The 71344-nt window shown below is 35.7% G+C and overlaps 4 protein-coding genes and 1 long non-coding RNA gene across 6 annotated transcripts; 4 read left to right on the forward strand and 1 right to left on the reverse strand.

The window, feature by feature from the left end:
* Positions 1-6338: 6338 nt before the first annotated feature.
* LOC136816534 (uncharacterized) lies at positions 6339-30258 on the forward strand. 2 transcript variants are annotated; one of them, XM_067072874.1, is made up of 11 exons: positions 6339-6566; positions 6737-6831; positions 7643-7715; positions 7867-7916; positions 8285-8360; positions 8640-8719; positions 11082-11184; positions 13223-13342; positions 14671-14766; positions 29457-29672; positions 30155-30258. In XM_067072874.1, exons 1-11 carry the CDS (start codon positions 6342-6344, stop codon positions 30245-30247), a joined length of 1227 nt encoding a protein of 408 aa, XP_066928975.1. In that variant the 5' UTR covers positions 6339-6341; the 3' UTR covers positions 30248-30258. The 2 variants fall into 2 exon arrangements, with proteins under 2 accessions (XP_066928975.1, XP_066928976.1); XM_067072875.1 differs by lacking the exon at positions 13223-13342.
* On the forward strand, positions 18074-23857 carry LOC136816533 (uncharacterized). The gene is made up of 2 exons (XM_067072873.1): positions 18074-19677; positions 22105-23857. The coding sequence occupies exons 1-2, from the start codon at positions 18124-18126 to the stop codon at positions 23779-23781; spliced, it is 3231 nt and encodes a 1076-aa protein (XP_066928974.1). The 5' UTR covers positions 18074-18123; the 3' UTR covers positions 23782-23857.
* A 2276-nt stretch (positions 30259-32534) lies between the features above and the next one.
* Positions 32535-38466, forward strand: LOC136816535 (E3 ubiquitin-protein ligase CCNB1IP1-like). Its single transcript, XM_067072877.1, has 11 exons — positions 32535-32648; positions 33282-33357; positions 33633-33703; positions 34024-34098; positions 34843-34957; positions 35268-35288; positions 35460-35551; positions 36833-36855; positions 37541-37680; positions 37884-38003; positions 38269-38466. The coding sequence occupies exons 1-11, from the start codon at positions 32583-32585 to the stop codon at positions 38370-38372; spliced, it is 903 nt and encodes a 300-aa protein (XP_066928978.1). The 5' UTR covers positions 32535-32582; the 3' UTR covers positions 38373-38466.
* A 6141-nt stretch (positions 38467-44607) lies between these two features.
* LOC136816536 (uncharacterized) lies at positions 44608-45614 on the reverse strand. Its single transcript, XR_010847935.1, has 2 exons — positions 45509-45614; positions 44608-45377 (listed from the first exon to the last, which is right to left on the reverse strand). It is a non-coding gene; the product is annotated as an uncharacterized lncRNA (long non-coding RNA).
* A 3537-nt stretch (positions 45615-49151) lies between these two features.
* On the forward strand, positions 49152-69984 carry LOC136816537 (serine/threonine-protein kinase N2-like). Its single transcript, XM_067072878.1, has 19 exons — positions 49152-49241; positions 49865-50234; positions 57124-57569; positions 57897-58076; positions 58251-58410; positions 58667-58776; positions 58991-59134; positions 62654-62729; positions 63363-63507; positions 63895-64201; positions 65669-65871; positions 66049-66124; positions 66356-66447; positions 66569-66656; positions 66954-67244; positions 67393-67473; positions 67626-67733; positions 68045-68287; positions 68957-69984. Exons 1-19 carry the CDS (start codon positions 49233-49235, stop codon positions 68996-68998), a joined length of 3171 nt encoding a protein of 1056 aa, XP_066928979.1. The 5' UTR covers positions 49152-49232; the 3' UTR covers positions 68999-69984.
* Positions 69985-71344: the final 1360 nt, after the last annotated feature.

Genomic DNA, 71344 nt, shown 5'->3' on the forward strand with positions numbered 1-71344 from the left:
CAAATGTAAGAACGAGATTGTGCTATCAGAAATCCTTACAATTGGAGTGTCTTTCCAAGCAATGAAAACAATCAATGCTGCAAGTGTTAGAAACATCCCAAACATACTCAGGATGATCAGTATGTTTGCTTTTCGTTTGTCAAAAATCAAATCAGTATTATTGTAAGGGTCTAGGCTTGCAGACCTTTCCCCATTTGCAATGCTGAACTGCCCACTGCACCTTGTACAAGGACCATCTCCAGTACCTATCTTGATGTGGTTGACAGGGCAAAGAATGCATTTCAACCCATAGGCTTCATCAAACAAATTCTTTTTCATGCTAAGATTTCCATAAGTCTTGAAATATCCAGTGCCACATATAATGTTGGGGCATTTTGGTTTGCTTCTTTTTGAAAGTAATTGTAAAAGCTTGTCAGATTCTTGCCTTTTTCGAAATTCCGTTAATTGTCTGATACCATATACAGGTTGTGCGAATGATTTGGCTTTAAATGTCAAGATAAAGTTACTAAGTGCTCGTTTTAAAGGTTCAGAACTCATATCATCAAGTTTCACATTCAGACTCATATAGTATTTTTTACTGTATTGATAAATTCTTGTTACACCCTCTGAAACATTACTGTTATTTAGAACTTTTATTTGCTCTGGCGATTGGAAGAATGTGTAAACTTCATTTTCGATGGAAAGCCAGAACTCCATATTATTGTGGTATTGGAGGTTGTGCCAGCCGTAATCATGATCTATAACAAGTGGTGTCTCACTTGGAAAGTAGAAAATATTCCTCACTTGGGAATCGAACTCGAAATAACGCAACAGAAATTTTCTTGTGAAAAAAATGAAAGCAGATTTCTCATGTATTACCTCCCTGAAAAAATTGTAATCAATGTAACTCAAAACTCTCCTTTTAACGCAAAATTGTTTAGTTTCTTTCACAGATTGGAAACTTCTTTCAAAGTATTCTTTATACTGATGCTTGTAGTAATCATCTGCAAGGACGAATGTTAAATCATACCATCCTATCCGTGATATGGTGTCAAGAAGGTTGTCAGCTAAATTTTGTGCGCTTATGAACGTGATCCTCGAGTCGCATTCATAAGGGGAACCAAGAGACACCACTCTTGTGATCCTTGCAAAACTTGCCACGAGTTCTGCCATTTCTTTGGGTATGTAAGCATGGAAAGCTATCACTCTATGTTTGAGACAGACTGATTTGATTTCACAACTCTCTACTCGATAATAATATTGTTCTTCAAGAAAAATTGTAGATAATAATTGGACCAGCTCTTCCATGTCATCACAAATATCGAAAGCAGTATATTTCCAATTGTAAACTTCATGTTTCTCTTCAAACTGTGTTCTAAATATTCCTTTAGCCTTCTCAGCCATTCTATTGAATTCCGTTCGATTTTTATTGTTTTTACATGATGAGAATATTCCGACAACAGTATAGTTATATGGAACTCTGTTTTCTATGCCCATTTTCTCCAAATTCCTTGCCAGTAGAAAAATCGGAAATATTGTATTTGCTATCAAAGTGAAATATAGCCATTCCTTCATCTTGCTTTGTCAGTGTTACTCAAGCTTGAAGTGTTTGGGTAGTTCAAAGTTGGCTCTCGTGTTTTCAATCTTCTTTTTTTTCGGGCAGGTGCTCAAAAAACCTTTTCATAATGGAATTTTAATATTTCCACTGCTGAGTGATATGAAAAAAATTTCAATTTCAATTTTTATTTAATTAATTATAATATTCTCAATCTCAATCCTTGAGCTTCTTTGAGCGCTATCTTTATCTTTTTTTTTAGCAGAACTATTTTTTCTCTGTATTCGTTTACGAACTTTAGTTTAGGTATAATTATAAACCACTTCCGAAATACATTTCTTAAAAATGTTTGCCATAAAAAATAAAGGCCGAGGTAAAAGATTCCAACATTCCATCCAACATACCGTTTTCTCTCTGTTGGACCATGGAGGTAATAAGAAATAGATGGAGAATGAACTCTTTTTATTTCATTGTACCTAATCATCGGAAGCAAACGGCTCCTTGATTGCAATGGGAAAAAGTGATCAATTTTGTGTGCACTCGTGGGAATATTTAAGTTCATAAAAAACTGAATAAAAAGATTTTAGATTTTTAACAACTCTAGTGAGATAATAGCTTTGTTGATCAAAATAAGAAAAAGCTTGTCGTAACAAGCACAAAATCCTATATTTCTAAGGGTCCCCTCTCATGAAATAAATTTCAAAAAGAATTCTATATTACGATTAAGTAACCTTTTCACTAATCTTCCATCAAAATTTGAAAGCCCCCTCCCTTCCAGACGTAAAGATTTATTAAGAAGAAATTTTCATAGAAAATGTGTTGAAACTCTCAAAATTTGCACAGTGTTCGCCCAAAAATACATGGATATGAAATTATAGAACTATTGTAACCTTACTTTGAGAAAATTATTTTGTATCGCGTTTGAACAAGAACTTTTTGCATAAAATGTTTATTTCAATCAGGATATCATTCTCACTTCTGTTCTTAAAAATTGACATTTCGGATTTTTTTGCTTCCAATGATGGTACATCAAAGAAATGCCGCTTTGAATAGATTTATAAAAGATTTCAACAACCATTTAGATCATTACCGAGACGTTTTCTCTCCATCTATATCTTTATTACCTTCATGGTTGGACGGAATGTTGGAATCGTTTACTCGGACGCAAAAATCGAAAAGGATTGTCCAACATCTTTTCTTTTTTATCTATTCTTAACTTACATTCAACATTTTAAAGAGAATGACGTCATCAGAAATATATTTTTACAAAAACTTTGTTTTTCGTAACAAATTTAAAAAGATGGTAGAGAAGCTACCACATCGAATGCCTTTGTTAGGAAAGAAACTGATGGTGGCACTGAAGTTATAAAGGATCTACCGTAGGTAGGTGCGACCCTGTAAGGGTCAGGCTTCCCAAAGTGCACTCACTGTAAGGGTGTAAAAAGCGAGAAAAAGTTTTTGGTGCAAAATTTTTGACCATTTTTTGCCTTGAAATAGATGAAATAAATTTCACCGTAAGAGTCGATTTTTTTGCCTAAATATTCTCTGCATCGTACAGATTTTGATATATCAAATCATATCAGAGGGGATGCGTGCAGCCTACATCGTGCAGGATCCAATTGTTAGACTATAATTTTTCCCGCATTAACAGCAGTAGTAGCACTGGTTACACTAGTTATAAAAAATCCTCTGCTGGCGCCAGTTATAATTTGAAAAGACTGAATTAAAGAAAGAATGAATTAAAGAAAGAATGAATGAACAGCCATGTTTGATGAAAATGTTGGACACTGCGACGAAACGATTTTAAGGAGATCCAATACCTTTCCAAAATTCATCCAACATTTGTCCAACATTTCAATTTCTATGTTATGTTGGATAAAATATTGGAATCGTTTTCCTCGGCCTTTCAAGCCCACTTCATTATTAGGGTGGGGCGTCAAATGTCAAAGTCAGAAAATTCAAGATGTAGTGTTTTTTTATTAAAATTTAACCTATTGTGAGGCATTCTGCGCAATTTTTAAGGTCAGAAGTCCAAACTTGGCCGAACCCCCCTGGGGGTACTGATTCGCACTACCGGCAAAAATTGGAAAAAATGGCATTTTCTGGCCTTTTCAGGCCTGTAAATTTGTCAAAACTATTTCAAATCTTATTTTTTTCATTTGTTGTACTAAATTTTATGAAGAAACAACAAAATAATCATATTGGGTTGAAAATTGTGCCCATTGGAACCCTAAACGAGCCGTTTTAAGCCAATTTTGGGTAGTAAAATGCTATTTAAGGCCAATTTTGCAAGATCATAAACTTAAAACTGATTAATTCACATGTCTGAAATTTTCAGAGATGGAAGTCTTCAATAAAGTCTTTAAGCAAAATGAATTTCAAGTTTTGCACTTTTTTCAAAAATTCATAATGGCGTTTTCAAAAATTGCTTTTTAGCAAAAGAAATTTATATTTATCAAAAAATAGCATTTTTTAAGGCAAGCTTCTACAAACTGAGTTTAAATGCTGACTGAAATTTTTTTTGCAGTGATAGTATTCTGGAGATACTCCAGGAAAATCAAAATCATTCGGGTCTGGGATGCGTCTATGTCCGCCATTTTGGAAATAAAATCCCTGCTAAGAGCCATTTTTCAGGCAAAAACCCAAATTTGGACTGAAAAAATCTCTAAAATGACAATAGACATGGGCCCAAATTTTCTTGCAGTGATAGTATTCTGGAAATACTGCAGGAAAAGCAAAGTCATCTGGGTTTGGCATTTGGGTATATCCCCCATTTTGGAATTGAAATCCCTGCTAAAAAGCAATATTCCAAGCAAAAATCCCATTTTTGACTGAAAAAATCTTAAGAATGGCAATAAACATGAACCTAAAATATTTTTGCAGTGATAGCCTTCTGGAAAAACTCCAGGGAAATCAAAATCCTTTGGGTTTAGGATATGGGTATATCCGCCATTATGGAATTGAAATATGTGCTAAAATTGGCTTAAATGCAACGTTTCAAGCAAAAACCCCATTTTTGACTAAAAACTGCTATAAAATGGCAATAGATATGGACCCAAATTTCTTTGAAGTGTTAATATTCTGTGAATTCTCCTGGGAAAACAAAATCATTTGAGTCTGGGATTTGTCTACATCCACCATTATGGAAATGAAATCTCTGTTAAAATACTACATATTTCCATCAGATACATCATAATTGGCTAAAAATTTTGTATATTACATTTAAAACAAAGAATATGAATTTATACCTTTAATTTAGAAATACTAGTTGAAACAAATTATAACAAATATCCCATTCCACTCAATTCTTTACAGCCCACACACATTTCCATTCTCAAGACTTGTTTCGTCAAAAAAAGATTGGATTTTTGCTTGAAATATTATATACATTTCAAAACTGGCTTCAATTAAATAATTGTGGTCCCAGAAGCATCTTATACCTAAATAGTTGTTACCCCTGGAGTATTTACAGAATACTATGACTGCAAAAAGATTTTGGGTCCAAAACTATTGCCATTCTAGAGAGGTTTTTAGTCAAAAATTGGCTTTTTGCTTGAAATGTTGCATTTTAGCCTGTTTCAGCAGGAATTTCAATCCCATTAAGGGTGGATATACCCAAATCCTAAACCCAAATGATTTTTATTTCCCTGGAATATTTCCAGAAGACTATCACTGCAAAAAGATTTTAGGTTCATGTCTATTGTCATTTTTAAGATTTTTCCAGTCAAAAATGGGATTTTTGCTTGGAATATTGCGTTTTAGCAGGGATTTCAATTCCAAAATGGGGGATACACCCAAATGCCAAACCCAGATTACTTTGATTTTCTTGCAGTATTTCCAGAATACTATCACTGCAAGAAGATTTGGGCCCATGTCTATTGTAATTTTAGAGATTTTTTCAGTCCAAATTTGGGTTTTTGCCTGAAAAATGGCTCTTAGCAAGGATTTTATTTCCAAAATGGCGGACATAGACGCATCCCAGACCCGAATGATTTTGATTTTCCTGGAGTATCTCCAGAATACTATCACTGCAAAAAAAATTTCAGTCAGCATTTAAACTCAGTTTGTAGAAGCTTGCCTTAAAAAATGCTATTTTTTGATAAATATAATTTTTTTTTGCTAAAAAGATTTTTGAAAACGCCATTATGAATTTTTGAAAAAAGTGCAAAACTTGAAATTCATTTTGCTTAAAGACTTTATTGAAGACTTCCATCTCTGAAAATTTCAGACATGTGAATTAATCAGTTTTAAGTTTATGATCTTGCAAAATTGGCCTTAAAAAGCATTTTGTTACCCAAAATTGGCTTTAAAAACGGCTCGTTTAGGGTTCCAATGGGCACAATTTTCAACCCAATATGATTATTTTGTTGTTTCTTCATAAAATTTAGTACAGCAAATGAATAAAATAAGATTTGAAATAGTTTTGACAAATTTACAGGCCTGAAAAGTCCAGAAAATGCCATTTTTTTCCAATTTTTGCCTGTAGTGCGAATCAGTACCCCCAGGGGGGTTCGGCCAATTTTGGACTTCTGACCTTAAAAATTGTGCAGAATGCCTCACAATAGGTTAAATTTTCATAAAAAAACACTACATCTTGAATTTTTTGACTTTGCCTCAAAAATGGCTTTTGACGCCCTACCCTATCATTATTTGATTATTACGTTTCTTTAAAAGTGAAGCTGTTCTACCATTTTAAACCTTTTATCTAGGTAACCCTCCCCCACAAGTTCGATTTTATAGATGAACGCTCAGTCAAAAGTAAGTACCATATCATTGTCTATTAATTTTTTTTTATTTCAAAGAAAAAATGCCTTCAGTGGATGAGTTGGCAGCCCAAGCGGCTGAGCAAATGAGACTTTATGAAGACCAAAAAGAGACTTCTCAAAGGAGGCAGGAAGCAGCCAAGAACCTTCAGAATGCTTCACTCCAAGACAAATTGAACGCTCGTCTCAAAAAGAAGGAAGAAAAACAGAAGATTGAACAGGAGAAAAGTGAAAAATATCAACTCCAAGCTTCTGCTGGTCCTGCGAAGGTGACAATTGCTTATTTTCCCTTTATAAGGATTGAGGTATTTCAAAATATTTACTTCGTGCTATCTTAACTGCAACGTTTCTTAAAAAAAAGCAGTTAATGATATTCTTTAGCATGATAATGCTAAAAAAACTTACCACACTTGTTACGACTCATGATATTGTTTTCTAGGTGAACCCGCCCAAAGGTGTCATCACGTTCGGTTATTTTGTTGTAAAGAACGTCGCTGTTTTCTGGGAGAATTTAGACGAAGATAATGCTCTAAAGTAGGTGAATTACTGTTGAGATGTTTAAGTGAAGAAGAGAAATCTACTTCACCTGGTCTTACAAAAAAGTCCATTCATGTTTTAATCTCAAGTTTGATGACTCATCCGAAGTAAGGTAAAGTTCATTACTGACAGTGCCATGAGAATACTGTGTAGTTTTAGTGAACATACCTTATCAGCCATAACTTAGTCGGCCCTAAGTGACTAAATTTTGGCTTGGTGACTAAAATTAGGGCCGACTAAAAAATTTGGACCGACTAAAATTTGGGGCGACTAAAAATTTAGAAATAACCAAAATTTAATTATTAGTCGCTCCTTAGTGACGAGGTGACTAAAATTAGGGCCCACTAATGATTAAGGCCGACTAAAATTAAGGACGACTAAAATTAAGGCCGACTAAAATTAAGGCCGACTAAAATTAAGGCCGACTTAGCCCGGGGGGGGTACAACCCTTGTCGACCGACGGGGGTGCTCCGCTGAGGTTCGAAAAATGGACCCTACGTGGGACTAGAAATTTGTTAAAAAAGTGACCCTGAATGGGACTGAAATTCCAAAATTTTCTCAAATTTTCTACTTTTTCCCCAGATTTCCCAAAAAAGGCACCCTACGAGGGACTGATTTTTCTGTTTTGGTGTTTTTGCGACCCTACCTGGGACTCGTGGAGGTTAAAAAAGGTACCCTAACCAGCGCAGCATCCCCGTAACCCACCTTGCCCTAGTACCCCCCCCCCCCCAACCCCCCCCCCCCGGGCGACTTAGTTTTGGTGAACATACTGGCTCGTTATTCTCGTTCGTGTCTTTCGTTCATTTAGAGTGTTGGAAGAAATTCACGAGTTGATCACAAAAGAGCTGGTGCCAAATAATGTTTATTTGGCCAAAGAAGAGGTACTTTTACTATCATCATAATTCTTCAGTGTTTCAACAAATTTTCTACCATTTTTGATCGTATTCGAATCTTGACTCAAAGATTTTATGCTTAGATATGAAAGTAGAAGGTGGGCTGGCCTCATTCAATGTCTATTTTGTACTGTTTCAGATTGGTAAATGTTTATTGGCGGCAGAAAAACCAGAACAACTGATCAATATGTAAGTTTTCACATACACGCTGAATCGTTTAAAGCCCCGAAGCAGCTAGAGATGAATCTTTAACCTTTCTTAAACAAGAAAAAGTGAAACCTTAAGATCGGCGTAAATTTGGAATGGGGAATTGAATCTAGCCCGTTCTTTGTTTCCGCGAGAAATATTTTTTAATAATATTAATTAATAATAATATTTTAGTAAGCGTCTCAGTTACTATTCTCACAAAACACTGAGTTGAACAGCTCTTAACAATACGGTCACCGTCTGTAAAAAGTTCTCATTTTCATTTCAAAACTATGCTTCTTACGGAAAGGCGTGGCGGTGTTTCTTGTCTCAAACCTACTGGGTACCATTTTTCTATTTCATTTCTTTAGGGCTTTAAAGATACAAGAAAACTTTAACAACCATTCATGGAGTTCCACGCTGACCTCCATCCCTTCTTGCAAAAAGGTTTTAACTTCATTCTATATCAAACCCATAAAATTTAATGAGTCGGTTTTTGTCTAGCTTCAACAGGTTGGATTTAGTGAACATTTTTTATCAATCATGTTTAGTCTGTACAATAGACAGCTCAAGACTTTAAGGCCTTACTCTTGGCAGTCTTACACACGGAGCAAAAGAAGATATAACACAGGCTACAACCAAGTAGATTTCTGATATAGTTCCAGGTATTAAAAGTAGGATTATATTCTTTGAATCGTCACATTACCATACAATTTACCAACACAGCTAGTACGACCAGAAGATACGAATAATGCAGATGCAAAACCTCTCTTCAACGGACCTCGTATTCAAATGGGCATTCACAGGTCAGTCTTCTTCGTACTCGGCTATTTAAAGAGTCTAAACAATGCTCCAAAAATAAAAACTCGGTTCACATTTCCAGCGTTTGAGAAGAATCCTCACATCAATGGGCTCTTCCCAGAAATAGTCTGTACTCCCTATGTTTAGGAGGTGTGACGTCTAGGGTGGTCTGGAAAATAAAAAATTCAAGGGGGTCTGGTTTTTCGAGTTTAAAAATCCAGGTTGTAATTAAATGAGAAAAAATCCAAGGGTCCTGAAAATTTTAGATAATATCCAGGGGTCAACCTTTCCAAAAATACCTCCTCAACATAGGAGGTTGAAAATTTTTGGTCAGTAAAATGAGGTGGAAAACCCAGGGTGGTCGGTAAAATGAGATTTAAAATCCATGGTGGTCCAATAAATGAGAAAAAATCCAAGGGTGGTCCTGAAAAATAAAAATAAATCCACATTTCCCAAAAAAGACTTCCTCAACGAAGGGGGTAAAAATTTTCTCTAAATGGTCTAATACACCAATCAAGCCTCTTAGGCTTATCATCGGAGACCTACTAATTGACAACTTCGGACAACTTCGAACACAAGATGTATAAATGACGATACCTTATCGGAGAAAAAGTCGAGATTAGTCATGGAAAGTCTTTCTCAGCGATTTACGCTATTTTCCGATAGAAAACTTTCCATCCATTCAAATTTTTACCTTACCGGCCCTTTTTACGCCGGCCCTTATTGGCGTTATTTTTGGGCTCGTGGCATAATAAGGGCCGGCGTAAAAAGGGCCAAAACTTAGCAATTTTTACCAAAAGGCGGCGTTAATTTTTGACCATTTTTTCTCAATTTAAAGGATTTTAGGCATGAAAAAAGGATGAAAACTAACCATTTTTTAACTATATATCCAAAACTTCACGAAAATCAATGTTTTTCAATAGAATTTTTAACAGTTTAATACTGAAAGATGACATTTTAATGTAAATTTTTGTTAATACTTACTGTTTTGAAGCACGAATAGTGATTTTTACAAGTTTTGGCATTATTTGCGGCCCTAATTGGCGTAAGCCCAAAATGAGGCTGTGGCGGGATAAGGGCCGGCGTAAAAGGGACCGGCGTTAAATTAGAGCCGATAAGGTAATTGAAATTTAATGAAATCTAAAGATCACTCATATAAGACTTACTAATCAAGTTTTTAAAACTCAAAAACACGAAGACGGGGGTACAATCATGGTCGTAATATTTTAGAAATGGAAGTGCTCTAAGTTAGGTTGGAAAGACAGAGTTTTAACTCTGAGTTTTGACGCTAGACTTAAGATTCAAAAGTTCAAAAATGGTCCAATAAGGCTCAGAATATAGCCTGGAATTCTATAAGCCCGTTCCAAATTGAAATATCCGATCAAATTTAAGAGATGGCCCAAAACCGACTTTCTTGTCCGAACTCCAAATTTCGAAACACGAGGAAATAAGCTAGATTCTCAATAGATTTTGGCCACGATTGTAACTTTCGGACAAAAATTTTATACACGATTTAGTCCAGGGAAAGTGTGCATCAATTGTGCGTTTTTGACTAGAAAGCATGAAATTTGATACAGTGGTACTTTAGGGGGTAAGAAACATTTTAAGCCTCTGACCCATTTCCGGAACACCTGTTTGTGTATTTTACAGACCAGAATGCCTCCCAGGCAAGAAAAATTTTTATCTTCAAAGCATGTCATATGATATATCGTTGGAAAGGTTTTCTCACACTGATTCTAAAAATCATCACAACGTATATCTGAAAATGGACTGGGTCCGAGTTATGAGCTACGGAAATAATTTACAGACCAGTCTGCATGCCCGTAAAAAAAAATTATTTTTGTTCCAAAACATGTCATATCATATACCGTTGGAAAGGTTTTTTCACACTGATTCTAAAAATCATCATGATATGTATCTCAAAATGGACTGGGTCCGAGTTATGGGCCAGGAGCCATTCTGGTCTGTAAAATTGCTGTCTGTAAATTACTTCCGCAGCCCATAACTCGGAACCAGTCCATTTTCAGATATATGTTGTGATGTTTTTAAGAATCAGTGTGAGAAAACCTTTCCAACGATATATCATATGACATGTTTTCTGAACAAAAATCTTTTTCTTGGGTGGGAGGCATTCTGGTCTGTAAAATACACAAACAGGTGTTTCGGAAGTGGGTCAGAGGCTTTAAATGTTTCTTACCCCCTGAGGTACCACTGTACCAAATTTCATGCTTTCTAGTCAAAAATGCACAATTGTATTCATTTTTAGCACACTTTCCCTGGACTAATTAGCGTCCCCTATATCAAAACATATCAGAGCGGATGCTTGCAGCCTATTGATTGTTTATTCGTCTGCCCATCATTTTGTAGTGGAGATGCAGCGACCATCAAGGACAACAATGGTAACACAACCTACAGTGGAATCAACATCTTGAAAGTTGAGTCAATCGGAAATTTCGCCCAGCCTGGACAAGTAACTAGTATTTTACGTTGAACTTATAGTTTCTTCCTAAGCGATATACGGGGGGGGGGGTATTTGACTTCCCAAAGTTTACTGTTTGGGTCAAAATGAAAGAAAATGCACTCTAAAGCTTTTTTCACATGCACTTAAAATTTTACTTTAGACCTTACGGAAAATTCTTCGTAAGGCTGTCTTTTGGGAATTTCCCCGCCATTATGTAGAGGTTTTGTTGATTATTAAAGCTTTTTTCACATGTACATAGAATCGTTCGTAAGGCTGTCTTTTAGGAATTTCCCCGACATTATGTAGAGTTTTTGTTGTTTAAGAGGGTCTTACGTGACTTTTCCTTCCGTTCAAAACCTTTTGAACGTTTTAAGCAAACTCTACATAAGGCCTTACATTGCTCCGCCCCCCCCACTTATTTGGGGGGGGGGGTGTAAATCTAAAATCGGCCTAAAAGTGAGATGGAGCTGTCTCATTTTTTAAACTCAGGGGGGGGGGCTTTAAAAAAGTGGGGGGACCTGGAAGGGCTGCATTAAAGTTCTGGGGCTAATTACAATAATTAAGAAATTGTAAAAGTATTTTTTTGTTTGGTTTTAATGTTCTGTTTGGGACCATTCAAAAAGTACGTACGCTCTGAACTGAGGGGAGGGGGAGGGGAGTGTACTACCTCGGGTACTACCAAAAGCGTACGAGGAGGAGGGGGAGGGGGAGATCAGGTAGAAAGGTATGTACGTACACTTTGACATTTTTCAATACAACGAAATTTCAGTCAAAGTTTGGTTAGATCTTCTGATTATATCATCAACAAAGACAAACAGAAGTTGAACTTATTTTAATTTTTCTCAAAATCCCCTAATTTACCTTTGTATACACGTTTTTTTTTTATTAGAACACCTAAAATTTGGCCGAGCCTGAATGTGCTTATTTTTTTAGCAATTTTCAGCCTAAAATGTTCTTAAATGCGTTCTTAATTTTTCAGACTACTCTAAATCGACTTTATCATGCAAAATAAAGAGCACTTAAAATTGGTAAAATTTGGACAATATTTGAATCTCGATTTTAGAAAATCTATGCCTAAGTTCACTGCTTGAAAAGAGGAAAAAATTGTAGTTTCTTGTCAATTTTTTCCAAAATGAGGCTGGGCATGTTCTTGCGATGTTCTTAATTTTTCGAAGAATTTCAGCCTCAATGTTCTTATAAACTGGGTTCTAATAAAAAAAAAACGTGTAAACTGTTTAATACGATCTAAAAAATTTTTGAGGGGGTCATTTCAAAAGCGTACGTACGCGAAAGGGGGGGGGGTAATGCCAAAGCGTACGAGAGCGTACAAGGGGGGAAGGGGGTGGTCAATTTTCACCGATTTTGAGCGTACGTACTTTTTGAATGGTCCCTTTTTAAATATTCTACCGTTTTATTTTTATCTGCTTGCGAGAGGGGGTGGTACAGACACCAAAAAAAGAAGACATTCTATTGTTGCGAAGCGATTCGACACCTTTAGATTTCAACTGGGACCTAAACCATACTGAAAAGTGGGGGGACCTAAAACTTAGGGGGGACCTAGAACCCCATTCGGAGCCATGCCATTCCCCATCCTTCAAGGTCTTAAGTAAAATTTTACGTACATGTGAAAAAAGATTAAGGGTGTAAAAAGGTGTAAAAAGTGAGAAAAACGCAGCTTTTTTGGGAAAATCTTTTGAAAAAACAGACAAAAACAGATCATTTTTTTTGCATTTAAATGGACAAAAATTTCCAATTAAATGCACCGCAGGGGTCAATTTTTCGCCTAATTTACTCAAATTTTCTTCTTTGGGCCGCACAAACGGTAATTTTCAGATAAAGTGCCCCCGGGCGATAATGTCTGTTAATCAGACATCAGACATGATATCTACGGTAATTTCAAAATTCATTTTACTACGCTACATCATATGTGACATATGTTACAGGTAGGGAATTAATGATGAGCTGAAAGTCATAAGTAGCTCTTAAACAGGGGAAGGAGAAAAGACTCGTCTCTCGACTTTTATTATTCGAATTTTTCTTGTTTTAGATTTTAGTATCATCGATGACTTGGAGTAAAATAGACGCTTCAAAACTTGTTGAGCATCATTCTACACAACCTGGTGTTTACAAATTAGACGGTTTCAGTGGAGGCTGCAAAGTGGCTGAGGTCTGGAACCAACTTTGTCGTACATCTCACAAAAAGCGTGTAGAGTCTCAAATGAATTTACTATATAGTTTACAAATCTAACTCAATAACTAACAACTCAAACGAATTTTTCTTTTGACCACCTTTAAGCAAACAATGGTAACACTGTGTTTTCCCAATGGTAATGTATGTTTGAGTAAGACTTCAGTAAGTTCATTGTATGTGCACGCTTTTTTCATAAGAGTTGGTGATGTTTTTTAATTTCCCCATTAATATTCTTAACATTTCCAGAAAATTTATCTTGAGGTGCTCTTAAGACATTTTGAGCCATTTTTTATCCGTGCCTCTAAAATGTAATATCGAAATAAATTAGGGATGACCTTTTCGCAGATAATACTATTACAATGTGGCATAAATCCGAGCTTATTTTCGGACAGTCAGACTCAAAATATAAAATAACAAATATAAAACAACCAAACAATAAAATATATTCAAAAACCCTATAAAAGTTTATGAAACTATAATCAAAACATGAAATTATGTACCTCCAAAATTTGAAAAAAAATGGTCTATTGGTCATGTAATGGTTTTCTGTTTGTTTTTCTCTAAAAAGAGACTGGATCTAGTGAAATGGATTTGCTATCACCTCAAGCAAAGCCAAAAAAATGGAGTCCTCCAAACTACACCGGGCCACTACACGTTTTTTTTTATTAGAACCCAGTTTATAAGAACATTGAGGCTGAAATTCGTCGAAAACTTAAGAACATCGTAAGAACATGCCCAGCCTCAGTTTGAAAAGAAAGAAACTAGAATTTTTTCCTCTTTCCAAGCAGTTTTAACCAAACTTAAAGATGGATAAAATCGCGAGTCAAATATTGTCCAAATTTTACCAATTTTAAGTACTCTTTATTTTTCATGATATTGTCGATTTAGAGTAGTCTGAAAAATTAAGAACGCATTTAAGAACATTTTAGGCTGAAAATTGCTAAAAAATAGGCACATTCAGGCTCAGCCAAATTTTAGGTGTTCTAATAAAAAAAAAAACGTGTAATCAGCGATATCCAGTCTATCAGAACTAACTTATCAGTATGATAACTGAGGTACTTTCCATCTGCTTGCCAAGGGGAAATTCTCATATGTAATAATAAATCTCTTATCATGATATTCATGACGTAATGTTTTCTACGGAAAGACCCCGGTTTTTGCCAGTAGTGGCATATTTTATACAATTTTTCCTAATTTAACGCCGGCCCCTTTTACACCGGCCCTTACGCCGCGAGCCCAAAAATAACGCCAATAAGGGCCGGTGTAAAAAGTGCCAATAAGGTATATCAATTTTTTCTTTCTAGCTACTTCCAATCTCGCTGAAAGATAGATCAAAATTTTTTGGATCAGTATGCGCAAACTGCAATGACGTCATCAAACCTAACGAACAATTTTTCAAGGTATTTCATTCTCTTAGAACTAGCTAATAGTCTAGGCTATGGTGCGCCCGTTCCTACACGTTTTCCGGGATAACATTTCCGGGAATTTTTTAACCTAGAACGAATTTGATATTTTGAAGGTGAAGTTCGGAATTGCGTCAGATAAACCTCGTCTCTAGACCCCGAAATCTAAACCTTATCGCCCATTTCGCGTGAAAGTGGATACCGGCCTTAATGTTGGATAGTGGGAAAAACCAAACAGACATTGCTTTGGTGATCATTATTTTTGTGATAAAAGAGAAGTCAAACATTGCAATAATTTATGTTTGAAAGATACTTTAGAGAAATGAGAAAGTAGTTGTGTGTGTTTGTGTTATATTGCAAAGAACTTTAATGAAACTTTTATTTAAGTTTCTTGGTTTTATATGACTAGCTGATTCTTATTCGAAAAATAGTTTCGTTTTAGAAATATAATGAGTTTCATGCCTTGTTTTTATTAGTTAAGGATCAAGCTTGATAGAATTTATCAGGAAGTATTGCAACTTTGATAGTCGGTAAAAAAGGTGATTTTTACGAAAAATTGCATTGAAATCCCAGGGAAAGCACTATTAGGCGAAATTGGGTGCGGGGACGTGCCACTGGTCAGGGTTCCCTTTTTAGAATCTGAAGAAATCTGACAGGGTCCCAAATTTACTAATTTTCAAGTTGTTTTAATTGGTATCTCTGATGATTGGCATAAGTACAAACTCGTACAATAGTTAGTAATGTATTTTTTGGACCTACCCCGGTGGAGGTGCTATAAATTAACCTCTGTCCGTTCGTCCGTCCGTCCGTCCGTTACCAACTTTTCTCGAGATTGGCTCATTAGTTTTTTCTGATTTTTTGCATGAAAGCAGGTAAAAGATGGCTCAAGCAGATTTTTGTAAAAAACTATTTTTTCAGCTCAAAAAACTTCATCTATAAGAATCACCATTAATAAGCATAGATCAATGTTCTCAGGGGGTTCTTAGCCGAATTACTCAATTGTTTGATGAGATAGACGTTTTTTTTTGCTCACGAAGTCTTGAACATGAAAGAATATTTCAAGAGCATGAAATTTTGGTTTCTAAACGTTTCTTTATAAGAAACAAACGACTAATTTTAATAGATCGTCACTATTTGTGTTCTGAATGATTGTTTACACGCTTCTTTTTTTTTACAAGAATACACTTAATAATTATAAGAATGTCCATGATGAAAATGGCCTAAAAATTAAGAATATGCTAAGAATATCAACATCATGGAATTTTGCTATTCAAGCAAAGAATGTCATTTTTAGAGCATTTTAAATTATAAATTACCAATTACCCCCAAGTAATAAGAATGCTGTCAGAATATTTTAGGATGATTTTCCCAAAAAAGTTAAGAATATCCATGATGAAATGGATTTACACCATTCTTATAAAAAAAAGCGTGTAATGGTCACGCTCACGTAGATATCAATTATATGTGTGTTTAAAAATGCATAACCAGGTAGGTCCATAAAGGTATCACTTGTTTTACTTACTTTTACTACTTTAATCAGGGGGGGGGTCATGCAGTTACTATCCGACACTATCACAATTACTACCGTGGTTGTCTAAAATTTCAAAATTTAAAAAACAGTTACTACCCAAAGGTAGTAACTGTAGTTGAGAGTGGTACCAAATTCAAGTCTGAAGAAAAACAGTTATTACCCATAGGCAGTAACTGTAGTTGCGGGTGGTACCCTTTCTCAAATTTGATGAAATTGATTACTACACAAAGTACTTTTTTCAATCTAAATTGCCTGATTTTAGCCCATATACCCTATTTTGGCGTTTTCAGATGTACAATTTCTACCCACTGGAAATCCCCCACTGTTTATTAGGAGGCAACTGACTGTTTCTTTAGGGGAGTATCCATCTTCTGATATTCGTAAACACTTCTCTTTTTGGATTTTGAAATCAAAATGTTTCAACACTAAAATCGAATGCAGTTTTAGGCTCTATTTAAATCAAGCTTTAACTTTCAAAATGAAAGAAGATAACTAGGAAGTAAAGGTAAAAATCATTTTAAAAGAGGCTATTGGTATTTTTAAGTTTTGCCTGTAATCTGCTGGGCTGGGCGTGCCCCAAGCTCCAACCTTCCACAGGCAAAAATAAAAAAAATATTAATTTTTTATCAATATACTTTCTTTAAATGATTTTGAATGTTTTTTTGAATTTGACGACTTTAATTTTTTGTTGCTATGGTTACCAATGACATAATTTTCCATGGCAACAGGGGTGCTAGAATTTTGTAACCCAAAATTTTCTTGGTCCTTGAGGGGTCAGGGCATCAGATCAAAAGTTAGTTTGCTTGTAACAAACCTGTGTACACGAGAATACGTAAGCCCCTGCACTACTGTTCTGCCAGATTCCAGATAGTGACTTTAAAATGGGGAAATTTTGGGGTGGTTATTCATTTTTTTGTCAAGAAAACAGTTACTACCTTAGGTAGTAACTGTTAATAAGGGGTGGTACCGTTAAACTTTTTAAGGAAAACAGTTAGAGGTAGTAACTGTAAAGGGTGGTGGTATGAGATTGTTAGCATCAAAAAGACACTTACTACTCATGATGTCTTGTAGTAACTGCATGACCCCCCCCTGCTTTAATAAATTTCTAACTTTCGAGATGTAGCGGGAAAAGGGTCAAGATTTGGTTATTTTGGACAATATTTAGGGTGGAAATCACAGTAGAAAATTTTTCGATTTTTTGTCGTTTTTTTATTATTTTTCTAAGAATTTTTTCTAGCCAAATTTGGGCCAGAAAATGCCTTTTGGACTGTCTGCAAAATTGTTTCATTAGTTTGCTTTAGTTTTTGGCGTCAAGGTTGTCTGAAAAGAAGCTGAAGCCGTTTTTTCCGGAATTTATTTTTGGTCGCATAGCGTCAGTCTCCCTGCTAGTTGGGGAGCATGCATCCTCCAAAAAGCCAAAGAAAGGTGGGGCTAAAAATGTTTCAAATATTTGGGGGGAGGGGACCTAATGTACTTGGGGGAGCTGAAATCTCACCATTTAACGTATAGTGGGGTCTGAAATTGCTGTGTGAAATTGCTTTATCAGTTTTTTTCTGATTTTTTACATAAAGACAAAGGAGAAGATTCTGAATAAAGCGGCTGAAACTTTTTTGAAAATTTTTTTATCCAATTTTTCTATTTTCTTATCACATAAGCATTCGGGTAGGTCAATTCAGCATGTAGCTCAATTCAGCATGTAGCTTCGTTTCTTTGAGTCTCGTTGTTTTTATAAAACTGTTCTTATAAGCAAAAATGTTTATTTCTTTCATTAGCTGAAATAATTAAAACGAATTAATAAGTGTTTTGTTTTGGGGGACGTTGTCATGGCGACGACATCTTCGTCTCTCGAGCAGTATTTAAATGCTTTGTCGCCCAAAAGCATCAATTACACGAAATGCACTCCAGCTACTTCCATTTACCATAAAATCTCACAACAGCCTCACAAGAAGAGACGTCTCGATCACCAAGACAAACAATGGTTCAATCTTGGTAACGGCCAAACATTCAATGACCCAATCACTGCTGCTGAATATCTTCTTGAAAGAGAATATGGTGAGAGTTTTCTTTTCAAACCCAACCAACGACGTCCTGTTATCATTCCATCAGAATTCATGTCCAATCAATATCACAATGAGTCGAAAAGCGCTGTTTTAGATTTCAACATTGAACAGACGGTGAAACAAACTCTTATTGATCTGCAGAAAAATCGTCCAAACTTCTGGTTTACTGGTGAACTTGAAGCTTTTCTCCAAGCACACCCAATGAATCCTGAAATCAACCAAAAAGAATTTGAGAGTTGGATCATCAAAGTCAAAGCAATTTATCTGATGAGGAAAGAGATCAAGCCTGAGGAAATACCACAGAATTTACCAATGATAAAACCTTCTGACTTCGTCAACATTTGCATCACCGAGTTGAAAAAGAGTGCTCAAACATCTAGCTTAATAAATGGTTTCTCTGGTAGAAAAAGTTTCAAGTACATCGCCAAAGAAGTAGTACGCTCGCCTCCACAAGACAGAACTGTGAAGTGGTTCTTTGATTTGCAGATATCTGACCGTGGAGAAAGTGCGGAGCGGTCATTCTTCGACGAGCTGTATTCGTTAAAAGACGATGATATCCTCAAAGATACAGTCATTTTATCTTCTTTGAACTTCTTGACTGATCTAGATAATAAAGAACATCAGGAATTCGATTTCCTCATCTTTTCGTGGAAACGAAAGCTGATCATTGGAGTGGAAGCTAAACGACAACTCACCAATACCACAGCGTTCAAACAACTCGATAAATACCGTTCTATATTCGAGGAGAAACTGGGCGATCAACTCGGACCTGGTTGGACTTTCTACCCAGGAGTTTTTGTGGAAAAGAAAGACAGTTCTTTGTCGACCACTTCCTCAAATAATCACTTTATCGATATGGATACTGACATTTATACCTGGATCTCGTCTGTTTTCAATTCATTCCCAGAAAACGTGAATGGTCAGTCGTTGGAGCAGTTGAAAAAAGTCCTTCAGATTATCATTTTCACCGTTCACATGTCCACCAAGGATAAGCCACGACTGGTAACCTCTTCCTATTGGGTGGACTACATTTCTGATGTCATCGATTCCCTCTCCAGTACCCAAAACATCGTGTTTTATTCCCAACAGCAGCTCCCTTTGATGATTACAAATGATCCTAAATACAATAAAGTTATCTTTATGGCTGGTTTTGGCACGGGCAAGACATTTTTGCTTGAAGAAAAGGCGATTACGCTGAGTGAACAAGCAGGATACCGAGGTGGAGTGTGTTATGTGGTTTGTAACGGGATGAGTCTGCATTATTATGAAAGGAAGCTCAAGTTGGAACAACATGGAATCAAAGTTGTATACGAAATTGTAAGTATACATAGAATCTAATTTTTCACATATTATTCTCGAATGGTAATTAATGTCTGTGTCAAAAAGGTGTGCAGTGTTTTTATTTTTGGCCATAACTTTCCAAACAGTTTGGTAATAATAATAATATTTCTCTTTTATCACCCCTTTTGAGGTATATCTAAAAATATCTACAAAACCGTATATACATTTAAAAAGCTGTCACCGTAAATGGTCTGTATAAATATACGAAATTTTTCTCCCGTTATGAGACGGCCCCTGGTTGAAAAAATAAAAGATACAGAAGGAATTTAGTTGAAGTTGGGAGATTAATAGAGCCTGAACTACACAAAAGACCAAGAATTTGAAAAGAGGTTTAGCGAACTAGCAAAGGGCTAGGCACATTTATCCTTCTTCCTAGGAGTATTGTCTCGGAAGGAAATAACTAGTCTAGGGAGAAAACACAATATGAAATATATAAATGAATATTAATGGAACTAATAAAGATTCAGTTATAAGAATACTTAAAAGGGCCTAAAAAATTGACTAAGTCATAAGAATACTGAAAAGGGCCTAAAAAAAAATTGACTAAGTTTGTCAAAGTTAGAAGCTGAAGTTTAGTTGTTTAAATATCAAAAATGTTGGAAAGATATTTAAATGCCCTTATATTTCTAGTACTTAGTTTTTCAAAATTCATGCAAGAAATTGTAAGTTTTTTCTTTTACTCATGACAACCTGTCGTCAGCCCGGCCTGCAAATCAATCAAAATACTTTTTGGACCTATCTGGAGGTCCTAAAAATAATTTTTTATAAAAAATCTTTCTGGCCGAAAATGCCGGAAGTTTGCCAGAGAAGCCGTTTTTTTTGCATTTTCTCGAGATTTCATCATTTGTTTTTTTCCGATTTCTAAAAATCGCCGGAACATTCGAGAATCGCCGGAAGAACGGTTTGTCTTGAATTTTTCGAGCTATACTTTATATTTTTTCATGAAATTTTGCGCACCGATGCAAAGTGGCAATACCTAAAATGTGAAGGAGTCTGATTTTTGAGAAAAAAAATTTTCGGCCAAAAATGCCGGAAAAACCGGGGTTTTTTTCATTTTCTCGATTTTTCATCATTAGTTTTTTTCTTAAGTTTTGCACAAAGATGTAAATTAGCAATGCCTTACATACCAACATTACAAAAAATTGCTCAACTTTATACAGTACCGCAAGTGGATTAATTTTGCTGGAAATTAAATCTGGCAGATTTCGGTAAATTAAATCCTCGCTAAAATTTTCATCGTCGCCAAAGTTTAGGAATAAAACAATGTATGAAAATTATCACTTTTGCGTTGATTTCATGCATTTGCATTTTTCATGAATTCTTGTTCCTCCAATTTCCAAATGCGCCAAATTAAATCCTTGTCAAAAGTCGTATTTTGGTCATTCGTGAAATTTGATCCATGCAATAATGTATCCACTTGAGGATAAAATGAAAATGCACATCTCCGAATATCTTGAGGAACGAGCATAAATAATTTTTTCTTTCGGGCTTTTCGGGTCAGAACTTTGTGTCCATTTGCCGACATGCCTTTATTGCATTACCTTTGCGCAGCACCATCCGAATTTTTGTTACTTTAGTGCGCTGGAATGTTGAGCAATTTTTTTGTGAAATTGAGCCCAAGCACACAAATGTATTAGCAATGATAATGCCCAATGATATTTTGCGTTTTTGGACCTACCCCAGTGGAGGTCCTTTAAATTAATCGTTGTTCGTTCGTTCGTAATGAGTTTTTCTCCAGATTGGCTCATTCAATTTTTCCGATATTTTGCGCAAAGAATCAAAATGATAAACCCTCGAATGTTTTGAATCATTTCTGATTTTTTTGCATGAAGACAGAGCACCATCATAAGGAAGAAATGGTCGAAGTAGATTTTCGTAGAAAAAAATTTTCGGCTCAGAAAATGAATTTCTAGCTATAAGAATCACTATTTTATAAACTGGGCTAAATTCTTAATTTATTTATAAGCACATTCGAAAAAAACATTTTACTGGCATGAAGAGCTTAAAAATTGTCATATTCCGCTGAAATACAGTGTCCTTTTTGCTGGGATGAATTTTTACAAGTCTACTTTTCATTATTTGGAAAGATGCAAAATGGTCAATCCCGGAATGTGACGGAGCCCGATTTTCGAAAAAAAATTTGGTCCATTTGGGCCAAAATATGCCCAATATGTGTTTTTTTTCGAGATTTTATCATTCGAATCAAAAGATTGCCTAAAAGTCCTAAATTACTTGTATACAACTAAATAAATTACCTTTTTACGCAAACAAACCCTATTATTTTTTATTTTGATCAGTTATGTCTAATGTGTTTCATTGTTTTAATGTTCATTGATTATTTTTGATAACCAGGTAGGACCATAAAAGTATCGCTTGTTTATTTTCAATTGTTTTCTTTTGTAGGAAGACTTACTCGACAAAACATCTCATGGTATATCTCATATCAAAGCTATCTTCTTCGATGAATTTGATACTGTTCCGATAGACATTTTCAATGAATTGAAAACGCGTCTTTTGACTGAAATTCCAGTCTGTTGGGTCGCCCCGAATTGTTCGTATCGAGTGAACTATGAACTTTCCTCCATCAATAACGAGATTTGGGTTGACTTTCAATCTGTCAGTTTAAATTTGAATCTTAGAAACACGAAAGAAATTGCAAATAAAGCGTTAAGCGTTGGTGAACAAAAGATTTATCGATATGCAGATGGCTTGTCGAGCCCACCTCTAAATTTTCCCAACGGTCCCAGTCCTACATATGCAGCCTCCATTGATGATGCAATAAAGAAAGTTCGTGCGATAACAAAGAAGGGAATTCTGTTGGTCACAGATAACTATGCATTTAACTTAAAGATAGATGAAAAAGTCAGATTTCATGATAAGTACCCGCCCCATAGAAAAGACAGCCCAATAGATTTCTTGAAGAAGGGGGGCATTTTGGTCGCATCACGAGATGACATATCGGGTTTCGAATGGCCTGTGGTGATTTACCAGCTCAATAAAACAGACGAAGAAGATATAGATATAGAGCGACACGAATGCAATATGATATCCAGATGCACGTCCTTACTTTATATTGTTGGCGAAGAAAATAATACAAATATCAATTATTTTCCTTATAACAAAATTCTTAAGATGCTGGAGCTCTTGACAGCAGATAATACCATTACTAATCAATTCAAGCGTAGTACCAGGCATTACGTCTTCGATCACCTCCATAGATTCAATCGACGCGAGTGGCTGCAAGAACTTCAACCCATTTTAAAAGAAACAATTGAACAGATATCTCAAGTTAAAACCATCACTTTCTCGATGTTGGAAAAACTTTTGCTTTTTCTTATTCAAGACGTTTTTAGAGATCAGGAGGCCGCATGGTTTTCTGTTCCCTGTGCGATGAGTTTGCTGTTCGTGAAGTTTATCGATGAGACCGTTTCTTTTGACGAATGGCTCAGCAAGTGCGTCAATATTAAATTCTTTTCCATGCTTGACAGTCATACTTTGCTTACAAGGCTATCCGGAATATCCCCTGAAGGCAAAACAACAATGTGGAAATACTTTGAAATTGAAAACTTGCCTGAAGTGCACCTACCCGAAGTCAAAATTTTGAAGATTTTAAAATCAGACAGTGAAAATTTAAAACTGTTCAAATTTGTTCTCACAAATTACGTCTTCGATCACCTTGAACGTTTTAATCGACGCTGGTGGCTGCAAGAACTTCAACCCGTTTTGAAAGAAACAATCGAACAAATTTCTCAAGCTAAAAACGATACCATCACCTTTTCGTTGTTGGAAAAACTTTTGCTTTTCCTTATCAAAGATCTTACCGATTTTAACCATGCGCCGTTTATGAAGTCTGCGCTTGAAGATTTTAATGCCATGGTTTATTATTATTGGTTAGATCGTTATTTCAATTTGAATTACTTAGAATTGAGGGAATGGGATGTGAAGGATATAACTTTTTATTTAGAAATTCCCCCAGACAGGGCAAATTTTGTAGATTTTTCACTACCCCCCTGGACACTATATCCTCTAAATCCTATGTACGGACATTTTCTAGAAGAGCCCATTGTGTCTCACTACTAAAACGAAATCGTAAAAAATATCAAATTTTCAGCATTTTCTTATTTCATTCGAAAATTCTCATTCAATTCACGAAAGTTTATGCTTGCGAAAAAATTTTTTTTCCTCAAATTCGCGAAAGTAAATGTCGTAAATTTCGCGATTTTTCGACCTCGCAAAAGTTTCTGCTGACGAAAGTCTGTACCTAAAGTACACGTTTTTTTTTTATAAGAACAAACTATATAAGAACATAAGGCTTCGAGGCCCAAAAATTTAAGAACATTCTAAGAACATTCTAAGGCTTTGGAGACTTAAAAACATGCATTTTCTTAAGAAATTACATCAAAATGCTCAAAATAAGAACATTTTAAGAACATTTTTAGGCTTCAAATCCAAAAAACTAAGAACATCCGAAGGCTTCGAAAATTTTTGACGTTCTTATAAAAAAAAAAACGTGTAGTCGTAGACGGTAGACGTCAAAAGCCCGTTGTTACCCGTCAACGGATATAAAGTTCACTTTTTGCAATCAACACTTAATCGATGTGTAATTTTCAACCTTTTTTCAAACTATCACTCACCAGTTGTTCGAGTGTCAGTGGATAACGGCTTTTCTCGAAGCCTTTCTCAATTTGTCGCCCGCCCGTTGTTCGAGCGTGGGTGAACGCGGTACCTTTTAAAAATGATTTTTAGCGTTGTTCATTCGTTGTTTGAGGTGTCGATGAACAACGGACAATTTAAACTTTTTTCCTGCTGTTGTTCAGCCGTTCAATTAGCGGATAGCTTCTTTTGCATGAAATGATGAAAAATTAGCTTCAATTAGCGGACATCGAGTGTCAAACTGAATCATGTCCCCAATATGCCATTAGAATACAAGAAAAGAGGGTTTCATTCAATAAGAAGTCGTACAATGATGATTTTTTTTCAAACTGCTAATTGCTTTTCAAGATTCGAGTTTTTGCTTTGTCTCGTTGTAATCTGGATCAACCATTCAAAAATATTTTTTAAAAATTCAAAAAAAGGAAAGATTGTTTGTTTGAATGATCTTTTGTTGTGTCCTTTTGTGACTCCAGAAATCTTTTAAGATCGAAATATTAGGTTTGCGACACCTTGTATTTTTTGGATGATACTAAGCAGGATATAAAAATTAATTTTCAACGAATTTATTGAAAAAGACAAAGTTTAAGATTTTTGCAATTTTGGTCGACACGAAACTTACTTTTGTCGCGTAAACTCTTAAAATTTCAATGTAGTGATTAATTTTCAAATTTTCAAAAAATCTTGTTCATTATGCTCTTTTTTGAATCTTTGATTTATTTTAGAACTTACTTAATTTGCATTTGTATTTTTTAATATTTATCATTCAAAAAACATTTTGACAAATATTTTTCAGCATAAGCTTTTCGTTTTATTAAAAAACATCATCAGTGCATATACAAGTAAAACGTTCAAAATAAAATGTTATCAAATTTATAAAAAAAAAGCTAAAAGTAGAGATAATTTCACTAATACTCATGAGAGTATACAAGGTATTGTTGCAAATTTCTCTAAGTAATTCCATGTCTAAAAAGTTGTAAAATTTTCGTTTCAATTTGATTGTTTAATGACGGGTTTTTAATTGCTATTATTGAAGCTTCAAGATTTTTTTTCTCTCGGGTATATGCTTTGGCCCCCCCCCCCCTTTGGAGCTGATGAGAGAATTCTCCAAGTAAATGCGTGATCATTGTTACTTTTTAAGTGTTTGACGGTTCAGATTTTCCGTTTGATGAATCATGCTCGGACCATCTAATTTCAACATTTCGAACAGTTTCCCCCCACATATGTCTCACCACAGCTGCATTCGCCGAAATAGATTTTACAAGATGGGTGAGGGTTTTGACTTTTGACTTTAAACAAACTTTTAACTTTCCTTGTTTGCCATTTTATCACGAGACGAAATTTTTCATTTGTGAAGCTGTGAAACTTTTCCATAAACTTTTTCGAAAGTTCTTCATTTTTCTGGCAGAATGGAATGTTTACGGAAACAAACTTTTTAGGTAATTCGAACAGGTTCTCGGGTATGATCATATCATTTTACTGTTTTTCATGAAAAATCTGAACAACACTTGTTACAAATCTTGAAGGGAAACCAGCTCTTTCAAACTTATCAACTACAATTTTCTTTTCCATTGAAAAATCTGATGCAATATTCTTTGCTCGATGTAGGTCAACATTCACAGCATTTCGCTTAAACCTTTTGGGGATTTTTGATGACCAATGGACCGGAACCTTTTTATCACTCCGAAATACTGAAGTGCTAATTTCGCCATTTTCATACGTTAATTTGGTGTCAAGGAATTTTTCGGGTTTCACTTCAACTGTGAACTTGATATTTGGGTGATAGTTATTCAGACTCTCGAGAAAGGTATCAGGTTCATCTTTATGTCGTTTGGTTATTGAATCATCGACAAACCTTTTGTAAAACTCTGGTTCGGTAGGGGGTATGACATCTTTTTCCAATTTCGTCATGTAAATGTTGGCGAAAGTAACTGACAATGGCCCACCCATAGTGCAGCCATCGATCTGTTTGTAAAATAGTTTTTAATATTTCATTTTAGGGTTAGGTATTTTTTTATCACATACTCAATGTCTCGAATTGATACAAAATTTTATTAATAGAAGTTGCGAGTTTGTTTTGTACCCGTTTCTTTATCTTGTGGATTAAGAACATTGTCAACCACTAAGTCCATTTAGATTCCCAATATTTTTGGGAAATTTCGTAAACCGTAAAAACATTTTGATGAAATTTACTCAAGAATTAACGGCAAATTAGTCCTTTAAAATTTGAATTCTTTTGGAATATTATGCTCGAAAAAACATTTCTTTTTAAGGTAAAACTTGAAAGTTGAACTAAAAACCATAAAAGTTTGAATAAGAAAACCATTGATTTATATTGCCTGTAAAATTATAAAGCAAATTCAGGGTTGATGTCAAACTTAAATCTATCTCAATATAATCTGCAGCGGGACAAGGCTTTTTTGATAGAATTCGAATCAGAAAACATCCCAATCATTAATTTTCATTTCTAGGAAGTAAGTAAGTAAGTAAGTAAGAAAGTAGTGAATTTATTTGTCTTAATAAGCGAGACGAGCGACCACACTCATAGACATAAAGCTAAGCTAAGAAAGTGGCCGCACGCTACTGTTACAAGAAAAAATAGTTTCTAAGATCTTACTAGGATACATTGAAAATGAATTTTTTATAAAATAGCAATAAAGAAATGAAAATTCAAAACCAAACTCGAAAAAATCAAGTACAGTTGACGCTCTCTAATTCGATTTTCAAGGGTAATTCAAATTTCATCGAATACGGGAGCGTATCTAATTCTCTCTAAAACACAAGGCAAATATCGGATTTAGAGCTGGGAAAGTAAAGTATAGACGAGACTCGAGTTTTAAGGCTAACATCTTCTGACCGTCTGCATCTGTCCCTGCAGACACCATTTTTACAGTCGAAGGCCTTTTTTTGTTTTAAATTTGGTTTTGGAAAATTTCAATTCGAACGTTTCGAAAATTCGAAATTCAAAGAAATCGAATTAGAGAGTGGAACCCTTCAAGGGATTTTCATCGAAAACGGGAGCTTATCAAAATATAGAATGTCGAATAGTAGATTGTCGTTTATGAGAGTTTCTTATGGAAATTTGACGGTGACTTTCGATTTGATCGAAAAGGGGAGCTTATCGAATTATAGAATGTCGAATAGTAGAGATTGTCGTTTATGAGAGTTTTTTTGGAAGTTTGACGGTGACTTTCGATTTGATCGAAAAGGGGAGCTTATCGAATTTATAGAATGTCGAATAGTAGATTGTCGTTTATGAGAGTTTCTTATGGAAGTTTGACGGTGACTTTCGATTTGATCGAAAAGGGGAGCTTATCGAATTATAGAATGTCGAATAGTAGATTGTCGTTTATGAGAGTTTTTTATGGAAGTTTGACGGTGACTTTCGATTTGATCGAAAAGGGGAGCTTATCGAATTATAGAATGTCGAATAGTAGATTGTCGTTTATGAGAGTTTCTTATGGAAGTTTGACGGTGACTTTCGATTTGATCGAAAAGGGGAGCTTATCGAATTATAGAATGTCGAATAGTAGATTGTCGTTTATGAGAGTTTTTTTATGGAAGTTTGACGGTGACTTTCGATTTGATCGAAAAGGGGAGCTTATCGAATTATAGAATGTCGAATAGTAGATTGTCGTTTATGAGAGTTTCTTATGGAAGTTTGACGGTGACTTTCGATTTGATCGAAAAGGGAGAGCTTATCGAATTATAGAATGTCGAATAGTAGATTGTCGTTTATGAGAGTTTCTTATGGAAGTTTGACGGTGACTTTCGATTTGATCGAAAAGGGGAGCTTATCGAATTATAGAATGTCGAATAGTAGATTGTCGTTTATGAGAGTTTCTTATGGAAGTTTGACGGTGACTTTCGATTTGATCGAAAAGGGGAGCTTATCGAATTATAGAATGTCGAATAGTAGATTGTCGTTTATGAGAGTTTTCTTATGGAAGTTTGACGGTGACTTTCGATTTCATCGAAAACGGGAGCTTATCGAAATATAGAATGTTTGATAGTGTCGTTTATGAGAGTTTCTTATGGAAATTTGACGGTGACTTTCGATTTGATCGAAAAGGGGAGCTTATCGAATTATAGAATGTCGAATAGTAGATTGTCGACTGTATATGAAGAGAAGAAATAAAGTTTTGTTAAATCTTTAATACGAACTAATGTTAGTGTAGAAGTGTCGTTATAGGCTAAGTATTTTTGTATTTTGTTCCAAACCAAAATAGATTGGTATAAAATGGAGTAATTACCAAGTCGCGGTAGTTACTTCAGGAATTTTTAAAAGAGCAGACTTACAACGAATTACATTATGACGGTCGGTACATTTAGATGCCTATATCCAAGACTTTGCAGAAGAGGAAGAGGTAGCTTGTGATTTAAAAGTTTGAACAGAAAAATATTAATAATATTTAAGTATTTGACAAAGTCAAAAAAGGAAAGAAGTTTAAAATCCAAAAGAAGGGGAAAAGAATGTGCACGAAGATCAGAGAAGGACATAATTCTAAGAGCTTGCTTCTGGAGAATAAGAACTCGTTTAGCATGAGTAGTTTGACGTTGGCCCCAAATTTGAGCTGCATTTGAAAGATGACAATGGAAGAGAGAAAAGTGTAATGATTTTAAGTTTTTTTTGTTGACGTAATGTCGAAGTTTACTCAGAGCCCCATTGCATGCTGTTTCCAGTTCACCAAGATATCTCACAACTAGAAATCTTCGATTTTAGGGGAACATCACTGTGAACAATTTTCGAAAAATGTTCATTCAATCAAAAAAATTTGTCTGGTTGGCTATAAGCTGCTATAAAAACAATTTTTTTCTGTTTTTTAATGATTTTCTTTGCTATTCGATCAGTGATAAACTTTAGGCTATATTTTTCGATTTAATAAATATTTTTGAAAATACAGTGATGTTGTCCTAAGATCAAAGAATTATCTGTTTGAGCTTGTTCTTCAAGAGGTTCATTTTCGGACCTACAGTACCTCTGACGTCCTTTAATTTCTTCTTCACTTTTCATCTTCAAAAGTTATAGCTGCTTATCTTCTCTTCAGATTATATTAAGACAGATTCAAATCAACGAAGCTACTAGTATTCACTATATATTGTAGGCATTAAATTGTATTTGGCACATCAACCACTTTCGTTGCTTCCAATGTAACACAGATCTCGGTGGTTCATACGTAGATGTGGACGGATCCCCTTTCTGTAAAAACTGCTATCTCCTTAAGAATGCGCCAAAGTGTAAAGGATGTTCCAATCCAATCACTGGTGCTTACATCAATGCAATTGGTGCGTATTGGCATGGTGACTGCTTCTCGTGTAGGGTAAGAAACTTGGTGTTTTACTGTGTCTTCTATAACTCAAATGAAGTTCCCTGTTCACTTGTAATTTTTAATTTTTCGATAAAGACTTATAAAATATAGAAAGATAAGAGATCGAGGTAAGGGCGCCATCTTCGTTTGTTCACAACCGCCCTCCACACTTCTACTACTCAGATTTGAAATTAGAGTTATTTTGAATTACTGTATATCCAATGTATAAATGATTTCTTCAACAAGTGAACTACGTACGTACTATGGACTTTTTGTGGGACGTGATGTCATGTTGAATTAATTTTAAACTCCACTGACTCCAGCATCAAAACAATGCTAAAAAAAATAGTCAGTACATGCGTTTATTAACCATGCTTTCGTTTTATCCTTTCGAGTTATTAATTATTCAACTTGACATCGCATTCTACAAAAAATCTACTTCTGGAAAAGCCCAGCTCGTGATTTTGAGTCTCTTCTTCTTCTTCCCTCTACAGCAATGTTTACGAAAACCGTCACCGGACGTTCAAATGTATGAAAAAGATGGTCTCCCCTACTGTGGTGAATGTTATAAGCAGATGATGAATTGAACAAACCGAGCATGACATTTTTTACATGATATTGCTTTTATATTCCTTTTCAAAGTAATTGGGCTTTGATTTTCAGCTCCCCATTGAAAATTGCTTGAAAAATTTGGGATGCATGTTCAGGATTCTCTTGCTCTCCTTCTCTTTTGGTATAACTGACTTCAAAACCTTAAGAACCAGGCAGAACCATAAGAACCAGGCAGGTGTTAGTATGAAATTTTGTTTTCCTTCATTTTTGGTAAACAATAGTGGAAAACTCAGAATCCCAAAATTTTGGGTCCCAAAAATCCATAATGGCAGCTTGAAAATTCCCAAAATGCTCAGAGGCTGAGTAATCGAGGCTTAAATTTATCAAAAAGTGAGTTTTGTACCATATCTAGGCCGCCATTATGGAAAATGTGATCAAGGTCACATGGGTTTTTTCGGATTTTTTCATACTTACAGAGAATGAAAGGAAACCAATGTGACCTTAGTTGCAACTCGGAATATTTTCCCTCAAAGTCCGAATTTTGCACTTGGCGAAAAAAAAGCAAAATAAAAGCTTCAACCAACCCACATGCTACCATTATGGGTTTTTGGAACCTAAAATTTTGAGAATCTGAGTTTTTTACTACTTTAAAAAAGAATAACTTTTGGCGTGGATTTAATTTGGCGAATGACCAAAATGCGATTTTTGGCGGGGATTCAATTTGGCGAATGCTCAATTTTGTAAAGTTTTCAAAATTTCAAAATTCGGCAATTCGTCAAATTAAACCCCCGCGGTTTAATTTGACGAATTGCCGAATTTTGAAATTTTGACGAGGATTTCATTTGGCGAATTGCCGAATTTTGAAATTTTGACGAGGACTTAATTTGGCGAATTTTATCCCCGCCAAAATTTATCCACTTAAGGTATTGTCTACCAAATATCCAAAAATAAAGGCAAACAAAAGTTCATCATACTAACAAAATTGTCCAAAACTGCCTTCATTTGGGATCTGATTTTGGAAAAACAACATTATCTAATGAATATTTTTGTTTCTATATATTTTCATACTTTATTTATAACTGACGTATGCACCACAGATTATTGATAATTTTAATTCTTTGCACATTTTGTAAATTTGTATGTGTTTTTATGTATTTATTGTGGTGATTGATTTTTAATCTAGCATATATTTTTATAGCTTTGGAATGATTCTAGTATATTTTAGTATCTGCAACAGCAACGAAATTCTTCATTGTCAACTGAATGTAATAAATAATGATTTCTCTTAGGTTTATCCCTAAGCCTTAAACTCCAAAATCCATACACTTTTTTTATAAGAACAATGAGCCTCAAAATCGCCAAAAAATAAGAACAATGCTGAGCCTGAAATTACTCAATTTCAAGCAATTTAGTACTATAATACAGTACCTCGATTACACCCGGGGGGGGGGTACTCAAGGTAAATGACCTACCAGACGTTCGGCCCTTAAGGGTAGGTTTTTCATAGTTCAGCTAGTGCACTGTAAGGGTAGGAAATTGTGATAAAAGGCCAATTTTTTGGTAAAATTGGCACAAAATTGGTAAATTTTGGAGGAAAAATTCCACATTTTCTTGGAAAATTGCAAAAATTTTCGCCCTTACGGGCGAGAAATTTTAAAAAAGTGCACTGTAAGGGTATGATTTTTCATAGAAATTCACTACACTGTAAGGATCCGATTTTAGAAGCCAAATTTTGAGCCGAACGTACGGTCATTTTCAGATCGAGTGCCCCCCCCCGAAATTACACCCTATAAGTAAGAATAAGGATAACACAATTTGAGGCTCAAAGTGCCAAAAAAATAAGAACAGCCGAGCCTCAGCAAAATTTTACTGGTTCTTATAAAAAAAGTGTAAATTAACTAAAAGTATTGTAAAAAGTCTACACAAGGAAGGGTGTTAATATATCCAAGGGTATTTGACTTCAAAGGAATATTTATTAATAAGGATAAACTCCTTACATTGTAATTCCCCTTCTCACAGATCCGGTAGGATCTTTTCAGCCAGTGGGGATAAAAATAACGGATTTTTCAAGTCAGAAATTCAGTGGGGATGGAAAAAATAGTAATATTTTGCAGCGAGGATTGTTTTATTTGATTATTATCAGACAAAAAAAATGTAGTATAATTTTCCACCGGGGACAATATTTTGGCCAATTTTTCCCGTGGGAAGGGGTCCCAAGTGGGTCTGTGAGAAGGGGGTGTAAAGATTGCAAACGTTATACTCTGATAAGGTTTTCTCTCATGGATAACTATAACCATCTAATAAAATGTTTTTATATTTAATAGAACTAATACAAATTAACCAAGCTAACAACAAAAAACCAGCGGCAAGATGACGGATAATGATTTGGTTTGCAACTTCAAGAAATGTCGAAAGCGTTTGACCAATACTGCTTGGGTAAGCATCGCACTTTCACACCAAGGGTGGAGCTGTAAATTGATATCCTTTCCCTTGTTTTCACCATTTGTGCCGTAAATACCTTTACATCATCACTCATACATCAATCATACTCTTACAAGTATGATTTTTACAATCTTCCTGTTGTTTGATTTTGATCAAGTTTTACATCAAAAGTTTCATCCATATATAGGAGGGGGAAACCCTTATAATCCGCAGCACATTTCGTGGGACGCAACCGCGTGTGATTGGTTCGAAAGAAAAGTCCTAACCCCCGAAATGAATGAAAATTTGACGATTTTCAAAAGTCGAATTTAAGAAAATGATTGGTACCATTGGAAAGAGCATGAAATTCTGAGTCTTATACTTACCAACCAAAAAACATGGCCATTTAGAGTTCGAAATCCTGTAAAATCTGCTACGTTTTAGGCTAAATTTGACGTCAATCGTACTCTAACTGACAGAATTTTAAACTCCAGACCAATAGGCTGTATTTCCTGATATGCTTGAGCACAAGATTTGTTTTAGTACGGACCCTAAGGGTTGGGCCCTTACTAATAGCGTTTTATTTATTTTCCTGGATGTTCTTTCTATCTCCAGCTTTTTTAACGTCGCGTCGGAATTGTTTTTCAGGTGACGTCGTGCTCACACACTTTCTGTGATGAAGATGGTTCACGTGAATTCAATAAAAGTTTGGTTTGTCCAGCCTGTAACTATCCCCACAATTCCTTTTTTGTTTGTATATAGTAAGTGGTCGATGGAGCTTAGCTTTTTCATGGCAAGAAATCAAGACAGACGTTTTTTTAGGAATATTTAAAATTTTTGAGCCTTCGGATGTTTCTAACATTTAAAGTTTATACATGCCTAAAATTTTTCTTAACATGTTCTTATTTTCACCATATTTTTGTCCATTTTCTTTTTCTTTGAACTCGTCAATCAAGGGAGTGGTACACCTTTTTTGGTTTTCATTTTCCTTCTGTTCAGGTGATGCCAAATTGAATGGAAAACATGACATTGTACGTCATGATCTCAAACCAAGTGAGCAATATAAATCGGTTAGTAGATTTTTTGATTTTTCGAAGTCTTTTCGTTTTTTATTTGTTCAAATTTTGTGGCTCTTTTTTTATTACATGTACGAGAGCCAACAAATCGATTTTGTTCGTTCGTTCGTTCGTTCGTTCGTTCGTTCGTTCGTTCGTTCGTTCGTTCGTTCGTTCGTTCGTTCGTTCGTTCGTTCGTTCGTTCGTTCGTTCGTTCGTTCGTTCGTTCGTTCGTTCGTTCGTTCGTTCGTTCGTTCGCTCGTTCGTTCGTTCGCTCGTTCGTTCGTTCGTTCGTTCGTTTGTTCGTCACATTCATTTATTTATTTTCTTTGCAGATGATTTTAGCAGGTCTGAAGCCAGAAACGATAATGGAAATCGCTTCGAGAGCTATCTCATTTTGGACATATCAGGTTTGTATTGAAAAAAAGTTTGAATAGTTTTTGACATATATAATAATAAAGCTTTACAGGTTTGCAGGCCACCGTGAAGACACATGGGCCTCTATAAACCACTCGTACTTTTTAAAATGATCTTTTTGAAGTAGTATTTGTCATATAATGTAATATAATTACTTTAATGGGACATATAATGTAATATAATTACTTTAATGGGATAAATTTACGCGGGGATTAAATTTCGTGGTTGAGCTCATCCGCGAATTTTTTTTAAAGGTTTCACGAGGACTTAATTTTGCAGATGGCATTATCGCAAGACAATATTTTCATGATTTTGTATTTTTTTACTGCCTAATTATACATACTGGTTGTTGAAATGCGAATTATTAACGCTTCTTCGATGCCAGTTCACATTTTAAAAAGTAGTTGTCCGACATTTTTTGAGTTTTGTTCAAAAAAACTTTGCGGTTAAGACCTTTCCAAATTTCTATTGGGACTTTTTAAATTCCGCTGATTACACCCGAATCCACGAAATTTAATCCCCTGCGAAAATTTATTCCATTAAAGTAACCTAAATTTTATGAATTTTTTCGTGGGGTTGGGGATTACTACTCTCTGCATCATTAGAAATACTTAGCGATACCGAAAACAGAATGGCCAAACTAATACTAGTCTACTTTTACTCTGATGTTTTTTAAGTTATTATCGGAATGAGTGACTTCTTTTTATGAGACAGTTTGTTTTCTTTTCTATTTGAAGGCTCAGCAAGAGAAATTATACCAAGAATATTCAGCGAAGAAGACAAAAGAATCGAGTGACAAGTTAGAAGCTTATTATGAGCAACTCGTCAACAAATTACAGTCAGAAATGAAATGTATCTTTTCCAAATACAGTGTCTGTGCTATAAGTTTTCAAGACAATTCAGAAATGTACAGGGTCTTTGCCAATAGTGCATTTGTGTGCTTCAGTGAAAGTTTTGACAGGAATTCGAAAATGTAGAGAATCTTTAGATAGAGGAAATTTGGGGAAGGGCTTATCACTAGAATATTTTTTAATGAGGGATGTCTGTTTAATTCAAAACTCGAAAGACTTCTTTGATTTGAAGACTTGAAGGTTTATGTTATAAAATATGGCAGATTGAAACATATTTGAGAGTCCTTGACTAATAATCTTGCTTTGAAAAGCAATCAAAGTTGACTTGGGTGGTAAGTGTATATAACTCTTTAGAACTTTTTAAGAATGAAAGACTTTTCAGTATTTTCAGTATGACATACATACAAAAGATCTTTAATAGAAATATTTCAAGGTATAGACTCGTGACTTTTTAGCGAGTTCTTGCAGTGCATTGTAAAATGAGATGGTTGTTAACTTTTCAGCCAAAACGAAAGATTTGGGCGAGACAAAGCAGCGTTTCAATGAACTGAAAGAACAACATCAAGAGAAATCCAGACAACATCAAAAACTTCAGGTAAATTCTTCTTCCTTGTATCATAGTCCACAAAGTCATGGGATCCCCCAGGAAGATGGGGGAATCAACTTTTATCCTGGAGAGGAAAATGAATATTTTCACCTTAATGGGGGACTAATGCAAATGAGGGATTTCAGGATATTTTATGGGAAGTGGGGGTAGAAATTGCAGTAGATATAATATTTCAAATAGGTCACTAAAATACTTTTCCAATGAGGGGAACCCCGGAAAAAGGGTAGGTGAGGAGGAAGACCAGATGGGGGTTTTAGGCCCCAGATGGGGGGACCTGAAAACCTGGAGGACACCATGAAAGTGAAAAAGGGGGATTGAAAATTTCCCTAAAGAAAGAGGATCTCATGGAAAAGGATCAATTGAAAAGTGGATCACTCCTCTGCGTGTAATGTGGAAAATTTTACATGTTACTTAACTTTAACATGAAATCGTTTTTGCAGAATTAAGGGCTCTGACCATAGTGAATTTTTCATAATTGCTGTGTTTAAAATGTGTTTTCTGACTGATGTAACCAGCAAAACTATGGCATGTTATACATTTTCTGTTAGACAAACTATTCCTGAATCTGAAAATTAAAAAATTGCATTGAAAAATTTGATGAAGAAGAAAATGAAGACTTTTGCGAGGAAGAGTATTTCAACTTTGAAGAGCTTAGTTTCGGCGAAGAAAAAATATTTTGAAAAACTTTTCGCAGTAGATGGTGTATCTTTAACCGAACAGTAAAATTTTTGCGGAAAATTTTTGTAAATGCTTCTTTGTCTCGAAATCTTCAAAATAGTGGTTTTTAATCAATTTTTCATCTGGCTTTTGCTTAAAAACACAATCATAACTTTTGACACATCTTTTTAGAAATATTTTCCGCAAAATTTAAAATAGTTCAATTCTTTGCATAAAGTTTGAAAAAAGTTCGAAACAAAAAGGTTAATTACCCATTAAAACTTTTTAGGTGATGCAACGTATTATTTACGTCTTTTTAAAGTTCATAACGTCATTTTTGCAATTAAGTTCTTTTAATTACTCTTAAGGGGTTTGATTAAAAAGCAATTTATAAAGGCAATTCTTTGTGTTAAAGAATCTAAAACATAACTTTTATGTTCAGATACTAAAATCAATTTTCTGACTATGGTCAGAGCCCTTAAGTGAAAGTTCTCTTCTCAGTTTTCTAGATTTACATTTAACTTCGATCCCTCGATATTGCTACAGAAGTTATAAATTCATAAATGAAGTGTTCGTTTAGTGTTGGTATTTCGCTTTTCTTTTTTTTTTCAGATAATGTATGATACACTCAGAAGGTAATCCGTTTGTAATTGTAAAGTGGGTACTCTTAGGTTCCAAATAAACGAAGAATATTTTCAGCTGTCAAAGAGAAGGTCCCTTATTTTGCTCTAAATAGCGTGATTTTAGCCTATTTTTACCTTATTTTTGGGTTTCAGAAGTACAATTTCCAACCCCCCCTGGCAATTAGGTCCCCCCCCCCGTTTATTAAAATCTAGAAAATTTTCCAACCCCCCCGTTTATTCGAACCCCCCCCCCCCCCGTTTATTTGGAACCTAAGAGTACTTCCTCTTTGGTTTCCTTAACACGTAGAAAGTAGACCTAAATTTTGCACCGTTCATTATACCCTGCGATGGAAAAGATGTCCTTATCGCCTGAAAAATGCGTATTGGCCAAATAACCGAATTATGTCGAGTACGGGTGATATTGGAATTTCGCTTTAAAGAATCTTTTCGAATTTTTGACATTCATGACGTGATCCTTTTATACGAAAAACCCGAAAATCACCGGGCGTTTGCCATCAGTTTCATTGTTAAAATTCTAAACTGGTGGCACACACCCGGTGTCTTTTGGGTGCTTCCGTATAAAAGATTGCGTCACGAATATCAAGAATGGGTGGACCAAGATCGGGTGATTAGTAATGATGCTTTTAATTTGCTTTTATCACGGACACTGGTGATTATTTTCCCCTTTTTCGGACAGGCGATCAATCAATCCAGCTAGTTTGAAAGAATTTCAAGAGAAAGGAGCACCACCTAACAATACAACCAACGAAAAATTAGAACAACAACAAAATGCAAATTCCAAATTCTTTCAAATGAGTATGGGTACTAATTTCTTGGGTAAGTAGAGATTTTCTATAAATTGCACGTCTACTTTCGTTGGAAAATGTTTACAGCTGAATTCTGGTTACGTAAATTTAAAAAATAGAAAAGATCGAAGACATAGCTCCGGGATGCTTCTACCAAAAGCACCCTACAGCTTCGAAAACTTCATCGCAATGAACCAGCCCTAAGCCTATCAACCGAACCAAAATTTCTTTCAGGATCGACGCGCAACATCCACGCATGCGTGCAAGAAGCTCACCAATCACTATTCGCGCCATTTCCATTTGCTGCTAAACATCCAAACGAAACTCGTCCCAGTTCCCCTCCTACCACTGATAGTAAGAGAATTTTTGTCTCCTAATCTTCTCCTATTCAAAAGCTTTGGTCAATCCAGGAATTCGGGAACTAACTTAGTGAAATAAAGTTTTTCATTCGGTTGTTTAATTGTATCTCAACACTTCAGTTAAAAATCTATCCTTGTGATTCCATAGTTTCTTACACTGAGTATTTTTCTCTTATTGATCCTTACAGTTGACTCTAAGCTCTGGCCCTCACAAAACCTTCCGCATTTTGACTATGTCTACTAATTTATTTATTTTCTAGCTGGATTTGTGATGAAGCCTTTCCCAACACCTCAAGCCCCTCAAGAGGGAACAGATTTCGGTCAACGCTTTACCCTACAGCTGAATACACCTCGGACCAAATAAAAGTGTTACTGATTGCCTTATTATTCGAATTCCTACGAAATGGTAATTGTATCGTGGAAAAGCTTTCAATATAATTAGTTGATAATTGGTAGTAAATTGCCAATTACAAGTTGCTTTCTTATGGGACAGTTTGTTTTTTTGGTTTGCCATAATGTTGTGTTTAGTGTATCACGTTAAGAATTGTACATAGAGAAATTTTCGGTTTGTATTTATGTTCTGTTTAATTGAAGATATTTGTGTGTTTTGAACGACAATAAGACATTCTTCGGACAGCATACTTCTGATGGTTTTCCTTTTTTTTCTCTCGTCTTAATTTTCAACATTCTTGATTCCAGGGAAAAATCATTGATGTTCAGTCTAAATGTGTCATGATTTGCACTTTTGATTTTAGAGACCAGAATAAATCTAATGATGTCTCACGAGTGTAGAACTAAGTAACAGCGTCAGTTAAAATTTACAACAGGACGGGACGAGTAGCTGATCTTGGAATTTCATTGAAAATCTCAGAGTTCAGAAAGTTTTAGTAAGTAGATTATCAAAATGACTAGTGAAAGAAAAGCTGTTAGAAAGCTCATATTTTGACGGATCAGCAAAGAAAACATTTTAATCAATATTAATGTCTCGATCATTAAGTAATCTCTGAGCGTTATTTTGTCATTCTAATTCGACTTATCGAGACTGACATAAGAGTTGATCCGCCATTACAGGGGTTTGTTATGCTTGAAATCTTGTTGTAGTACATTCACATAAAGTTGTTAAACTATTTGTTTGGGAGGGTTTTGTCAGCTGAAGGTTTTATACTACGTTTTGTGTATAGTATTTGACGATTAGTCGCTTTGTTGACGAGTGAGTAGGCTGGGCAAGAATATCGCTCTTCCGTTGAATTGCATGGATGGGGTTTACATCTTATGGATTAGATATCTAGAAATTCTTAGTCTTTGGACGAAGTCAGTTTGCTTATATGCAGCTCCTGGACTTTTAACGGGACATCTATTGTTGTTGTTTTTTTAAGAAGACAAAAATCATGCACCGTAGTGAACAAAGTAACATTGTCTTCAATCTAATGTATATGATAACTTACAATCTGACACGTGATCATCCACGTGCTTCATCTCTCAGTGTTCGTTTCCGTTTTGAGAGGCCTACCCGTATGTTGCAAAGACTCTCTATTCCATAGCAACGAATCCCAAATTGAACCAATGTAGAAACACCTCAATGAATTCGCCAAAATATAACTAAGCTTTGAAGATGCACTCAAGTAGGCATTTCTTGGTGATGTTAAGGGATGAAGGATTAAAAGAATGGTAAATCTTTGTTACTTTACACAACTTTGAAGCATTAGGGTTGACATGGAGATTGTTATGGTGTAATCTATCTTTGTTTATACACCTAGAAGAGGTCAGGTTACTGCTTTTCGTCAAAGTGTTTCTCGTATTGCGAAAATCTTACATGACTTTGTCAAGCCAACAACAAAAATATCGTTCACATTTATTGTACGTCTTTCAATGTCGATTGCTACTGTTTTGAAGGAATGATTGGAAGTAGTCGTTTTTTTGTGCTTTCCTTTATTGGGGGTAACTTGAATTACGAGAGAAAAGTTTATGGGAAATTTGAGTATGAATGCCAGGTAGTTTGCATCCTCTAATACATTCAAACTTTTTATAGACTTTGTGAGATCTGCAATGAAGACTAGCTATTGTCGAGGCTTGTTTTGTACTCTTTTAGGTAAAAGGGCAATGTCAGTAAAACTTGTTACGATAGAAAAGCCAAAGTTCACTTCCAGCGAGAAAGATCAAAGTCTCTGAATGCAAGACTTTTCATGTCTGAGGGGTAAAATCACCATGACATTCTGTGTGTTTGATCTTAGCCATGAGTTTTTGATCTGACAACTTTACAGTTGGACCAGTTTGTTTTTTTTACAATGTGGGCGAGTTTACCAGAATTCTTATTACTACTTGGTGTTGGAACCAAGTTAGACCACGTTCACACGCTACATTCCGTTTCACTCCGAAACGAAACGGTTCCGAAACATTGTGTGAACGTTTAAATTGGAAACGTCAAAAAAGAAGACGTTATAAAGCAAAACAGATCGAAACGGTTTCGCTCCAATTTTTTCATCGGAACGGAACTGCTCCGAAACGTTCCGAAACGAGTATGAACACTTCCTATTTGTAAGAAATACCACACCGGAGCGATACGAAACCGTAACGTCTGGACATGGTCTTATTATAGTGTATGAAAAGATGTAAGATCCCTTATTACAATTCTGTCTATGCTTTAGTTGAGTATCAGAGAAAAAGGGGTCTCTGGTACAGAGAGTTTTCCCTTTACTGTTATACAGGGTGTCCCTAATTAAAGTATCGAGTTTGAACATGCGATTGAGTAGAAAGTTTTATGTGCGTGTTCACAAAATTGTATTTTAAGCTCTCCCTCTTTTTTCTTTGTCATTACGATTAATTTATACGTTGTAACTACCTTTTGTAATAAGCCTGTGTGATGGAGAACGCTCTTATATTTTAGCGATAACACACACAAACTTTTCTACTCAATCGCATGTTCAAACTCGATACTTTAATTAGGGACACCATGTAGTTATTTTCACTTTTTCATTTAGCATAACATGATAAAGATACTTAGATGGACAAGATGTTGAAGACAATTAATTATTATGCTCCTTTGACTTCCACCATTACTGACTGGTGGTACGGTTCCCATGGCAAACAAACGAACTCTACGAAAGACGAACAGACTAGCCTGTTACCCGCGGTCTCTGAACAACAAAAAGAGTCTAATGTAAGAAATGAAGCCTTGGTTGAAACTCCCTTCATAACCAGATTACGATCGGTTGAAGAAAGACCTGGGTTATCGAGTGAAGATGATTACGTCACCGGTAGTGAGCATTATCACTCATCGAGACGAAATACTAGCGAAGGGCTACTGAATGACTCGATAAGTCAAATTCCGATTATAATCAACGAGGAAGATATTCAACCAGATGAAAACAGTTCAGGTCTTTTGAACTGTCAGCATCAGCTGGATGATCGAGTTCGACAGATTATTTTAGAAGGGCTAAGTGAGACGAACGACGAAGATGATGACCTACCAAGTCGAAGGAAAGCGCGTCATCGAAACGCACGCCCTTCAAGCAGCATGCTATCTCGTTCAGCACCTGCGGGGGAGCTTCGGAAAGCACTCACGGTTCACACAATCCGTCACATTCACGAACACACTGACTCTGACAGCTCCTATTTCGAATCACCAACAAAAGACCATCCTCGAAATCGCACAAAATCATCTGGCGGCACTTTCCCTTTTTCCTTCTTCAAATCCAAGAGGAATGACAACGTAAAACAGCGAAGGAGAGCAGACACAGGCGAAGAACAAACGCTCATCCTGAGGGTGAAAACCAAAAGTTACGGAACTACTGAAAGTGACGATGCAACGGTTTTATACAGTGGAAATCGTTCGCAAGTCCGCTCGATACATCGTCAAAGAGACACTGATATAACCTCAAACGAAGATTCGGACTACCCCGAAATTTCATTGAATCCCGATCACTTATCGGCTTCTTATACACATTCCATTTCCAACAAAAGGAAATCCGTTTCGGATTTATCATGTTGTAGTTTGAACTCGAGTTGGTCAGAATACACTATCTCTTTACCCTCACTGGAAACCGGTCAGGAGTGCCGAGAAAGTGACTTAGAGTCCACCACGACCACGGTCGCTAAAGAATATTTATCGAGTACAGACGGTGGTCCGGTAACGCCGAACGTACGGAATAACCGAGGTAAAAGACACTCCATTAAATCGGAACTTCTGACAGGACACCATGTAAAGGAGATGTTTATGGACAACGAATGTTATTGTTGTCAGTGTACCATTATTTAAATGTGTTGTAAATTAATGTCATTTTATTTAGTTGATTCTCCAATTTAAATACTGAAATTTAATTAATTCGTTCTTTTCTATTATCTTACCTCAAACTATGGACAAACGATCCTTGAAAAATGTTGCAATCTTTTAACCTTGCACCCAGTTTTTAAATTAAAACCCCTTTTCTACTGACCATGCAACTTTTCCTCCATCTAGGCGTTATTTTTTGCTACTGTTCTAATACCGACTCTAGTACAAGTTCTGGTACAAGGTCGTAGCTTTAACATGATTTAGATAGCGCCAGAAAATAGTATAATTCATAAAAAGCTCTTAAGGCTTACACTAGACCAGGTTTAACCTCTTTGCACTTACACAAATACTCAAGTTTTTAACGCGGGTTAAAAAGAGTGCGACAATTTATTAATTTGAAAGCAAGGTTTTTGAAAATTACCATGGCTCAAATTTTGTTTGACGGTTATAATGAACATGACCCTAGTCAATTCGCGTTAATAACATGACCAGTTAATTTTATGAATACCGGTAAATACAGATCAATAATGTGGACACATTTTTGCCATTCACATTTTCTTTCTTGTCATTTTAATTGCGGTTTGAAAACCTTTCCGATATGAAAGTAAAAGTTTAGGTGAAAGTCGAAGGAGTGAGATAAATAAAAGTCATGGTTAGCTAATCTTTTGTGTCTTGCTAAAGATTTTAAGCGCTTAATATGACGTAACATTATAACGGGATGATGTGTCATTTTTACACGTTGGTTAATTTGACCACAATTATCGAGAACGACTTTTTGTTCACTTGAATAAACAAACCACCATCTTTGTTTTGCTTTGTGTATCATTGGTTAGGTTAATCTTCGTCATACATCTTTTTTAGGGCTATCTTACTTTAAGCTAAGTTACAAAGGCCCAAAATCAGTAAAACCCTCACCCTTTTATTGCAGTGAAAAAAAAGCTTCTCGACGAAACAAAAATAAAATGAAATTTTTTCGAACGTCACACCAGTCAGAGAAACTTAAAATATTTGTGGATCAAATTATGTCTTTGAGACAGAAATTGCTGATATCACAATGACGTAATGTTGTTTTAAGTTTCGTTACGTTGTGTTGTCTTTCACGCTAAAAGCTAACCTGTCCCAAAACAAATTTTAGTCACTCATTGATAAATTTTTTATTGAATTTGTTGGTTTTTAGAAGTCTGAATTAAGATCTAGGGTTGAGACTTTCGTTTGGTGGTCATCGGTTTATAATCGAAACTTTTACAGATTTATTTGAGGGCTACCGTTGTTGCATTGTAGATTAATTTTGAACATTGATAATAATGGATGGATGAAGGGAAAGTAAACTCAATGTTTCTACTTGATGTAAGCTGAGTTGATTGATCTGACCAAATCACTAAATCGGAATAAAGTGAAATGGTTGAACTCAGATTTAGCTGAAAGAAACACCACAATGAATTTATAGTATTGGCAGAAATTAGCTTCGCTTCCATCGTTTTGTGTCTTCTATAACAATATTTGGTTAACTGAGCAAAAAGTCGAGAAAAGTGAGTCATTTTACAGTTTAAATTTGTTGCTGAAGCAGTTTTCAAAATAATTTGTTGCTTTTTGATTGAAACATTATTCGCACCTAGTTACCAAACTTAACAGCAAACAGTCCAAATACTTAAGGTATGGTATATACTTGGTATAATCGTCAGCCGTGCAAAATTACTCGAATCTGATTGGTTTAGAGGAGTGCAATTAATCGTTAATTGCACTATTACCACTTTTTGCACTCTTCGGCGGGGGGACACTTTTGTTCTCTTTTCTTTTCTCTCCCAGAGACTTTTTTTTACTATGTAATAAAATACAAAGACATTTTTTTCTTCAATATAAAAAAGAACAAACACATTTTACGTTACAATAGCTTCTTTTAATTGAAAACAAAGAAAAATTACATTGCAATGTTTTCTTTTTAAACAAAAGAAAAAAAGGAGGTTTTCGAATGTTTACTGACGATTACCTCGGAATCGTATGTTTTGTCGTGCAATTAACGATTAATCACTCGTAACAAAGGAGAAAATACCGTAATTTGCACTCGTCCTTCGGACTCGTGCAAATTACTATTTTCTCCTTTGTTACTCGTGATTAATCGTTAACCTTTCCAGCGCGCAACTTTTTAAATTTTCACGCTGTCAGCGCGCAACATTTTTTCAGAAAATAGACATGTTCAGTTATTTTATCATAACTCAAGAACTATGAATCTTTAGAAAAAAAGTAAGGTATCCCTGAAAAGCTAATTAAATTCTACAACTTTTAGACCAGGTACCAATCCAAATAGAATATTCCAACAAAAATGGTAGCATCACGTAAACCACAGTTTTTTTTCACGTTTTGCGGTAATGTCACTTTTTCTGCATTTTTCACTTCTAGAGCAAAAAAAAGTGGGGGGAAGTTAATTAAAAAATCTGTCTTTGGCTATTTATCAATCTATACATCATTTTGAAGTAATATACCAAAAATCAGCATCCAGAAAAATCTGTATGTGTCACACCAGCCGCCCAAATATCGGTCACTTTTGCCAAAAATCACGATTTTCGGCTAAAAAAATCCAATACATACAATTTTGAAGTATTTTGATGATAATCTGTTTCTAGAAGCAGCTACAACATCAAAAATGGTGTAAAAGTATTTCCCAACTATCTAAGCAACACTTTCAGTCAGTATTCTTAGCTCCTGAAGCTTTTGAAGGGTATCGGCTACCGTGAAACTAGATGGCATAGTCGGCGACAGTTGCAAAGTTTCCAAAAACCGTAAGCCTTTTGAGGCAAACTCATTGCTATCAAATCTGGTCTCTTTTGACCATAAGGGATGCTAAATGTCATCATAATAATTCCATGTGGCTGTTATGTGGTTCCTGCTATCATTTTGATCCATATAAACTGTAATCAGGACATCGTTATGAGCCAAGAATTTCGGGGATCGATCGACCGTCGCTGGTGCTTGGAGAGGAGTGAAAGAAGTAGTGCAATTCAACATAAATCCAGGCTTTTCAAATTCTTTGGTGCTCCTTTGAAATATATGAGGTGCAGAAACCACTTTTGCATTGGATTTGTCAACTTTCCATGCTCCAACCTGAAGAAAAAGTTAAAAGTACTGTAAGTTTGGGTCGACCCGCCTATGGTTTGTCGAGAAAAGTGGTCAAAATGACAAATAAATGGAATTTTTATGCTAAAAACAAAACAAAAAATATAGGATATACTTACTGGATGTTTTGCCATTATAAAAACAATGTTTCCATGAAGAAAAGTGGCCTAAACCAGTCAAAAAATCCAAGAGCTTTAGCAGTAAGTTTGAAAAACCCATTTCTTGGTCGCCATCTTGATTCAGTGTTTTTCTCTACTTTTTCTACGAAATCTGCTGCCTCACCACGTGATCAAAACATTACATCACCATATATCAAAAGAAAGCTTAGAACCTCTACTTTCCGTTTTTCTTTACTTCTACGGCTAGCAAAGAAGCCAATGGGAGAAATATAGCTTAGAAGATCACTATGTCAAAAAGACGTGTATACACGTCTGCCGGAACGTATGCTCGACGTGTATACACGTCTGCCGGGCTGAAAAGGTTAATTGCACTCCAAACCATACGATTACTAGTACTAATTTACCATATATGGAAAAATACCAATGTTAAATAAATGTCTTTTCCTATAAGTGAAAACTTGCAAGCAAATACTGTTAAGTAATGATTTTAGTACAAACTCAGTGTTATCTTTTGATAATATCGCTTGAAGGAATCCGCTTCAAATAACACTAAAGTATCCAACATGGTCCCCTCCACCTCCCACTCGGTTTTCCAGTTATGAAATCCCCCTCCCCCAAAAAACTGACTAAAAAAGTTATACTTATCAGAGTTAAAGTGGTTAAGAATGCTTGCTATCAATGGAACATTCAGAGGTGAATGTCTTGTTAAAACAAACAGTTTCGCGTTAACAACAAATTTATTGTTACCATGGCCACCGCGAAATCTAAATTTAGATTTATGATTATAAGAAAGATAACTATAATGAATAGGTTTTGAAAATTAAATATTGACACTCACTTACTCCCGTTAGAACGTCTTTCCATTAGTTCTCCGTTTTTAAGGCCCGCAGCTTGTTTTAAAGGATAAGCGGAACGGGGGAACAAACTACTATGTTTCATAGCGGCGAAATCAAATCTTCCACTTTTCGATTTTACTTTCAAACACTACTGTATTTTTTGAGCACTTTTCAGTATCAGTGAACTAGGGTTCCTACCTACCCTAAGATCGATAGAATATCAGCTAAGAAATGATTGGCTTTATCACACCCCCTCCTCGTATATCCGGTAGGATTTTTTCAGCCAGTGAGGGTAAAAATAACGGACTGAAGTGAAACTCGATTGGGATTGATTTCCCCATATCTTTCATGAGGGGGGGGTTAAATTCCTTTGTTTTTAAGTCAGCAAATTCAACACCCCTGTGTCACAGACCCGGTGGACCCCCCACCCCGGTGGAAAAATAGGCCAAAAAATCGTCCCCGGTGGAAAAGATATCCTAAATTTCAACCCCACTGCGAAATTGCTCTTTGATTTTATCCCCATTGAAAACTGAATGTAAAAAATTGCACTCCATAGCCATCCCCACTGGAATTTTCGAGCTGGAAACAATAGATTTTATATCCCCATTGGCATTTTGATAGAAATTTTCATCCCCACTGAGGGAAAAAGTTCTACCGGGGCACTTAGAGAGGGGTGTAATTCAGTGGGGATGAAGAATAAAACATATTATTTTACAGTGGGTGTGAGAAGGTGTGGTCTGTGAGAAGGGAGTGTTTTATCTGTGGGGTGGTAATATAAAAAAGACTAATTGCCTCTGACCAAACCATACTCTTTTCAATTTCCCTCAATGCAATAATAAGCTGCCCAAGAGACTTCTATCAAAATACAATTCGACAGCGTCACAAACGTAAACAAATCTCTGCACAGAGAACACATATTACAGAATTGAACAAATAGAATATATGGTTTACTGACTAGGTTTTATGTTCATATTGCCTGCATCAAAGAAAGTAGGCATCTCTGAGTGAGTAGTTTTTGCAACTTGAGGTGAATTTTGTCGTCAAGGTTGATTTAGAAGGAGAAAATAGATGATTTGTGGAGACGAGTCAAACCGCCCAAGTCAGATAAGGAAATCTTGACAACTTAAGGAAAGGAAGACAAAACTGAAAAGATGGTCCTTGAATAATAGTTTTATCATTTCATTCAATCATTAGAACAGAGATGTACGTTTAATAGTTTATTATCCAGCGATGCTTACCCTCATTATGTGTGACGTTTAAAAGAACTTACAACAGGCTATTATGGACGAGGTATTTTGAAAAGCAACAATACTGCTATGCCATGCTATGATTGCCTTATTATTGTCGATGTAAAAACAGAAAAAAAACTTGACAGAAAATTGTAGTATAGTATGTAAAGTTTTATCGTTCAAGGTATCTAAGTGAGTGTTTAGTTAAAGTTGGAAGCACATAAATTGCAATTACTCTTTTCGACGAGCAATTAAGTATAGGTTAATTGGCCTATAGTAAGTTTTTCTGTCTAAAGCTTTTTTGTGAAACCAATATCCTACTTCCAATTAGTTAATTTGTGAAGTTGTTGTGATCCTACACTTTATAATGTCTGTAATTTATTGTGGGTTTGTGAGTACACAGTGGGTATGTTATGATTTTTGAGTAAGTTGAGTGAGTGTTGTATTTGACACTAGTTTAGATTCATTGCAAGTGTCAAACCAGACAACTGGAATATTTTAGTGACAGGATGCAAACTTTCGGTGAGATTGTGACAACACAATTTTCGTTGACTTCATCACAATGATTTTAAAGAGTTTGTACATATAGGTTTTGACAATGGAAAACGAGTTTGGAACTTTGGTCTTGGGTCTTAAATCTAGACAATCTAGAATATTTTCCCTCAAAGATCTGGAAATGGAAGATATCTTGATGAGACTTCGCATTTAACTTGTAATTTTGAACCACAAAAAGAAAAGTAGAGAGAAAAGAGTGTCTAAAGAGTGGTCTCTTGTAAAAATTAGTGTTTGTATATTAAATATTAATAAGTTCTATTCATATATTTTTAATTTTTTGTTCTATATTTTGAAATTATTATTGGTCGTGGATATTATACCACGTTAGAGATACTACATCACAAGAGAGCGGTGAAGAGGACATTTCTCGGGTAAAGGAAGAAACGAAAAGTCTTCGTTGTTTTCATCCAGACACGAGACCATAGAGAAACAGAGAAAGTCAGGAAAGGAGACAAATTCATCTTGATTTTGTTTTGAATGATAACATCGTATCAAAAAATGTTATAACCGATTGCGTTGTTATTTGTTTTTGATGCAACTAATAATTTTGGTGCAAAGATGATCGTGTTGTGTTTTCTAAGAGTCTGAAAAAGGGAAGGGATGTATTACCATGACATAGGAGAGCGAGTCGAGTGAGGCTGTTGTCTCATTTCCCATCGTATTTAACATGTTGCATCTTTTCAATCTTCAAATGTTTTTTTACTTTTAGAGCAAAAGTGAGAGAAAATTAAAAAAAGAAAAATTTTAAATCAAAAAAGTAAATTTTGAGAAATCACTGACTAAAAATATTTTTTCAGAGAAGACGGATTAATAAGATCCCTGGAACGCTGAAATTGATTCCTCCTCCTCCAGGAAAGTATTTGTCGGCCTTTTGCTTTATGTCTTGATGGGTTCTGTTGCTTGATATTGATGGTACTTTCTTTGGCTTAATTGTTTATGGTAACTTGTAAGTTGGATTCCTTTGGATTGAATTTATGCTGAAAATGAGAAGAAAAGTGAATCATTCCTAGGTTGCCCTCAAAATATCATATTTGCAAGCAAATATTGGAAATCCACACGTATTCACGTTATAACAAGTGAATAGAAAGTATAGAAGGCGACACGATGAGATCGGTAAGTTAATAAAATAAAAATTGATTATATCATAAAAATGACATAAAGCATTACTCACTGAGTATCACCAACAATCTTAGCTATTACAGGGAAGTCGATTAAAAGACAATGAACTAAATAAACTTTCTAAGTTATGTGATGTTATAATAGCAGCCCAATAGCAGTGAATGTTGTGTGGTAAAATATCAAGACATTCCAACTTTTATTGAAATTTTGAAGTTTGTTTATCATTGGCCTGACATCATAAATTTTGCCGTGGTTAATACATATCGGTAAATTAGTTTAGTAAACACAACCATGGACGCGACCGACTAGATTTTCTAATCTGAAATTTGATTGGTTCGCTTTGCCTTTCGGGCCTCTCCATTGGTTCGTCGGGTTATTTTGGACTGTGACTTAGAATGCCTGGCCTACCTTTAGATTCAACAGGGCTGCCGATTGAGATATTTTGGCTAAAGTGTATTTTGAAGTTTGTTAAAAATAGCCATGGGGTTATGTTCATTTCTTTAGATTTTTTTGAATAATTGATGCAGTAAAAGAAGATATAATTCCTCGTGTGATACTACTTGAATGTGACATGTAGATTTTTTCTTTCTTTATGATTTTGACAATCTTGTTTATAGCACTTAAAAGAACTTCGTCGGCAAAGTCTACCACCAACATTTTTCAGTAAGACCAACCTGAAGCATCCCCATCTTGGGCTGAACAACAACTCAAGGAGGCGTTGTCCCAGCCCAGATATGTCTAAAGAAGGGGATGAAAATGTTCATGTGGACACATTGCGTGACACCATTAAATTGGAAATCAGGCGAGAGCTAAAAATAAAAGAGGGTGCTGAAAACTTGAGAAAGGTTTCAACCGATAAAAGAACTTTAGCACAATGTCAACAAGCCATCAAAGCCTCCTCGCAGAAACTAGATGAATTACATGATCATTTACAGGATCTTAATGCCCATATATCTGAAGAAATTGTTATGGCATCAGGAGCTGGTGGTAAGTTTTCTCATTTTTTCACACACTACACATGCCTATGGTGTATGTTGCGCTTGATAGGATTGATGATCAGATAGGATCGATATGTGATCCATGAATCTTTATAGACTTGGGATCTATGCTCAAGATTTTTAAGTCCTTCATTGTTTATTAAAATCATTTCCCTTTCGATCTGTTTTCCAACAAGCAATGAATAAAAGGTCGATGCAGTTGATAACTCCAGGCGATGTCAATCAAACAAATCGAACGCCGAATCAATTGAACACAATCAAATGCAATCAAATAATTGATTGGTAATTGAATATATCACCCAGGATAGGATTTTCCGATCAATTGCTTTCAATTAACATTTTGATTATGTGTTTGATTATGTTTGATTATGTTTGATTGATTTATTAAATTGACAGTTAGTCACACTACCGTAACTTGGTCTAATGTCATATTATTCCTGTCTCTAAAGAAGGGTGTCGGAATTAGACGAGGGATGTCGATATTAGACCAACTTACGGTAGCATCCTGCAAAATGCATATCAAAGATTAATGCTGCGAAAGCGCTATATCGTTTTCTTGACTCGCAAGCCAAAAAATGCGTTGCAAAACTTTTAAAGGGATTCATGAAAAAATAACCCGGCGCTTTTTAATGAAATTAACATATTCAAAAACTATGAGAAATTGCCTAAAATTTGAGCTATACTTAACCTGATAACAGCTGTTCATAATTTTCTTACGTACGCACTGTAAACCTCTGAAGGCGCTTGAAAATTATACATCTGAGGAAAATAGTCCTCACGCGGAAAATTCTACAACATCAACAAGAATCTTGTTGTGCGCCGGAAAGTTAAAAACTGATAAGGCACCCTATTCATGAACACAATCACGCAACTTTGTTGTCATTCTTAGTCCTTTTAGACAAACGCGGCCCTTACGATTTCGAGATTGCATATTCGTCAGATAAACTTTCACGGGGATTAAATTTTGCGGATTTCGCGGATTTGGGTGTCATCCGCGAAATTAAATCCCATTGGAAATTTGAAATAGAAGGGCCTCATCCTTGAAATATTTCTAAACAAAACTCAAAATATGTCAAATAAATACTATTTGAATGGTTACTTGCATCAAAGAAGTGCAAATAATGTGTATTTCAACAACCAACATGCAACATTTGACAGTAGAAGTCACAAAATCGTCACCCAATAGTGCGACACGCGAAAGTTTAAGTCCCCGCAAAATTTTTTAATTTTGCGGATAGGCTCAACCACAAAATTTAATCCCTGCTAAAGTTTATCCCATTAAAGTAGATGAAAAAATTTGAACCAAGCCAACCTTGAAAACTAGTTTGAAGATCAACTTCCCAATAAAAAGATCTATGGGGGAGACAGAACCCACCTAGTTCCGCACACTGCTGGATAGGCTATTTCTCAGAAATTTTGCCGAACCTCAAACACTGACCCATTTACATGTGCAAAATTATTTTTACTTTAGCGTATAAACAAGGTCTAAAAAATCTAAGCGCTGTCTCAGGAATTGAATGACAAATATTTGGTTGGTTGATAATTCTGGCTGCTGCACGTTCGCAATCGGTCATTTTGTCTCATTTTAAGTTTTCAAGTTTTGATTAATTTTCTTGTGAACTTGAACTTGATTCAGGTAACTCTCATCCTTGTTGTTGCAAACACATCCTGTAGATGACTGACGTTGTTTTTTCTGAAAGCTTGATTTCCTAGTGCGACTAACCAAATTGATTCTAATTGAAATCACTTTATTTGCTCTCGTATAGCTGGGTAAAATCTGTTTTTATATAAATAAACTCTCATGTTCTTTTAAACACCCCCTGACAGTTGACAATTACGCTAGGCTAGACTTACCTCTTTTCTCTTTCTTATTTCAACAATACAATACTTACTTGGAATAATTGGAAGTGCTTTCTAGGTGAGCAATCTAATGTCCGCCTGCATGTTATTGATTTGATGTTTAATTGAGTTGGATGCAGCATTGGTTGCAAACCCCAGAACACAGGGCTCATCTGAAATGGAAGAAAGGAACTTGTCTAACTTTATTTTTAAGGTTAAATTCGTCAATTCTTTTAGGCGGGAGTTGAACAAGATTGGCCCACGGGTAGACAAGAAATTATATCGAATAGTCTGTAAGGCAGCTGATGTTCTGGGAATTCAGGCTTTGACAAGACAAAATTTGCTAAGTTTGGGTTGCAAAACAGGTTGTAAACCGTCTGACAGGGTGATGTTTGGCACAAGGTTTTCAAGTATCTTCCATGTATTCTAAAAAGTCCACGTAGTCCAAAAAGGCAGAAGTCATTTCTGGCGTTCCCCAAGGATCTGTACTACTTTTTCCCCTTCTCTTCCTGATGATGATCCACGATATTGACACTAACATCCTACATTCATTTTCTCCACATTGCCCAATAATGGGAGAAGAATATCTCGAAACGTAGCCAAACGTAAATCTCGTGATCCAAGCCATGATAAACTTCCAATATGAATATCACTGGGTTGACAAACGCAAACTTATTTAGATTATTCATTTCTATCTTCATTTACTGATGATGCATGTTTAATAAAGGAGATCTCTAATAACACTGATGTTCAACTTCTTCTTGGATTGAACATAGCATTCTCAGTGTACTTTTCACCAGGCTACTGGGCGATATCTTTCAGGTTGAGTTCCATTTCCATTTTCATTTTCTCCAAAGCATGAGAAGAGGTCTGGACACTGATTCTTTGCAGTTTTTAGAAAAATGCTTACACTGTTGACACATAAAAACACATTGACAGAAGTATTTCCCAAGCAATTTTTATATTGAAATCTACCATCGCTCCATCACAAAAGTCTTTTTTTAAATTTCAACCAATGAGATTTCTGCATATGATGAAGTTTAATGGCTGGCCCTAATTTTTCGAGCTAATAGCTTTTCAGCGCCTTGGATGATGAGCGGTCTTATCTTATTTATTTATTCTAAGGGTCAAGGCCCAGCAGTGTTGGCACTGTCAGCATATTTTTCCTCTGCAGAATCGCCATACAACAGGAGCAAATTTTTTCAATGTATAGACTCGAGTCGGGCGAGCAATAAAGATTTAATTACTTTTTTCTACTAATTAAGAAAGAAAGATTTGACCGTATAAGTTGGAGGTATTATTTTTTATATGTGGTTTTTTCTTACGCATGCGCACAATAGAAAGTCAGGTAGTTTGATTTTAGCCTGGAAGCGTTGATTGATAATTGCTCGCATAGGCCCCGACAAAGTCAAATTTTTTCGACCAGTTGTGTTTTTATAAAGATCCATTGCGCTGCGCGCTGGGCCAATTAACATTCATCTAGTCAATTCAAAAATTGTGAATGGCCTCCTAGAAAATCAATACGAGTCGGTATCCTAGATTCAAATTTTACTTTAGAAGCACCTTATTTACAAATTCTGATTGTAAAAACTGGTTTTGAAGTCCAGGGGGACCATATAATGAGAAAATAAAATAATAAAAACCCATATATACCCATTGTCAGGATCAACCAAGATGGACTAATACCCAAAAGTTTCAATATATTAACATTGGTTGTAGGTGCCTTACTTACTTCAGTATACTTCAGTTTGATTTGATGATATTCATCTGTCCAGCTCGTTGAGCCCAACACGTATAATTTGATCAACAAGAGCATTTGATTCAGCCAATCTTGTTTGTCGCGACGTAGTGTGAGGTTCGTCGGGTATAGAGCACAGATATTTATCGAGTCGTTTCTTGAATGAGTCTTTTGAACAGCCAGTGATATTTCGTATGTCAGAAGGAATACTGTTGAAGAGTTTTGGACCCTGTACAGCTAAGCTCTCACAAATAAATTTGCGAAAGCTACTTCGTTCGATTGTTCGTAGTTGGCATTTTCGACCATGACGGCTTGTAGTTGAAGACGAGACACCACCTTTTACAGTGCCATCTCCTTCAGTGTGGCTGAAATTTGGTACTATACCCTCTAGTATCGACCAAATATAAATAATTCTGTATCTCTCCCTCCTCCTTTGTAGAGAATACATTTTCATCATTTTCAATTGTTCCCAATAATCGAAAGCACTAAGGCCTTTGATTTTATTGAAGAAGTTCTTTTGTACAGATTCAATCTGTTCAATTTGGTGGATGCTGTTTGGTGACCAAAGCTGAGAACAATAGTCGAGGTGAGGGAGAACTAAGGATTTCCATAACGTTATCATAACATCACTGCTTCTGTTGTTGAATGTTCTCAAAATCCAACTAGAAATGTCCTTAGCTTTTGCTATCATTTTATTGATGTGATCAGTGAATGAGCAGTCACTACTCATCCACACTCCAAGATCTTTGACAGAGTTTTTGTTTTCAATTACAGTTTTGTTGTTAGTGAAATAGGTTGATAAACTTTTTGATTCAGTATCTTTACCGTATTTCAAATGTTCGAATTTACAACTATTTAGTTTCATGTTATTGTTCTCAGTCCAATCATAAACTATGTTGAGATCATGTTGCAACTTGAACGTGTCAATTATTCCTTGGATTTCTTTAAGCATTCTAGTATCGTCAGCAAAGCTTGCAAGGATTGAATACCTGATATTATCATCAATATCAGAAATCATCAGAAGAAACAAAATTGGCCCAAGTACTGTTCCTTGAGGTACTCCTGATATGACAGGGGCACTTTCGGATTTGAAGCCATTTACAACAACAGATTGTTGTCTGCCTTTCAAAAACGATTCAATCCATCGCAATAGCTTTCCTTTGATCCCGAGCTGAGACAATTTGTGTAACAAAATTGCATGATCAACTTTGTTGAATGCCTTACTGAAGTCCAAATAAATTGTGTCGACATTAATACCTCTCTCAAGGTATGATAGTATTGTATCATAATGTTCAAGGAGTTGACTCAAACAAGATCTACCTTGTCGAAAGCCATGTTGGGAGTCATTAAAAATGTTATTCTCTTCTAGATAATTAACAATGTTTTTACGCACAATCTTTTCAAAGGTTTTCATTATGTGCGAGGTTAGTGACACTGGCCGATAATTTTGGGCTTCACCTTGGTCCCCACCTTTGTAAATAGGAATGATATGACTGTCTTTGAAGAGATGTGGTGTTTCCCCGTTATCAAAACACTCTCTCCAGATTGAACAAAAAGGAGTTGCTAGTTCTTGACTACAATTTTTGAGAAAGATAGCAGAAAAACCATCAGGTCCTGGTGCTGCATTTTTGGATATTGTTCCAATCTCCTCAACAAAGTCCTCTTTCGTAAAATCAATATCAGTCAAAACAAAATCACTGTCTTTTTCATTATATTTTGCGTTTTCGAGTGGTGTACTGAAGACTGATTGGTACTGTTTTTGAAGAATGTCTGCCATTTTTTTACTGTCAGACACATAATTGTTTGTTGTTTTATCTATTAAAGGACCAATTCTAGCTTTGGTCTTACTATGTCTTTTCGCATAAGAAAAGAAATATTTTGGATTTAGTTTGATCGCCTCACAAGCTTTCTTTTCTGCAGTTGTAGTACTCTTCCTGTATGAGGTTTGTAATTGTTTTTCAATATCAACAAGTTGGGTTTTGATTTTTATAATCTGAAAACAGTTTCTTGCCGAGATGAATCTTTTTTCTAGCTTAGAACGCCTCCTCATTAGAATCCTCCTTTCTCTCGGAATTATTTTATTTTTGTTCGTTTTGTAAGGTTTCCTAATTGGAACAAATTTTTCTACGATTTTTTCGCATATTTTTAACAGTTTTTCAAATTTTTCTACAGATTTTAATTCATAAAATTCATTGTCCCAGTCAATTTGAGACAGTTCATTTTTTTCAGATTCCCAGGCAATTTCTTCGTGATAGAAATTGAATTTTTCAAATGAGTTACTTGGAATTCTGTTGTTTGTTTCAGTTACTGCTTCTATAGTTTTATGAATGTTAATATTTACAAATGAATGGTGCGTTATGTTTGGGTTCGTTGGGATGCATGAGTAGCTATGTACTAATTCACGGTTGTTTGTCCATACTAAGTCAAGTATATTGCCATCTTTGTGTGTTTCCTTAAGGATACACTGTTGTAACGTAAATTCATTTGCAAGTTCACTTAACAGATATAAACATTGCTTCTCATCACTAGAAGCTCCTTTTGTAGAACTCCCACAAGGCCAGGATGCATGTGGAAGGTTAAAATCTCCTAGCAAGAATATGTCTGGTAAGGTATTTTCCGCAAAAGTATTGAAAGTATCTCTCATCCTTTTTAATATTTCAGAAAATTCTTTCGAGGTTGATGGATGACCGTGAGATGAGTCATCTGGTTGTCGATAATTAATAATTAATTACTAACCTTAATTACTATTAAACCTTTTTAGATTTACACTTTTCTAGAAGTTGTATTCCTAGCGGTCTGACCAAGGCTGAAACGTTAAAATTGAAGAATTTTAATATCAATTAACACTACGGGGCTAGTAATTAAAATCGTATTTTTTTAAATATACTTATTGAAAAACAAGTCCTTCCGTCACTCTCAGCCAAGTTTGAGAATAAGCTCAAGTTAACTCAAGTTAAACTTAGTGTTAAGTCCGTTCCATTATTTTTCTGAAACAAGGAACTTTACTTTGAGCAGCACTACATTGGGGGAGTGTTTATTTGGCATAAATTATTAACACTTATTGCTAGGGCTGATCTGGGGTTGCATTTAAAATTCAAATGATATCTTTCGGCAACAGCTACAACTATTGGACCTTTAAAAGACTGAAATTGGATCCAGTTTGTTACACTTGTTCGACTAATATGATAATATCTTTGTTTTTGAAAAACTATAACCATAGGGATATTTTTTGAGGTGGGTTATATTATCGACCTGCAGGAAAACACTAAGTATTTTTATTTTTATTTTTATTTTTTCATAGATCCCGGTAAGGAGATTCTGTCACCACAGAAGTCAATGATCGCTTACAAAGAAGACATCACTGATCATTATGGAAATAACCGAATGGCTTCTTTAGAAAAACAATTAGCGATTGAAATGAAAGTAAAACAAGGCGCTGAAAACATGTTACAAATGCTTCAAGGGAAAGACAGTAAAAGTAAAAAAATGATCGCAGAAGCCGAGCAGATGTTGGCAGACTCTAAAGTCAAAATAGATGCAATAAAAATGAGTATTTTACGAGAACAACAGAGTGAAAAGAACACGCCTGACACGCCCAATAATCGTGCAAGTTTACATGAGAAATCTTTGGAACATCGTGTTGATGATATTAGACATCATATAGACATTGAAACCAGAGTTGCGGAGGGTGCTCGCAATATGTTGAAACATTTCTTGATTAATTCCGATAAAAAAGGCATTAACGAGGTAAAACTTCTTATTGAGTGATCCTTCCATGGTCCCCTGAGCTGAGTAAATCTTCCAAATATTTATGTTATCTATCTTCCCAAATGACCAGGTGGCAATCAATTTGACATGTATAAAAACAGGATATTATTGTTTTGTTGAGGTCTTTTTCAGGACTTAAGCATAAAGAGGTACATACAAAAAAATTCAAACCATAGTGTTATCTATTTAAAAAAAGGGTCCTTGCTATGTGGATCAATACCTAGTTGTATCATTCAAGTTGTTTTTATTAAGCTATATTTTTACATTAATAAATAGTTAAAAATCAAAGAACATTTATTTGACTAGGCTGAAAAGACTTTAGTGGAAGCAACCAACAAATTAGATTTACTTCACATGTCTCTGGAGAGGAGGATAGCCGAAATCAACCCTGCAGCTGCACAAGTGGGCATCTACAATGAAAAATTGTTACCATCACCCAAATCTCGACAGAGGCTGAAAGCTGCGGCAGTCACTGGCAAACTAGAGGTAACACTAATTTTTTACCCTGGCCTATTAGATTCGGCTAAGACACTTTACTAGCAATATCATTATCTTCATCTAATAAACTGAATCTGTGTATATGATTGTCAAAGAGGACCTTACTCAAAATATGAGATCTGCTCAGAAGTAATATTCCTTCCCTGTTGTCCCTCATTTCAGGTCAAAGTACTTGGTGCAGAACATCTTCTAGAATCCGTCCCCAACAGGGATCCACGCAAAAGCAACACCATTGTAGCCAGTCCCGACAACAAGTTCCGATTAAGCAAACGAATGAGTACCAGTACTTATAATAGTAAAACTACTGACGATTCTTGTTTATGTAAGTTCATGTTATTCAAATTGTCATTTTTATATCTTTTGAGTTTTCTTTTTGGACACTGTAAAGTATGTTAAAAATATATTCTTTGTATAAAGTGAAGCTAATTTTACAATCTGGCTTTTTCTTGTTAATTCTTTTTCGTTGTGCATTTTTTTTTTGTGAACAATCTCATCTACAGTTAGAGTGTCACTTTGTTTTTAACATAAGAATTGTATAATGAGCACGTGACCAATAGTTTTCAAATCTTCTTTTGTAGCGGATATCTGTGCAGTTTTGAAATTGGATAATGTTGACGTGGGCCATTCAAAATGGAAATCTAAAGAAGCACATTGTTGGAACGAAACTTTCAATATCTCCCTTGATAAGGTACTACACTCTGTGATTATGTTTTGAATTTTAGGTGTCTATGAGATTATCATTACGTGTTCTGCTTGGTGTAATTTCGTTGTTTTTTTGTACATTGTACACTTTTCCTATTGGAATATTCATCAGTTTGATAGTTCTAAAGAAGGTATCTTCATCTAACAGAAACATAGACTAGTAACTATTGACTTAACTTTCTTTCCTCTGCTTTTTCCAGGCGAGAGAACTAGAGATCGGTGTATATTATCGAGATTACCGGTCATTATGCGGAATCACTTTTCTAAAGTTGGTCGACTTTCTGGATAACCAAAGACATGAACTGAAGTTGAGTTTGGAACCTGTCGGTACATTGCGTTGCGAGGTAAGATCCATCTATTGTATCCTATGTCATATTTAGTTCTTCGATCCTTCGTCTGTCATCTTTAGTTATAATTTGTTGTGAAGCCGTTCTACGCTAGTATTATGCAGGTAAGGAAGCATGATATGATATGGAGGTTTGAACTCTTCTTTTCCGCGGGGCTTTCGCTACTTTCGCTCCTCGGAACAATATGAATTGAAAGAAAGGTTTCTTAATTCAAGTTGTCGGGCTTAGTCGATTAGTGCGACCACAGTATATTTACAGTATACAGTACATTTTCTTAGGCTCTGAAATCGGTGTTGTTTTTCATTTAAAATAACTTATTGCGCAAAAATTGTGGTTTTGTAGGTGATCCAATCTTACTCTTCTTATTGTTCAAATATTCATGCGAAAAATAATTGGTAGCCATCTTGAATCTGCCTCATATCTCATTCTCGTCGATTGTGCATCTTTGATAGCGAGATAACCTTTTTGTTTTGAGTCCCCCCTTTTGTCCGGACAATATCATTGTTTACCTTTCTTAAGAACATCAGTCAGAAAGTGAAAATGCCTTTCGTATATTCTACATTTTCTAAAGGAAGCTAGAATACATATTTGTCGCCGAAACTATTAACTCGATTCTTGTTTTGAAGTTAATTGCACTCAGTACTAAATTCAACGGCCTTAAAATTATTTGTTTTTAATATCTTTCTTGTCAATCCTGTTTCCTTTCATTCATCAAATTTCCAGTAAGTTGTTTTCACAGTTGGGGATGAAAAAAAAGAAAGAAAAAAAGTTCGAAAAAGAATTATTTTGAAGTTTTGTCCAACTTAGGTCTTGGATGTAACTCATTTCCATCACTGAATTATTAAATTCCGCTGAAATCAAACACTGTTCGTTTGGATGAGGGAGCCAATCAGAGGAGAGCTCTTCAACAATTATTTGTGTGCATTTTTCAATTCCATTCTCCATTCAGACCTCTTCGTAAGTGAATGGTCCATTCAACTGAAGCTTTCACCCACTTATACATTTATTAAAAATATCAACCTATTCAAGACGGAGAAAAAACGAATTCTTAATTTCCTTAGGACGAAATCAAAATGCAAAGGATTGAGTTTACTTTGTGCAGAAAAACTTCTCATTGTTGATTACTGTTGGGAACATTCAGAAGATTTGGTTAGCTGATATCAAACACGCTCATCTTCTGCACAAACACTCTCATTAACAAATCATTGTCAAAAATACTACTGCCATTTTCAAAACAAAAATATTGAAGACGAACTTTGTTGAGGGGTGCTTTAAATTTTTGCGAAGCATTGAATGAGATTTTTAATGAGTTGTCAATACATGGTCGTGTGATGAGAGGGTTTTATCAAGATGAAGGTCGAGCAGCATGTGTATGACCGTCTCCTTGAATGTCATGGCAGATTCAAATACCGATTCTCCACCCTCCTCTTCCTCCTCACTTGTTCAAAAGAGAATCAATTCTTTGAATAACAACAACAAACCAAACCATGCTTCATCCGCCACCCGCCCTTCCAGTGTTATGGCGTCCAGGACTCGAACGACTGGTATACCGGAAAAACGGGCGACCAAGAAGCCGGTGCCGTTACCCAAGTCCGGTTTGAAAGCTCCGGTTCCTGTTCGCGTAGCAGGAACTTCATCAACTGCTCACAAGGTGGCAACGAGTAAAGTTAGCTCCACGCAAATACGCGCTACAACACGAAAAACTACCACCGCAACGGGAGGGCGAACTTCGGTCACTTCTTCCAAACGCAGTGGAGTCAAACCTGCTCCACCTATCGCTATTCGAACTTCAACCACATCTACAGCTACCAAAGCTAAAAGGGAAAGTCATATCCCTCAAGCCTCAAAACGCCTATCAAACTCTTCAGCAAATAGCACAAGAACTAAAACCAAAGAAAAAGAAAATGTCCCTGTGGAGGATGCGAAAGAGTGTAAATGTGAAAACAATCAGAATTGTGGATGTAAAAAAGAACGTAAGACTGGAGGAACGAGTCTAAAGAAGACTAAATCAACTCGAACTCCTCAAAGACATGCAACTTACGTTTCTGAACTCAATAAAGATATTCGTAAGAAATTTCAAAAGCAAAAATCAGAAAGGGAAAAGCAAGATAAAGTTGCGAAAGAAAAACCGAAAGTCAAATCTAAACCTGCCAAGAAACCGGATAATCTACACGATAGGAACTTACAAAATAAACTTGCGAGTCCTGGGCGAATCGTTCACTGCCCGCTTCATTCAAAGTTCGGGAATCAGTTGTCGAGTAAATTTATCAAAGCACGTTGTATACCGGAATGTCCACATTATGAATCAAAACCAAGCCGTAGTAATTCCCAAGCAAGTACTGTTTCTAATGCTTCAAGATCTCCCATGTCTTCACCGGCCGTTCAGAAACGCACCGTGGCAACTCGACCTGGTGTACGAACTGCAAATAAAGCACAAAAAACTGTTCCTTATGTCATAACTTCAAGTAAAAAGACAATCAGTAATCGTAATGGAACGAGTAGTAATGTTCGCGTACGATCTGCACCACAAAAATCGACAACGGCACCTAAAAAACCCGTTCAATCCTATCTCGTTCGCAATGGAATGATACCTGATCCACAGAAATCCACCCTCCCTCCGCCCATCGCTCCACGCCCAAAAAAAGTACGACAGAAAAGTTTTAAATTGAGTCGAACGAAATCGAAATCGTTCAAATACACGAACAAACCGACCGTTTCCAAACGAATACAAAAGATCAATCAAGACCTGCAACAACAAAAGACACGTGCGACGGAGAGCGATGATAATTACTCTACTACAGACTTTGAAACAGAAACGGAGGGTTTGTCCACAGACTTTCTCTCCACCTCAGATGGTGGCCATTCTTCGGCCGATGAAAAAGTTTACAAAAAATCCACTCCAACAAAAACTATGAAAAAGGCTGCACGACAAAAAAGCTTACGTTTGAATCGTACCAAGAGTCGGTCTAAATCGTTTCGCGCAAAAGCTTCGAATGTGACTAAGCGTCCTTTATCGAAGAAACAATCCGAGACTTCATTATTAAGCGAAGATAGTTTACAGTTTGATGACGATAGTCTAGGGGCTGGACAAAGTGTAAACGAATTAGATTTGAACTTAGAAGATTTTGATGAGAACGGTGCCTTATTGTTCGATCAGTTTGACGAAAATGCCGGCACCGACGAGGAAGGAGAAGATTTAGAGTTCGAAACTGACGAAGAGTTGGTGTCTTATTATTTCGAACTTTTCAAGAAAGAATTTCCTGAAATCGTCCAATCTGCTAACCTAACTAAAGAAGAAATGGTCAGTTTTCTTAAAGCTCAACGCGTTTTTTCTTGCTGCGCTGGTTGTCTCGTTTCCGTGAAAACTTTCTTAGATTTTCATTCCACGTTTCATGTTTGATTAACACTTCGAAGCATATCAACAGTTCTACAAACTCACAGTTAGTTTTTTAAGCTAAATCATGCCATTGCATAAGCAATTGTTCAAACTCTCATTTACATTTTCTTTTTCGACAGGTCACTTTCTTCAATCCACTGGTGAACCGAAGGCCGCGTTTACAACGTCAAAAACAATTGTTCCCGAAAGCCAAAGGTAAGTCCAATCTTCAATAAATTTCAATTAATCTTACATAACATTTCGAAAGTCCCATATATTCCTTGATATATTGATTTGGCAATATTGATTAAGTTCGACTTAGCACCATTTTTCGATTAATGAGATCTTTTTTACCTCTTTCATTGTGGAGTGAACTTCAAAACACAGTACACTAAACTGATCACACTTGCGCTAGAGTGGTCAACATTTCCTTTTATAGCACTAATCAACAAATCTCCACTCTTCCTCTCAGTGTTTTTTCTCACGCTCTTTTCCCTTATTTGGATTGTCAGGAAACCTCTAAATACTATGTGTACCATTTCCTTGTTGTTAAGAACATTAGCTAGACGTAGTAATTTTGATAAACATTTCAAATGTCAGAAGCTTTGTCAACTTATTCATAAGTGTGGTGTTCTTGCTGCTTCTATTTCTTTGTATTGTTTTCAAATTTTCTGGAAAAATGGTGTGGAGTGAAGTTCTTACTGAGATCTATGTACTTGTATTCTATGTTGCTGTTTGCTGCTTTTTTGGAACCGGTATGGTAAGATCTTACAAAATAAATTCTCATTCAATTCAAGTTGATGCTTTTCTCACTCAGTGTTTACCATTTCTCACTTTCTCTTTTTCCAGGAAAACACTTCCTTCGCGCTGGTGATATGAACACGAATATCGCAACATGGGCGCGATTACTGAAAAGGGCGGCACCGCCCTCCTCGCAGTCATTCAGTCCGAACGCTGGTGGTGGTAGCATGTCTAATTCCGACATTAGTTTAAAGTGAGTATCTCCCTTTATGATTCATGTGCTACATGTTGTTAATATTATAGGACTTTTCATAATTCGAAGATATGATTTCATTACAAAAAAGTTTGAATTTAAAAGGATTGTGGTAGCTTTTAAGCTTCGTTTTTTCAAGTTTTCTTTGGAAGAATTTAATGACGTGGAAAAAAAGGGTTCTTTTTCTATTTCGCTCTTCAAAGACGGAAAGAACGGCAAAAGTTTAGAAGAAATCGTCGTCAATTTTACATAGAGTATTATTAACTTTTGAAAGTACAATTGTTCTTCCAAACTTGTTTTTATAACAGTCAGAAATGAAATATGTATTTGCCAAATCCCACGAGTGTTCTTCTAACACATGTCACAAATGATTTTTCTTTCTTCCAGTTCGAACGAACCGACGTTGGTGAGCTCCACTTCGAACATCCACTCCCGCTCCTCATCACCAGGCCACCACTCCGCCTCATCATCAAACCACTCATCCATCCAAGATATCTCAAACGCAAAAAATCTCTCTAACCAAGATTTAACGAGACCGACCGATCGACCCACGAGTCGTGAGCTTCCATCGCTTGACGCTATTCAACGTCACGAAACTCCGCCCGCCGCCCCGATCTCTCCGCCTTCCACTTCACCCCCGCCTCCTGTTGAATCGAACATTTCGCCTCCTCCAAGACAAACGGCCACGCCCACTGTAAGTTGTAATTGCTTGTTATTTAGTCTTACTTCTAATGCCAAATCATAATGATTCTATGTCGGCTCTTAATGCAACATATAAAAGTATCACTTGATGAAAATCAATTAATCTCAATACCATTCACGAAAAATTTCACCATTAAATAACAACGTATTCACTGGATTTGATGGTATTAATGTTCGTGCCTTTAAATTTTGATCATCAATTCACTCCCACAAGCTACAATCATGGTCGAAATATTGAGATTTTAGTGTATTTTAACGTTTTTCAGAATTTCGGGCGAGAATTGCTATGTTAGCGCTTCCACTTTCTTTCATTGAATATTTCGATTTTAGAGGAGTTCGGTGGCTATAATATATTCCAAACCTTATTGGAGCAAATCCGAGCTATTAATTCCCGAGATCCTAAGGTCCTAAGTTTTATTAAGTCTCATGTTAAAACTCAGAGCTGAAACTCCAACTGAACTTTGACGCGCTTAAAAATCATTTGTGGTTTAAAATTTCGCAGGGAAATCCCCTTTGTCTCTAATATTTTGTCCATGATTGTATCTCACCTTTTCGATCTTTCTGTCTTCTGCTGCAGTTGCTAAATGTGACTCATCTTTTGTCTTGGGATCAAGGACACTTCTTTCGGGCTCTGTCGTTTTCTACATTGGGCAAATCATCTGATTCTCTAAAAAAGAGACTCAAAAAAATCAAAAAAAAAAGAGAAAAAAGAATGGGCAAGCAAAGGCAGAAATTTAATTGCTTAATGTAGATGGGTCTTTAATTTCGAAACAAAGGCTGACGAAGTCTAAACCAGGCTCTATCATCAAAATATTGCGTGCGAAAACGAAAGCAACACGCGGACAGACAAACCGCTATTAATATATAGATCTTAAATGATGTTTCACAGTGATGCAAGATATTGTTCCTGGTAACCTATGTAACAAATTTAATCCACAACACGAACAAGAAATACTTTTCACGGCTCAAAATGGTACCGCTGTTACCTGGTTAAAGTAATTTCGCAAAACGAACGTTCATCAATTCCACTACATCCATCTAGAATAATCTCCCTAACGATATGAAAAATACTGGAAACAAAGTCAATTCCTACTTTCAAATCTTCTTTGAAGCGATATATTTGCATTTAGAAATTCATCCTGTTGCTAGTTCCCGTCCCTGTTTAATTGTTTTCCTTTTACAGTGACCCCTAGAGGACACAATGGCTGAGCTGTCTAAAAAGCGTTGTTTGCCAGCCATTTTAAATATGATCTAAGTTCCAGGCAGAAACTAGTTTTTACTAGGCTGTCCGAAATTCAAATAAAAATAAAAATAGAAAAATAGAAATGATCGATGAGTTTCTTATTGTTAAACAGCCATCATGAACGTTGAAAAACCGTTTATCTACAATTGAATATGCTGTGTAATCAATTAAGTCATTATGGAAAATTTGCAAGAATTTTTTTTGGTTTTCTTTCAGACGCAGACGATAGCAAAAGAACAAAAGGCGTCCATTAAATCACCTTCACCGCCATTAGATTCCCAACGCCCTTCGTCCAAATCTGATCCGCCCAAACCCACCCCTGCTGTTCCTGCACATGGAAAATCATCGCCCAAACCAGAACTGAAATCCATCGGCAGAAATTCCGGTAGAAAATCAGCTGGCAGGTCCCCACCACCAAGGTGAGCAGCAATCATAATTTGTAAAGTGTTAGCAAAAGATTTGAATACAAAATTCTTGTTGTTTCACACCCTTGATAGCTTCATGTTTTATTACCAAAGTTTTCAGTATAAAAAGATAACTTGCGCATTTAACCAAGAGCTGCTTGTAATTCATTTCCCAAAATGATTATTTTGCAGGAGATCACGAAGTCTTACGATGTCTGTGGACCAATTCCGACATATCAGTGTTCTTGGGCGTGGTCATTTCGGAAAGGTGAGAAATAAAACAACTCTTGTACTGTAACCATTTAAGTTTAGTTTGTTAGAAATAAGCAGTCTTGTGTCGGAAAAAGATTGACAGTGTTCCTTCTTTTTTCTGAGTGGGAAATTACGCTTAAGCCGGACTTTTTATGAAAATCAGTTGACTCCAACATCCTGTTAAGCGTGCCCGTGATGACTGTTTAAATTGCTCTAAATCGGAAATGCATTTCCCTTCTCTCATTAGGTACTGTTAGCGGAATACAAGACAACGAAAGAACTGTTTGCAATCAAAGCCTTGAAGAAAGGTGATATTATCTTCAGAGACGAAGTTGAAAGGTAATTCTCATACTCATGTCGATCGCCTCCCCCCCCTTTTTTTTAAACTTCTTGAAAAATTCCTAAGAAGAAGTTGTTGTGATTCCTCCACATTTTAACTTTCGGAAATTCTAACTTTCAGTTTGATGTCGGAGAAGAGGATCTTCGAAGCAGCCAACTGCGTTCGTCATCCATTCTTAGTCAATTTGTTCGCATGTTTCCAAACAAAGGTTTGTAGCCATTTCTATATCTCTTTTTTTAAGTTTTATTAAAACTTTACAGTTGTACCTTATCAACTATATTCGCCTCTTAAATTGTTATCAAGACATGGTCATGTGAGCGGGTAACTCGGAAGGTTTTTATCTTTTCCTCATATAGTGCTCGATAGTTTAATAAAACAGTGTTACAATGAGAGGTGACTAACTTCTAATTTCAAACTCAGAGTTTCATGGCATCTCCGTGCCATTCTTTAGTGAAAAAAAAGTTATACATTAGTATACAAACTTGCTTTGATCTTGTTATTTTAGGACCATGTTTGTTTTGTGATGGAGTATGCACCAGGAGGAGATTTGATGATGCATATTCATGAAGAAGTGTTCAGTGAGCCAAGAACCATGTTTTATTCTGGTTGTGTCATCCTTGGTCTACAGTACTTGCACGATCACGAGATTGTTTACAGAGACTTGAAATTAGATAATTTATTACTGGATGCAGAAGGTTATGTGAAAATAGCAGATTTTGGTTTATGTAAAGAAGGGATGGGTTTTGGACAGAAGACGGGAACGTTTTGTGGAACACCAGAATTCTTGGCTCCTGAGGTACGTCGTAACTTTTATTACTTGAATGCTTTCACACTCCAATGAAACTTGCCAGTTGGTGACTCTTCTGAACGCTGTTTTGGCGTGGCTGTTACTCAAATTTCTCTAAAGGCATCTTCAACATCTGAAAACTTTATGATTTATTTAGGTTTTGACGGAGACTTCGTACACACGTTCAGTGGATTGGTGGGGCCTGGGTGTGCTCATCTTTGAAATGTTGGTCGGTGAGGTAAGCGATTATCTGAGCTCGAAACTTTGCAATGTTTAGTACAAAAGATTCGCGTTACTGAAAATTTCATTTGCAAGAAAACCTAATTGAAAATCCTAATAGAATTGTGTCGATTAGAGTACTAAAAATGTTTCTCTTCTTCTCTTGAAAAGAGTCCCTTCCCCGGAGATGATGAGGAAGAAGTGTTTGACAGTATCGTCAACGATGAAGTGCGTTATCCGAGGTTTCTCTCCAATGACTCCATCGCACTCATGAGGAGGGTAAGTTATCTAGAATGATATAGTACAATCATTAATTTCGAATGCTTACATATCGAATAAGAATTGATTAAATGGTCGTTTTTTGTATGGAGCGAATAGGTCATTCTGCATTAAACCTTTTCAAAAGAAGAAAACATGATTGTACTTAAACCCCGCTAAATGACTTCATTCTATCTATTTACTGCAAGCAAGGTGTATTGGCTTCTTTTTTGTTAAGAAAACACGAAAAATTACGAACTCTAAGCAAGTTCAAGCTCAGCTCTATACTCTACTGCTGGATGTTCATCTATTCTACTTTTTCACTTTTTCAGCTGCTTCGAAAGAATCCGGACAGGAGGCTGGGAAGCAGTCAGCGAGATGCGGAAGATATCAAAAAGCAACCTTTCTACAAAGACATGAAATGGGATAGTTTACTGCACCGCAAGTTAAAAGCGCCCTTCGTCCCAACCGTCAAGCATGCTGAAGATGTCAGTAACTTTGACGTGGAATTCACTTCTGAGGAACCGGTACTCACGCCTCCTCGTGAACGGAAAACGCTGTCCACCGCCGATCAGGTAAAGATTGTGAATGCTTTTCACGAGATCTATTCGTTAAAAGATGGCTTGTATTTTTTATTATACATTCGTGAGGCTGCCTGTAGAGTTTTAAGGAGCGCTCATGCTTTAAGGGCTCTGACCATAGTGAATTTTGAAATTTATTTTCTGACTGATCTACGCAGAAAAACCATGCCATATTGTATATTTTCTGTCAGGCCTTTAACCATTCCTGAATCTAAAAAGGTAAAAATCGCGAAGACAAGTATTTCAACTTTGAGGACCTTATTTTCAGCGAAGAAAAAACATTTTGAAAATTTTTTGCACTAGATGGTTTATCTTTTGCTGAACAAAAAAAAAAATTTTCGGAAAATTTTTGTGAAAACTTTTTCGTCTCAAAATCTTGAAAATAGTGGTTTTTGACCAATTTTTCAACTTTTTCGTACAAAAAGACAGTTTTTGTAAAAAGTGCCAAGGAACTTGCTTTATCTTCAAATCTCATAACCGATCTTTTGACTATGTTCGTTCAGAGCCCTTAATTAAGCACCTTCTTGCTATCAAATCAAAATTTATTGTATTTCACTCTGTATCTACACCACTCACTAAGTTTACAAATCATGAATGTCTAGAAACCTTGAAAACCTCCCGATGCCACTTGATTGAATGATTGTTCTGATGGTTAATTTTCAGCATATGTTTTCTGGGTTTGATTACGTGGCGAACTGGTGTTGAACACATTGAAGAACCACGTGGGAGAGTTGCGTATTCGCCTTTACGAAGGAGGATTTATCTTCAAAACGTCTGAAAGACGTCCATAAATCGACCGCCGGAGGATTTCCACAGATGGAGCTAGCCCCTAGAGACGCTGTTGACCAGTGTACTGGCTAGAGAGACGAGAAACATCCGTTACGGCAGATCAATCGACACATTTTATGCTGTGTAAGAGATGCAAAGCATTCGTACTACCAGCATTGGAGATCTCAAAGACGGTCATGTTGTGGAACTTTAGACCGCCATCCAATATGACGTACCTTTTTGGTAATTTTAATGGAAAGCAAAGCTTTTTGAAGAGCTTCCTGGAGTTTGATGGACTTTTTGGTACACTTTTTCAAACAATTTTTTGGATAAGAAAAGTTCCTTTTTTGAGAATTTTAAGTATTTATTATTTCTTATGGTGAAACATACAAATGGAATTCTATGTTATTGTTATTCACGCAAATGAACCTTTTTTGTAAATTTGCGATTTTTTTGTAATATTGACTTTTTTGCTTTTTGCAGTTGAAGTCTTTTATATTGCTACAAAAGCAAATTGGATGCAAAATATATTTTCAAAGGGTAGCTTTCTATAAAAAGAGGGTTTTGAAAGTTCGTTCATTCTGTTCAGTTTTATCACCAAACTTACACGAAATGAAATGAAAAAAGTTTTATGATGAGTCCCATAATTTATCACTGATTCAGGAACATTTATAGTCTAATAAGATTAGACTGGTTTTATATCGCTTTCGAAACAAGTTAGGTATGAATTAAATTTTTCACTGCTGTTACGTTTGTCATAAAAATGTAAAAAAAATATAGTCTGTCTAGTGCGGAGAAATATCTTTGGAAATATGATTTGTATATTACTACCTAGTCATTTTAAACTTGTCTTCTTTTTTCAATTTTTTTTCTAAAAAAATTAAATATTAAATTGTTAATAAAATATTCTAAAATAATTTTTATGGAATACGACTCAATTTTTTTGGTGCTTCCAGTTAAAGGTCATTAAAAACCTGGAAACTCTTTTTCAATTTTTGACGTTTATGGTTCACCACCTGGTCTCCCCAAAGCGATATGTAGAAGAAGCTAAGCTATTTAAAGCTAAATATTTGCTGATCTCGGGATTTACAAGAATGTAATTAGATCGTAGTTTAGCAAAATCGTCAAAAATAAGTATGATTTTTGGTCTCTTTATAATTCTTTCTTTACAGCAGCCTCATCTTCACGCAAAGCAGCTTTCAAAACTCGTCTGAATTTCTGATTCCCTTTTGAAAAATTTATCATGCTGAATAAGAGTTGATAAAATTTTCGAGTTTGCTCAAAATCATTTCTGTTCGGACCTCCTCTTGAGGTCTAGTAAATGTTGCATGAAATTATAAACACGGAACATCCAAAATAGTCCTTATAATATGGTCAGAACTATTAGATTTCGGGATCGTTGAAGATATGAACTTTTTCACTATCATGGTTAGCTTTCTGGTAGTTAGCAGTTGTAAGTATACATTTGCGAATCTATTTTCACGAGTATGCAGTTATAATAAACAAAGCCCAATCGATTCTGTTCAGTCAACCATCTACCGTACTTACCTATGTATAATAACAATCCAAAAGTTCCCTTAACAATGAAATCAATCTGATTGGTTGAATCTCAAAATTATGATGTAATTGACCTAAATGAACCAATCAGTGCTCAGAAAAAGCGTTTGTTTCTGTTTGTTTGTTACTGTAAGGGAAAGTTTGGATTATAATAGGTAAGTACGGTATTATTCGAACCTATGATTCAAATCGTTCTGTGATTCGAACTATACAGTGGTCCCCTCAACTGGAAAGTCTGATAAAATACTCTCCGTAATTCGATAAAAATTATTATGGTGAATGAGTGTTTTTGTAATCTAACCGCATTTCTTTCTTGTTTCAAAAAAGCATTCAAAGATTGTTACCACTGTCTACCAACAATTGTAACTTCTTCTGATCAGCGAAAACCATTCTCAAGCAATGACGATGGACAACTGAAGACTGAAGATTCGGACGACGGCAAAACGACCTCTGGTAGCGCAAGTGGCGGAGAAACGACCTCGGGTAGCGCAAGTGGCGGTGAAATTTCTTTAGACTTACAACGAGACAATATAATACAGATCTCTTCGTATAAATATGTTCAAAATCAGCTCCCCTCATCAGATGTAAACCGACATGGAACAGTAGTTTCAGCGAGAAAGAAATCGGAATTAGATTTGGAGAAGGATCATTCGGAAGAAAGTGGTTCTCAAGAACAAGAAGCAGAGATTATTGAAATTGATGACACTCAGTTTTCATCGGGTAAAG

This window comes from Clytia hemisphaerica, unplaced genomic scaffold (assembly GCF_902728285.1).
Source record: "Clytia hemisphaerica strain Z4C2 unplaced genomic scaffold, Clytia hemisphaerica genome assembly, whole genome shotgun sequence".
Taxonomy (NCBI): domain Eukaryota; kingdom Metazoa; phylum Cnidaria; class Hydrozoa; order Leptothecata; family Clytiidae; genus Clytia; species Clytia hemisphaerica.

Excerpts from the sequence above, each read along its gene's own strand:
- LOC136816535 (XM_067072877.1), top strand. The coding sequence starts at position 32,583 with ATGACGGATAATGATTTGGTTTGCAACTTCAAGAAATGTCGAAAGCGT. Across the intron at positions 34,958-35,267 it reads ATTACAGTCAGAAATGAAAT|CAATCAAAGTTGACTTGGGT; the intron begins GTATCTTTTCCA and ends TGCTTTGAAAAG. Across the intron at positions 38,004-38,268 it reads TTCCCCTCCTACCACTGATA|CTGGATTTGTGATGAAGCCT; the intron begins GTAAGAGAATTT and ends TTTATTTTCTAG.
- LOC136816537 (XM_067072878.1), top strand. Across the intron at positions 66,657-66,953 it reads TCGCATGTTTCCAAACAAAG|GACCATGTTTGTTTTGTGAT; the intron begins GTTTGTAGCCAT and ends TTGTTATTTTAG. Across the intron at positions 67,734-68,044 it reads CCATCGCACTCATGAGGAGG|CTGCTTCGAAAGAATCCGGA; the intron begins GTAAGTTATCTA and ends TCACTTTTTCAG.
- LOC136816534 (XM_067072874.1), top strand. The coding sequence starts at position 6,342 with ATGCCTTCAGTGGATGAGTTGGCAGCCCAAGCGGCTGAGCAAATGAGA. Across the intron at positions 7,716-7,866 it reads TTTATTTGGCCAAAGAAGAG|ATTGGTAAATGTTTATTGGC; the intron begins GTACTTTTACTA and ends GTACTGTTTCAG. Across the intron at positions 29,673-30,154 it reads GTGACTGCTTCTCGTGTAGG|CAATGTTTACGAAAACCGTC; the intron begins GTAAGAAACTTG and ends TTCCCTCTACAG.
- LOC136816533 (XM_067072873.1), top strand. The coding sequence starts at position 18,124 with ATGGCGACGACATCTTCGTCTCTCGAGCAGTATTTAAATGCTTTGTCG. Across the intron at positions 19,678-22,104 it reads TCAAAGTTGTATACGAAATT|GAAGACTTACTCGACAAAAC; the intron begins GTAAGTATACAT and ends TTTCTTTTGTAG.